Raw genomic sequence first — 70,298 nt, 5'->3', positions numbered from 1 at the left:
CAACCGCCAATGACGAGTCCGGAAGTGCTAAGATCTTCTTGCCAAACCGGTTCAACATTGCCCTAGCTTTTCTTTTCCTCCCATTTGACAGCGCCTGCATGGAAGAAAATTCCACTCGAATATTCTCTTCCCCGCTCCCATTCATGACTGGACCCAAAGCCAAAGCTTTCGACCCCACCACCGGCTGAATGTAAATCAAAGGATCATGAACCTTCAACTGTGGCTGGATCGGTTCCATCAATAGCTGTCGTCCCATCATCTGGGAACTCAAAACACCAATGGGCTCTCCAGCTCCAGCTTCCCTCTCAGTCCGTGAAGTCTCAACACCCTGACCCTTCGAACCCGAGCCGACCTCCAAACAAACCAGAGCAGCACCTCCCTGTCTCGATTCCATCTCCATCACAGGAACACCCACTGCCTTACTCACAGTCAAAGAAAGACCCTTCAAAGCCGCCTCCGAACCCCTAGTCAAAAGCTCCTCCTGTTCTTTGATCAATGTTTTATCACATCCCATTGCATCATGGATAAACAAACCACAATCACGACAGTAGCCCTTGACCTTCTCATATATAAAGGTTAATTCCGGTCTCACCACCGGCGAAAACTCAATAATTTTCCAGGTCCGAATCCGGCGGCGAACATCAAACACGACCTTGATCCTCTGCTCCTCTTCCTTCCTTTTCAGGGCTGGCATATCCATCTTAACCACCTGCCCTAGCGTCGCACCCACCATGGTTAGTGCAACCTTGTTCCGCAGGGCAAGAGGCAGACCCCGCACCACCACCCATGTCTCCATCAAATTCAAAGCCACCATCTCAGGTGGGCAAAGCCCATCATATTCTCCCACAACAAGCATCGTGTTGCGATAGAACCAAGGACCCCCATGCAGAATACGATTGCGCATCGACTCATTCTCAAATTGAAACACGAAACGCTCACCTGCCTCTTGAATGGTAAGTCCGGATCTGAGATGCCAGATATTGGAGATGGTACCCTTGAAACCTGGCAAGCCCGCTTTCGGTGCCAACAAACGCCCCACCATGTACCAATGGTTATCCTGAAATAGCTAGTCTGTTGGAGTTGAATTTTGCTTTAAAAATAGTTATATATAGCTAAAATTTGAATTTAACTAGTCTGTTGGAGATGCCCTTAAATGACTAATGTTGCATGAAATGGATAATAAAAGGGTTAAATATTGTTTACTCCCTGAACTTTCAGGGAAAAATCAGTTCAGTCCCTCTGCTTTTAATTTCACACGTTTACTCCCTCATCTCTCAATTTCTGTCCAATAGGTCCATGCCATCCAATCTCTGTTAACTGTTACCATTAAGTGGCTGACGTGGCAGGAAATTAGTCGCCAACTTAGCTCTTGACATGCGAAGTCACTGGAAAAATGTCCATAATAACCCTTCCTTCATTTTTCCCCTTCTCCATCAATCAAATCCCTCTAAAATTGATTCTATTTTCCCACTAAACCCCAAAATACCACAAATTGAACTTTGAAAAAAAATCTAACAATTGCAATTATGAACTCAACACTTTCAACAGTAAATATGAATCGCACAAAACTGAACAATTTGAAGCATCATTTCCACAATTCCAACACTTGAATACCATCCAATTCCATTCATAATAATTCATAGCAACATAATCCCTACATAGTTTTTGCAGCATTAGCAAGCCATTAACCAAGCTCTAACTTACCAAAAATAAAAAATTAGAACATTACATCCTCATTAATTGTTCAAGTATGCATCTAATATAGCTCTAATCATCTAATCAAAAGATTAGAGCTAGCAACCAAATGACACATCAAAAGGTTGCACAAAAAAGGATGTCTAAATTGATTTGATGGGCAGGCTAATACTTTGTCCAATTGCACAACTATTTTCCATGTTCTTTACCTGAGTTTTGTCTAAGCCTCTGAGATGACCTTGTTGGTGCTGCAGCGTTGTTGCTTGATCTCCCAAAAGCTTGTGAAGCCCTTGAATTAGTGGTGGCAGATGTAGCTTGTGCAGGTCGTGAGCTTGTTGGAGCACTTGTTGCTTGTGCAGGCTGTGAGCTTGTTGGAGCACTTGTAGCTTGCTTAGGCCTACCCCTTGTTGAAGCAGGCATGTTTGCTACCAACCTTGATACCTTCAATGCAACCATCTTTTTCTGGACACCTTCAATGCAGCCATCTTTTTCTGGACACACATAAACAAGATAAGCAAGTCAATTAAGTAGGGTAGACAAATACAAAACCAATAAACAATTGTTGAGAGTGCAATATTACCCTTTGATATTCAGCTCTTTCTCTAGCTTTGTGTAATAAACAAAGTGTAATAAACAATTGTCCCAAGCCAAGGTGCCACATAGTCATCCGGGTTTTCCATCTTCCTATATATTGCAGCAACGACATGCTTACACTGGATTCCAGTCAAATCCCACCTCCTACAACTGCATGTCCTCTCAAGGAGGTCCACAACATTCTTGGATCCCTCAATATTCTCCACTTCTGCTCTGTCACCACCATTGAATGTTGCAATGCAGTCTGTTGCAGCCTTGATCTTGTTCTTCTCTAAAATATTCCTTGGCTTGGGACATATATTTCCATGATAGGCCTCCATTTTATCCCTTCTAATCTGATTCCTCTTCAGTAACTTCCACCTCATCTCTTCAAACATAGTCAAAGGTGGCTTGCCTCTTGACTCCAAAATGAAGCTGTTAAAGCTTTCACACATGTTGTTTATGAGGATATCACAATCGTTACCAGTTGTGAAGTATGCTCTAGACCAATGTTGAGGAGGCCTCTTGGGTTCTGCCAAAATACAACATCAAAACCATGTTAAAACATACACATATAATTGTCATTTAAATATAGGTTAAGACAAAACTGCCTCAATACCTATCAACTAATTATAGGCGTCCTGATCTAGGGACTTCATCTCTTCCATTTCTTTATGAAAGTAAGGCAAAGTCATTGCCTTTGCACACTTCCACATCTGATCTTTCATTACTTTACCAGGAAACAGCTTGGTAAAGTTGGTCCACAAATGCCTTGCACAAAATTGAATTCGGGCAGCTAGGACAACCAACTCAAAAGCAGGTTTCAAACCTTTTTGTTTATCTGAAATAAATGTCCAGCCTGCTCCTTCATGGTCAATATCCAAATCCTTCACCAACAGCTCAAGAAACCAGATCCAAGAATCCTTACTTTCCATCTCTACCATTGCATATCCCACAACCCATGAAGTGTTATTAGCATCCAAAGCTACAGCAGTCAGAAGTTGACCTCCAAAACAACTCTTTATGTGTGCTCCATCCAACCCAATCACTAATCTACACTCAGCCTTGAAACCATTCTTGAATGCCCCCAAGAAAATGTACGTCCTCCTAAAAACAAGTTTCTTTTCTGGATTGTTGTAATCACATTAGATATCAATAATTGTCCCTGGATCAACCCTCTGAAGCTCTCTCCCATAATCCCTTAACCTTGCATACTGCTCTCTCATTGATCCTTCCACTTCCAACATAGCAGCCCTTTTAGCTCGGTAAGCCATTGACCTTGAAACCTTTGCTCTAATGGTGGCTGACATGGTCTTTGCTAGGGAATCTGCAACATCAACCAGAAACAGCAATTACAAAATAAACCAGAAAAGTAAACCTCCTACAACAGTTAGAGACTGATCAGAAATACCTGGACTTATCTCTTGATTAAGTGTTATTTGGTCCTTGAACTTTGAAGTTAAGTATCTTATCCTAACCATGTTGTTATTGAACTTTCTTGTGCATTATGTTCAGCCACATATTCCTTGATCATCAGTGTACTTTTGTGTTGCATCTTCAAAGCAAATAAGAAAAAGGGGCAGTTTTCCTCCTTGCATACCACCCTCAATCTTGTTTTGTCATTTTTTATGAACACATACTCCCATCCACCTTGAATGGTCATTTCCCTTAAGACATCCCTTAACACTTTTATAGTTGCAAACTGCATTTTTAACTTGAAGACAGGATGTTTCATATTTGTGGCCGGATTGAATTCAATTCCCACATCTTCCAATTCCCCATCAGAATTAATGTCATGCTGCAACCTCTCATCATTTGAATATTCTTCCCTAAACATGTCCTCATTATTAGAAAATTTCAAGAATTTCTCTTGCACACCTGGCCCTACCCCACTACTGTTTCCTGCCTTTAAACCCTTTTTTCTTCTACCCTCTTCCATCTCTTTTACCATCTCACCTTCCGCCAACCAGTCATCCTCATAAGTTCCATAATGGTCATATTCATCATCATCGAATTCAAGATCATAGTCCCCATCCTCACTTGTTGCTTCGTCATCACTGCCTCTTTCACTTTCAGTTGCTTCTTCATCATCTCCTAAATCCAAACCACCACCATAGGACTGCAAATAATCCATCACATCCATATCATGCATCAACCCATCCATTCCACTTGTTTGATCCACACTGCTCTGCCCTTGGCCCACACTACTCGGACCTTGCCTCATACTGGACTGCCCCCATCCACTTTACCTTTGCTCACCACTTCTTTGCTCATTTCCACTTGGATGATACTCCAAAAGCTTCTGTTTCCCTTTTTCTTTTGGATCTAGACCACCAACACAGCTTGCTTGAGTTGGTACATTGTTCTCAAGCTCTCTAATCAATATTCATTTGCTTCTAGTTGGCCTCGGCTCATCATATAGCTCTTTTATCACAACACCTGGCTTCTTCCTAGGCTCATCAGGTAGTTCTTCTATAACAACACCACTGGTCCTACCTTCACTAAAGAGGAAATATTCATATATGAAGATGTCATCATCTTCATCCCCGCATACACCATGCAGCTCCATGTGGTCTAAATACAATATCACTAACCTAAAGGTTGGTACAGCTGTACACATTATCACCACATCCAAATCTATTTCCAGCTTCATCATTGTGTCCTCTTCATCACCAACTTTGTACCAATAATCTATTCTTTGGTCTGTATAAGCAGGATTCTGCTGCTTGACCATGTTATCTATCTCCACAAGTGACATCTCTATCTACGTTATCATAAAAATCCACTTTCCCTCCAACGTAACTTTCATTCCTTATGCATCCTCCATGGTACACCTTGACTGTGAAATGGTCTGAGTGAGCTGCAATAAGATTGTGAAAACCATTAGTCATAAACCCTAAACCAAGTAACCGTAAACCAGAAAAATAATCCATTTCAGTCAACAAAAAGATGCCTCAATAAACAGGTACAAGACAAACAAAAAGTTAAAAGTAAATTGTGCTTAAGGTCTTAAAGTCATTCTTCACACACGGGAGGGAGACACAGACAAAACAAGCCATTGTTTACACATGAGAGACCAGAAAGTCATTCTTCAAAGCACATGGGAGACACAGACAAAAGCAGTCATAGTTTACCGCATCTTTTGGACCACTTTATGTAACATATTAAAACCAAAACCAGTTAACTCACCCACAACTTGGCAATATTAAAGGCCATGCCTAACTTTCTCAACAACCACTCACATTTCAGTCTTCACTTAAATATCATACACACACTAGAACTGAAGCAAGCAACAGCAAACAATATCAAATTTCCCAATTCCCTTTCCACCTTATAACTCCTAACCCATGAAACCAACCCTTTCTAAACCAGTTCACAAACAACCCACAACCAATTCCAAAAAAAAACTCCCAATTTTTTTCATTCAAACCCTAGAAATCGAAACATCCATTGCAAAAACACTACCCTTTCTAAATCAATTCACAAACAACCCACAAACTAATGCATAAACAAACCCCCAATTTTTCCCCGAAACACTAGAAATGGAAACCAAAATAAATACCCATTTTCCAGTTACAATTGAAGAAGAGCAGTCACCCGAAATACATGAAATACTCACTATAATGAGGAATATCCGCGTTGTCTCCTTCTGCAGTTCTAGGTTCCCACAGATCTGGGTCGTGCCCAACCATGTCGCCACCTCGATACTTCCCCCCTCTGACTGCTTCGAAATGTCTGGGGAACGACTGGGGTTACGGTTTTGTCCCCGATTATAGAAGATTGCGCAGAGGATTATGTCGGGTTCAATATTGGGTGAGGGTTAAGTCGCGTTCAGAGAGGAGGCAAGAACGTGTGAAATTAAAAGCAGAGGGACTGAACTGATTTTTTCCTGAAAGATCAGGAAGTAAACAGTATTTAACCCATAATAAAATAAGTAAATTGTTCTGATTTATGAGTTTTTTTTTTTTTTGAATAAAGGGTTGGTGCGGCTGCCCTCATGCCTTGATTTATGAGTTTCTTTATGTTTACTAACATAAAAGGGAATCAAAATTTAAGTGTGCACTTTCATTAAGTTTCATATCGTATTCATTAATTTGATCAAGATCATCAAATCAACGGTTAGCTTTGATACTCTACGCAAATCATATGCTTGCATACCATTATAGTTGCCAAGTTTTGAGAACTAACAACAAGAGGCGGATAATGGCCTTAACTACAGCATGTAACTTCAGCATAAGCATTTTGAACAACACTATCAAAGTATAAATCGTTGCTATAATTAATTAAAGAGCAATCATAATAGTTTAACCAATGATGGACAAGGGCGTAACTAAGTGAAGGGATGGCTGGGCTATATCCCAACCCAAGTTTGGGCCGAAAATCTCCCAAGTATACTTAGGGCATGTTAGTTTCAGAGGACTGTCATACCCCAGCTTAATTTCTATAACAAATTTGGACTTCTCTACCTAGCTTATGCTATACTAGGCATTGACTCATGTTTAGTGTTGGTAGGACTAAGGAGCAGAATAAACTGAAGTCAGCACCATCAACACTACAGCTAAATCATTACCTGGAGAATACTAAAAAGCCAGATCAATTGGCAGCAGTTCTGTAGTACCTCAGAAATTCGTTACTATTTTCTGAGGATTTTTCGAAATTTATTCAGTGATTGTTGGGATGATTTCATGGTTCGTGGATGGAGCGGAAGTGTTTTGGACTAATTTTTATTTGGAAAATATGGTTTTAGGAGGGCACGAAGGTTGACTTTTTATACGTTGGGTTTCTCTGAAACTTTCTTCACGAAAGTCGTGGAGCGCGTTGATACGAGTTCGTGGACACATGGAACGCGGAAATCGGAGTTCGTATAAGAAAGTTATGGTCAGCGAAAGTTTCTGCCATTTTTGGAAATTACTATAAATAGAAGTTACTATTTTGGAAATTCATAATCTGATATTTTTGGCAAGTTTCCAAAACCGAAAACCCAGAAACGCTATCTTCTCTCTCTTGAAACACGATAGACCCGACCCAGACTCGGTTTTCTAACCCGGTTGGAACTCGTAGCTTCGATGACGGCAGACCACCGGATGAGCCCAGATCGTTTTGCCTCCACCATGGGCTCCTCCATGTGGCATCTTCTAGTGGCGATTCACACTCACAGCAGCGCTGCAAGGCGGCGAAGTTAGAGGCAGTTGGACACGATTGGAAATAGCAGCTCCGGCGACGGCGGAAGGTGAAACCAACCTTTTTGAGTTCGCAGTAGCCTCCTCTGACATTCCCTGGTGGTGGTTTTGCTCGATTCTCGTTGTGGATTTGCAACTCACGGTGAACAGTAAATATTGGACTTTGGACAACAATCTAGGCTGAGTTGGCTTGAACCCTAGATATTAAAGTTGCTGTACTTGGTATTCTTGACATTTTGGACGGATGGATTAATGTGGTTTTAAGTTTTGGCTGGCGGTGGTTATGCTAGTTGTGCAACCGTCTGTGGTGGAGTTGTAACGGTTTTTTGGCCATGTAAGGAGCAGTTTCTTGTGTTATTGATCATCTACTCGTTGATACGAGCATTTCGATATATAATACGTAATTTTTGGAGATCGTATGAGCATGTTAGGATTTTTGTGATTTGTGTACTAAGTTGAGACAGTATGTGATTAGGTACTTGATGAAGTATTTTTGGACGAATATTTTGTGGTTGTGCTACTCTATTCTGTATAGAAGACGCAGCAGGATTCAGAGGTGAGTAATCTCACAATGTTCATTTACGAACGAAGTTACCTTATTGTTTTGGGAGTTATTTATTTAACTGCAAATTATAGTTAGTATTAGTGGCATTCCTGAGCGAATGACTACGTATATATATATTTACATGAAATATGTATATTCCTATGGGTTGATGAGTGATTTAAATATGGATTGATGGGTTTCATTCTATTGTTTTAAGGCTTGACTTTTCGGGAGACAATGGGTTAGGAATGGGGAATTTCTATTGTTTTGAAAAGTATTAAGATTTGGTGTGAGTTGCTTTAACAAGAGTTGAAATGTTTTGATCAGACGACCGGGGGTCTGAAGATATGAGAGTCACGGGTTGTGATTTTTCCTTTTGAGCTGATTTAACATTTTGGGTCTAGAGCGACTTGCTTAATGTTTTAAATCTGATGACTGGGGATCTGGAGATTCGGAGGTCACGGGCGTGACATTTCCTTTTGATTTGGTTTAACATTTTGGGTCCAGAGCGACTTGCTTAATGTTTTGATCTGGAGACCGGGGAGGTCTAATGATCGGAGCTCACGAAGTGACATCCCCTAGATCGGAGCTCAAGGAAGGTTTTTTTTTTCATGACAAGGTATCTTCTATGTGTTTCTATCCATCCTTAATGGCACGTTGTTATTTGTTCTAAAAAAAAAAAAAAAAAAGGCACGCTGTTATTTTGTTGCTATATTTTTTTATCAATGTTCTAAAAATCGCTAACACTAGTCTGGCGTTAACTAAAGGACTAGGGCCTATTTTTTTTTAAATTTAGTTTTTTTTTTATAACATATAATTTTTTATTTTTTTTAGGGAAATGTGGATTTCATTAACGCATACCAAGATGACCATTACATATCCTTCTGCTGCCTTCAACTAGACAGATCAAGAAGTTGTAGTAAGAGAACTACTTTGATACATAGAGACATACCATCTATATTCGAACTAACCGCTCACTTATTTGAAAGTGAGCCTATAAACTATGAAAAAATAGAGAGACATAGTAAATAGGCTCCTACCACAACCATCTAGATCTTTTCCTTGCCCTGCAAACTAGGGCTTGGGGGTTTACCCGAGTACAACACTGTCAAGACCTCCTCAGCAGAGACCTTCTTTGTCTTTGGATTTTTATTTTTAGATCCCAAAGGCCTTCCTTTCTTCTTCTTTGTTCCCGGCAGCTCAAGTACTGGCTTTGGCATCATGACCTCAGCCGACACCAACATACCTCTAGGGTTTTCCACAAGGCCTAGAGACTTAGCACTGAATTTAGAAGAAAATTCAGGCATGTTCACTTTCTTTGCAAAAGCAATCGGACTAGTTTTACCTTCAAGTAAGTCAGACATCAAAAATTGCAAATTTTTTTTTGGGGGGGGGGGAGAAAGGTTTACCTCGTTTAGCCTGGCCCTCAGTCTTAACTGGCACAATAGCAAGGGAATCCTCATCACTGGATACCTTTGATTCAGAATTCCTGATGATCACCGGTCGCCTAGGCCTACTAGACTCAGCACCACCAAACAGGGAATGCCCCACCGGTGGCAGAATGGGAGTAGTGATGCCCTGAAACCTGAAAGTCCCTTCCTTGAACTGAGGACCATGGAATCCCAGAAACTGATTAGTGAGCTCGAGCTTTCGGGCCACAGGTTGTTCAACAGTCTTGACACTAGATGGTATAGTATCCGGATTGCATGGGCCATTCTCATGGAAAATACGAGCACAGATATCACACTTGCCTACTAGATTTTCAAACAGAAAGTGTACCTCTTGCTCAACCCCTCTAGCAAACTTTAGGGTTTTTGTCGGAAAGAAAGGCTTCAAGATTGAATGGGAGACACGAACCCTAATCTCCCCCGTAGCATCAAACAACTTTCCATCGATGTCCAGGTACTTCTCGGCAACAGAGGCTACATTGGCAATAGTTTTCCGTTGTTCATATGCCGGTGGCATATTAGTTATTCGAACCCAGAAGAATAGGTCTTGAATTTGTATCGATTGCAGCGGAGCAATACCATCATATGGCTGCATCACGACCAGAGCCCCGTTAAAACTCCAAGGGCCTCCTATCATCACCTTCCGGCAGTCACTGCAGAGGTCAAAAGAGAACAAGAACAAATTTGGAGTTTGCTGGACGGTAAAACCCTGGTTCAGTATCCAAACACGCCTGAAATGGCGTCTCAGGTCCATGGTTGTTGTCAGTTTCAGGGTGAGCGGCCATGCAAGGAGATAGGACTGAGATGTTCGCTGCGCACCTCCATCCGACATGGCAGAGATGTCAACCACATCATTGCTCGCAATGGCGAGCGAAGTGGCGAAGCTTCTGGTGACAGAGTCAATATTAGACATGCTAGGCAGTGAAGCCGGTTGAAATCGGTTTGATTTGGCTGCAAAGATGCCGACACAGAGGCCGGAATTAGGAGCTAGGGTTTCTAGGGGTTGGGCGGCCATGGGAGCTTTTAGGGTTTCTTCTTGAACAAAAGCACAATCAAGTTAACTAAAATGTTACAAGTTTTCGTAATGGGGTTTGTTTTTATAACATATTATTATATAACGAAGAGTATAAAAATAATTAAAAAAATCAAGATACTGAAAAAATTAATATTGTAAACAAATATTTCACAACTTTCGAAATGTAATGATCAAGGAGTAGTGATAGGCTTGTAATGATCAAGTCCAACACGCAAAAGACAAAACAACATAGTGAATCAACTATCACTTAATCACCACACATCACAATTCCAAACCATGTCATCCACTATAAGAAAAAGTTAATCAGTAATTGTTGTCTAAGTGAAAAGGCTGCCATTGTCTAGTAGTCTGTGGTCTGATTGATAAATTTCAGACAACAGTTAAAAATTATTGTTTGTTCTAAACTCATGCAACGTATATTGGTAAGTATGTGTCATCTGAAGATTCCCAAATTAAAATAATTAGGTTAAACTATTCTAGGTTATAAACTGAGACAACAGTTCATTTTTAGTATGTTAAGAAAGTGATATTACATCGACACATTTAATAGGGTTAGGTCGTGTGTGATGAATCTCATACAGGCTAAATATAATTGACTGATGTATGAAATGAATCTCAGACCATAGGACTCTGTTGTCTGAAATGAATCTCAAACAAGTCACGCTTTGTTTCTCTTATGTTTTATGCAATTGAAACAACATAATTTTTAGAAATCTGTAGTCTTGAATGTTTATTATACAATAGTGCGTCATTTGTTTCAGTTGTTTGAGCTAGATGTATTGGAAATAACAGTGTGATGGCGGGATGTATTGTCTAATTTGAACTAAGACTACATATTTTATTTGATTAAATTATTTTAAATGAATTTTAGTCAACAGATAATTGTTATATCTGTTACATTTCAGACAACATGAATTATGTGCTACTATCACTGGCGGACCTAGCATAGAGGTATTGTGGGCTGTTGCCCACATTACATCATCATATATACACTGTTATATATAGAAGCTCTAGACAATTTTATGCATTTGAATGTGCACTATGCAGCTTTTGCCCCCACAAGTGTCATGATTTTGATGATTTCATACATGTTTAATCTAATATCATAAAAATTTCTCGTTATTTTCATATGTTTTATGCATAAATTATTTTTTTGGAAATGAGTGAGCAAGGATTTCAGTTTTTGTTAGCTATTACGGTTTAAATTCGCCCCGCATAACTAATTTTCTAGGTCCGCCACTGGCTACTATATAGTATATACATTTGTTATATGAGTGAATCTCATACAATAGGTTTCTGAACCCTTCTGTTGTGTGTAGCTTTGGGAAGCTACCGTTATGTGACCTATATATGTTTTTTGAATTGACTTTGCATAATTGGTTTCTGGGAATAGGCAAATATGAAAATTCATGTCCAAAACGTACATATGCAAACTCTTGTCACTACTAGCAAAATAACAACACACACGGATTTACTGTAGTTATCAGCCACAGATATCAGTGTAAAATATAAATACTAATAAAAATCGTGTGAAATGAGCATAATTGGGTCCACAATAATTTATACAATAACAATATCAACGGAAATCCGTGTGAATAAACAACAGTAACAGATATCTGTGTAAAAACTAAAACATTTTCACACATATATCTGTGTGAAAATCAATTCACACTTATTTATGTACGTACTATAAATTAGTTTATTTCAAAATCATTAATTTTTATGTTATGTGAATTATGGAGGGACGGATTTCCGTTACAATAAGAATTTGATACAGATTTCTGTGTGAAATGAGTAACACACAAATATCTGTGTGAAATGTTGACACAGATATCCGTGTGAAAAGAGCATAATTGGGCCCACAGTAATTTATACAATAACAATATCGACAGAAATCCGTGTGAATAAACAGCAGTAACAGATGTCTGTGTAAATGCTAAAATATTTTTACACGTATATCTGTGTGAAAATCAATTCACACTGATTTCTGTACGTATTGCAAATTAGTTTATTTCGAAATCATTAATTTTTTTTTCTTATGTGAATTATGGAGGGACAGATTTCCATTACAATAATATTTGATACAGATTTCTGTGTGAAATGTGTGAAAATGTTGACACAGATATCCATGTGAAAATAACAATTAGCTACAGAATTCAATGTGAAAAAGGAGACTACACACAGAATTCCGTATAAATAATCGACTAACAATTGACATGACAGTTAGTAGTTACAGAGTTAAATACACACGGAAATCAGTTGCAAATGTGTAAGTATTCACACGGATTTCAGTGGCAGTTCTGCTTATAATTAGCAGATTGATCAAAATTGGCCATTGTTCTTCTGTTCTTCTGATTAGAGCTTAAACCAGCTGCTGATGCTGTGCTCCTTATTGCTATTGATTCTCTTTTCAGGTTTGTATTTCAACTTCTCTTCATCTCATAATGTATATTGCAAGTAGGTTTGATGGTTTATTCATTTTTATGATATTAATAATAATAGCCATATTCTTTAAGATTTGTTATTAATTTAGATGATGAGGATACGAAGGTAATGAATCAAATGAGTTAGTTTCACCTACCATTATCTAGTTTGATGGTTATGTTTCATAATGATTTATATTTAGTGATGTGATTTAAATGTATTTTATTGAATTTGTACCGCTTGCTCGGAATTCTAGAGACTAAATTCAGGAAAGCATTAAATTTTATTTTATTTCCTTGAAGTTATTTATATTTGTCCACTCACTCTAACAACTTTTCTAAATGTTTTTCCCTAGACTTTTCGGTTTTTTGTTCCCAATCTGCAGATTAGTTGAGGTCGGACATGCATGGTGGTCGAGGCATAGTATCCACCACTTTCATAAACTTTGTTGGTTATATGTTTAGCCTACTTGTACTTTACTTCAATCTTTGATTTAGATTGCTCTGATGGTCGAAAATGATAAGTTGATATTAGGGATTGTGTTTAAAATTTCTTATATATATATACAAAACAGTTCGAGAGCGGACGTCTGCAACCCAGAAAAAGTGCTGACGTCGTTCCTCCGGCCTCGATCAAGCGTCGACGGAGCGGCGCGACTTGCCGGATGGAGGCCAGGGGTCTGCGAAGCCAATCTGCCGTCCGGTGGAGTCGCTGGCTACTGGTTTACAGTGCTGCCCAGAACCTGCAGTTGCAGGTGAGGTCGGTGCTCAGAAACCTGCAACCCTAACCTCCTCCGACCTCGATCGCTGCCCAAAAGTGTCTGGGATGCCTCTAGCCTCCTTCTGGCAAGCCCCACGCCGCCGTCACGACCTGAAAGCGGCTGTTGCGCCGACATCAGCACTTTAGCGATAGTGCGGACGTCTTTCTGTGATCGGGCCTATATATATGTTTCTATTACTTGGTGGGAGTTGAATCTCTTAGGAGAGCATGTAGGCTCATTAGAGATGGAGATATGGCTAGTAAATTGTATAAGTCCTTATTTATTCACAAGTTTGGGTAGTCCACTTTTAGGGTATATTTTGCCAAATTTTTTTTGTAGGATTTTCCCTAAGGTGGGCACGCATACCCACTTTAGAGTAAAATTCGAGGCAGAATCTGTCATAAAAGCCAGTATTCCCACAATGCTATCCAAATATTTCTCAAATAGAGGCAAACAATTCGTTGCCGAAAGTAAATCTTGGCACTGCTTCAAAGCAATCAAGAAGTCAGACCAAGTCCAATACCTCATCTCTTCAAGCGATTGCTCAGTTTTTTCAAACAAATTACGTGCAATGAATAAAACTTAAGTGATTTCTCGGTAACTATGTAATATTACCTAAAAGCCCTTCATCCTCTTCAGCCATGCAAATTTTCCAAGACCCAATTTACTAAAGAGAGAAGCTTTAATGTAAAAGGAATACAGGAATTTCAAGAAAACTGAGAAGGCATCTTTACAAACATATGGAGTGCACAAATCAAAACTTAGAATTGGGAGAGCCAATGGCATCATGGACGAGCATCTCCTTAGAGCGCCTGAAGGTCTTGGCGAGATTGGAGATGGAGCGGCGGCGACTAAAAAAGCAGCGAGGAATAGACATGAGTTAGTAATGGGGATGAATTCAACCCGCAGCTACAAATTGTGATGATCATCTCGCTCAGTTCATGTCGTAGAGCATACTCATCTCGCTCAGTTCAAAAAAAAAAGTGAAGTTCATCTCGCACGGGCGGTCTTTTTCTGCAGTTGAATTAATAGAAAACAAAAAGACGAATAAGGGTTATCCGGGCACTAATTGTGGATTACTTGATCAAATCATTTACAAATTACACGATCTACACTATTAGTAGTATCACATGTCAAGCAAGTGACTCATCTGTATTTCATATTATAATTTTTGTTCAAGGTGGTGTTTTTCTCATATGGAGCAAAAAAGATCAACAAACTATTTTTCATGGTAATTTGCACAAATAAACTTGTGCTTACATGGCTATTTCCACAAATAGGGCAATCGGATACGAGTATATCAAAAAAATAATTTCAAATCGTCACATAAAATAAGCGATGACTAGAGAGTACTGACAACTAGTCATCTCATACCATCTGGGGGGTACTGCCGACCAGATGAAGTATTGGAGGCAACTGCCAACTAACCATCACATGACATCTAGAGGGTACTGCCGACTGGATTTATATCTTCTGGAGGATACTGTTGATCAGAATATCGTCTGGAAGGTATTGCCGACTAGGCTATTAACTAGAGGGTATTGCCGACCATGTAATGCATGCATGCAACAACACAAGTAACCTTATATTTACATAGTACTCATAAGATCCAATCAATCATCTTTTCAAATAAATTCTCAATAAATCATATGTACTCAATTATCATATGATAAAAATCAGTATAGATAAATCGATGCTTTTAAACAAAACTACATGCATAATTGATTTAAAAGCAAATGTCCACTCCCTGAATTACGACTATGACGGTCATCCAACGAATTCCTCCTTAAGCTCGATATACATGTCGTCTTGACGAAAAATGATGATAATGAATAACTGGTTCCGAGAATTGAAACTAAATTCATGATAACAAGATCGAAACCCTATAACGATAAATTCGTCGAAAGATCAAAATCATATCGAAATAAGCTCAAATTTAACATGTTACATTGACTCGATAACTATAACAACTTATTGAAAAATAGGATCGATCCAACGGTCAGATCATCACGAATAATACCTCAAAATCTCGAACCTTCTGAAATTTTGATCATTTTTAAAACATCCACCAATCGCAACAAGATTCATATTAACATGTTTCTAAAGTCCGGCTCTATCTAACGAGTGAAAATAGAGGGCCAAAGAAGGTGGCACGAGCCCCCACGCGTCTCCTCCTCAACCTTGATTTAATTGGAGCAAGAGATCAACACAATCAGATTCATCATTAAATGGGGATAGATTTCTATACCTGCAGCAAGGTCGGATTCCACCCAGAATGGTAGGAAAATGGCCCGAAACTTCAACAAGTCGTTTCTCTCTTCTCCAAGTGAATCGGTGCAAGAGACTTGTAGGAATCGAAGCGCGGAGGAGAGCACTTTCAAGCCCAGGCGATGGTATTGTTTGAAATAGCCGGAATCCGACTCAAAAATACAGGTCTATTGCACCTATTTCTGCTTCGAACTGCTTCTGTCGACGGTGATCGAAGGAAACCAAGGCTGGAAGGAAGGCCGGTGTGAGGAGGCACTCCAGATGGGACCGGTGTGGTAGTCTGTGGTGGCCGGACGACGAAGATATCGTAGTTCTTGGTCTTGGGTCGGGTCGGTAATTGGCTCTGTGTCGAGAGCAAATGGGAACCAGGGTTTTTGACTAAAAATGAAAAGTTCCCGAAATGGAAAGTGAAACTGCTATTTATAGTAGGTTTCCCAAAATCGGTTCTTAAGATCATAACTTCTTCATACAAGCTCTGATTTTTGAGTGCCGCGTGCCCAAGAAATCAGTTTAATGTTTTCTACAACTTTCGTGAGAGAAGTTTGCTCAAAAATTGAGTTGATGAAAAAGTCAATATTTGAAGCCCCTCCTAAAAGTTCGAAACGAAAGTAAAAAGTAAAGATTCTAATTGTTTACTGTCTAAATTACCGGTAAACAGGTAATTATAGGTATGGGGCGTAACATTTGGCCAGTGAAGCAAGTCCATGTACTTCACTTCATCCCATATAGCTCTGGCATTCGATTTTTGTGCAACACTAAAAGCACTAAGAGTTTGAAAACCAGCTTCTCTCGTGCAACATGGTGGTTCGATGATCTTGTAGTTTTAGGTCCCAAGTTGATTGAATTGCTGGTGAAATCCATGGTTTCTCGAAAATTTGATCATGTACTATTAATAGATTCCTCTTTTATTATCAGAAATCGCAGTTCTACACTGTTAAGTATGATCCAAGCGCACTATTGGAGAAACCGTTATTGAAATGTGCTAGGTTTTGCTTTCCAACATATGGTGAGACTGGTAAAATCTGGTTAACCTTTACAAAATGTCACCACGTGCCATGCACGTGGCTACGTAATCAATCTACATGCAGATCTGCACATTAGACAAATTCCCTCCACTATAAAAGGAACCTAGGACTATTTTTCATGGTAATTTCTAGGGTTGGGTTCGGTACAGTACCGGGCCTTCAAGTCTAAAACCACCTACTGTACCAGAGCTTATCGGTACACAAAATGAAGTACCAGTACCGGTACCGGTACCAAGACTTCGGTTACCAACTTCTCGGTATCGGTTGGTTGGGCCTCCAACCGAGTTTAAGATTGGGCCACGATCTGGCCAGAGCCCAAGAATTAAGCCTGCTAGGCAAGGCAAGCCCAGATCTTGCAGAGTCAACCCCAACCCGACACCACCACCACCACTGCCATCCCTCCACCACCACCCAAATCGCGTCGACTCCACTGCCATCCCTCTACCACCGCCCAGATCGCGCCGACTCCCCCAAACTGATGGTCGAGATCCGTTTCAATCTCCTCCGACCCCAAACCAGCAACCAAGTTCCAAATCCCAACCCCTCTAGGTCTGCAAGATCCGAAACCCCACCTTTCAGCTCCCCTGAACTCTCCTTCCTCCTCCCATCTACCATTGTCGCCTACGGCCAGAGCCCGTTCGACGACAGCGGGAGTGACAGCAACAAAGTTTGAGGGCTGATGAGCTTGGATTCGAGAGAGAGACTGAGGTGAAAGAAGAAAGAGAAGAAATGACCTTGAAAGAAGAAAAAGATAAGAATCAGAAGGGATGGGAAAGAAGAAGAAGAAGAAGAAGAAGAAGAAGAAGAAGAAGAGACGGGAAAAGAAAGAAAAAGAAGAAGAAGAAAGAGAAGAGAGAAGAGAGAAGAGTCGTCCAAAAAGAAGAGAGAAGAATAAAAAACTAAAAAGAAGAAGATAAGAAGAGGGACAGAAGAGACGGGGAAAAGAAAGAAAAAGAAGAAAGAAGAAAGAAGAAAGAGAAGAGAGAAGACTCAGAAGAGAGAAGAAGAGTCCAAAAGAAGAAGACTAAAGAATAAAAAATTTAAAAAAATATGAGTATGATACATGTTTTCGGTACGGTACGGTATACCATGTATATGTGAAAATTGAAACCATTACCGTACCGTGTATGTGGAGTCGGTACGGTTGTACCGTACCAAGACTTCGGTTACCAAGTTTTCGGCTACCAATTCACTTGGCTCGGCTCGGATGCGGTTGGTACGGTTTGGTTCGGGAGAATTTGCCAGCCCTACTAATTTCAAGGAAAAATAATATCGAGTCATAAAAAAAAAAAATAAAAAATAAAAAAAGGAAAAACAATAGACGCTAATCACGCTATCCGGTTTCGAACGATGTTCTTAGTTTAGGCCACGACAACAAAATAGTGACTTTTCCGTCTCTATATACGAAACTAAAGAGCCCAAAGTTCCACCTCATTTAGTTTATAGAAGTCAACCTCCGGGGGACTTGACTCCTCGACTTGATCCTGCCTCTGCATTCCGTTGTCCACAGTAGAAATGAAGTCACCGGAGCCATCATCTTCATCATTACCACTCGAGCCACCATCCTTACCGGACTGGGACACACATCGGATAACCTACGACGTGTTCTTGAGCTTCCGAGGTAACGATACACGCAGGACCTTCACGGACCACCTCTACGCGGCACTAGTTGGTGCCGGAGTCAGGACGTTTAGGGATGCCGAGGGACTAAGAAGAGGGGAGAACATATCAGAGGAATTGGTGCGGATAATCCAAGAGTGTAGGATCTCTCTCATCGTCTTCTCAGAGAACTATGCGGATTCAAGTTGGTGTCTTGAGGAGCTGGTGCAGATCATGGAGTGTAGACGAACACTGGGGCAGTTGGTTTTCCCAATTTTCTATCATGTTGATCCTTCGGATGTCAGGAAGCAGAAGGGTAGTTTTGGTAAGGCATTTGAGAAACATGAAGCTAGAAATCAAGTACCCAGCTGGTGGAGAAGAGCAATTATCCAAGCAGGAGTACTTATTGGACGAACGGTTACTGATGATGTACGAAAGAAATATGAAGCTAGACAGCAGGGTACAGAAAAGATAGCGAGGTGGAGAGCTGCTCTTAACGGAGCTGCAAATTTGGCCGGCTTCGATATTGCTGATAGGTAATACTTACATCTTTATATTGCTGCTCTCTACACCTTTTCCCTTTTGGTCGATCATCTTGTATCTTTTCAGTTTGGACCTTCTTTGTTTTCTTTGTTGAAGAAAGTGCCTGGGGCCAGAAAGGGGAGTAGAATTAAGGAATAGGTAAAATGCTTTCACTTATTACATTCATCTTAATTTTGTATCAAAGAAGATTATATTTTATCTTATAAGAAACACTAGAAGGTAGATTTGGAATGGAGAGGGTATACGAAAATCAGTTCCTAGTTGTCTACAACTCTACATTAGGGGATGTACAGAGCTTCCATCACCCTTGTTTTGATTCCTGTCCAACTGTCTTCTCACTATGATTAGATATTAATCCGTTTTCATCTTGTAATTGCATGATGAGTGTTATTTCTTCTTCTGAATCTAACTGACAGGCCTGAAGCAGAGTTTATCAAAAGCATTGTTGACGAGATCTGCAGACAGCTGACCACCCCATGCTTGAATTTAGCTGCCTACCCAGTTGGAATAGATTCTCGTGTTCAAGATATTAGTAAATGTTTAGATGTTGGATTAGATAATGATGTTCGCATGGTTGGAATTTGGGGTATGGGTGGAATCGGCAAAACAACAGTTGCCAAAGCCATCTATAACAAATTTTATCATGACTTTGACGGTAGATGTTTCCTAGAAGATGTTAGGGAAACTGCAAAGGACTCAAATGGTAAGATTATCTTGCAAGAAAGACTTATTTATGATGTCTTAAAACCAACCAAGATACCGGTAGGTGGTGTTTCCAGAGGGATCAATGTGATACAAGAACGACTTGGAAGCAAAAAGGTACTTGTCATTGTTGACAATGTAGATCATGAGGATCAATTGAATGCATTGGCGATAAGGCATGATTCCTTTGGTCCGGGAAGTAGAATTATTATAACAACAAGAGATCGACATTTGCTAGAACTAGTGGAAGTGGATACCATACATCTGACTCAAGGAATGAATGAAGAAGAAGCTCTTGAGCTCCTCAGTTGGCATGCCTTTCAAAATTCTTCTCCTAATGAAGACTATATCAAACTCTCAAGAAGAGTGGTTACTTACTGTGGAGGTTTACCACTGGCTCTAGAAATTTTAGGGTCTTTCCTCTTTGGAAGGAGCATAGGAGATTGGAATAGCACACTGAAGAAATTGGAAAAAATTCCTGATGGCAGAATTCAGTCAAGGCTCAGAATAAGCTTTGATGCAATTGATGAGAGCCAGAGGAACATATTCCTTCATATATGTTGTTACTTCATCGGAATGGACAAGAACTATGTCATAAATATACTGAAGGGCTGTGGTTTTTCTCCAGAAATAGAAATCAGTGTCCTGCTCCAACGTTGCCTTGTAACTGTTAGTGAGAAAAACAAGCTCATGATGCATGATTTGCTTCGAGACATGGGCAGAGAAGTTGTTCGTGAAGAATCCCCAAACCACCCTGAAAGACGTAGTAGATTGTGGCGTCAAGAAGATGTATTAGATGTTTTGACAGATGAATCTGTAAGTACTTCCAGCCCAATCAAGACAAGCATAGGCATCCTAACTCTAATACTAATGGTGAAGAAGCAGTGCTCAATTACACAAAACCATCCCATCTCTAATGCTAATAGTACTGCTTCATTAATTTCATATTCTAGTGTCCGCAATCCAGTCATTTCATTGTGGCAGTAAGAAAGTTAAAATGCATTCATGACTCTTCAGCACGCCTGTGGATAAATCATATTCTCACATGGGAATAATCCTTTTTTATTAATTTAGTGCCTTCTGTTAACAGGGAACTGAAGAGACTGAAGGACTCGCTCTAAATATGCAAAGATCTGACAACTTGAATTTCAGTACAGAAGCATTTAGAAACATGAGGAGACTGAAATTGCTCCAACTCAACCATGTACAACTCACTGGAGACTGCAACCAGTTTCCCAAAAAGTTAAGATGGCTCTGCTTGCGAGGATTCTCTCTGCAGGTCATACGAAATGAATTTCTTAATGAACCAGACCTCGTTTCTATTGACCTGCGGTACAGCAATCTCGTACAAGTTTGGGAGGATTCCAGGGTATAGTAAGAAACTTTCAAACATCTTCCCTCTGGATTAATACATTACGTCACGCTCTCCTTTCCTTCTTTTTGGATTTTTGATCTTTTCTTTTTCTTCTTTTGGTGATGTCTAACAGCGGCTTGGGAAATTGGAGATACTTAATCTCAGTCATTCACATTACCTAAGACAATCACCAGACTTTTCACAACTCCCATATCTAAAGTACTTGATCCTTAAAGACTGTGTAAGTTTGCCAGAAATTGACAAGTCCATTGGGTTTCTATATGGACTTGCTTTGCTAAATCTTAAAGGCTGCACAATGCTCAAGGACCTTCCGGAGGACTTTTATAAGTTGATTCATGTTAAGACTCTTGTTCTTTCTGGTTGTTCGAGATTTGAGAATTTGAGCAAGCATATAGGAAAAATGATTTGTTTGAAAACTCTTGTTATAAGTGGCACAGCCATAAGTGAAGTACCATCCTCTGTAGATAAGATGAGGAACCTGGACTTTTTATCTCGACAAGGCCTGAAGGGACTAAAACGACGTTCCCGGGATGGGACATTAGTACCGCAAGGATGCATGAGACATCAGGACCTAGCCAATCCAATCGAGTATGAATTCTGATCAGAGAATTAGCAGAGAAAATAAGCTGAAAGTGAAGTATTGAAGGAAGCTGATAGGGTGATGCGCCTCAGATTGTTAACGTTAGATCTTTTCTCTGACTCTTGGTGTTATGTTGCTGTCATGGGAGGAGCCGATACCCTTCTTTTTCCTCATATCAGACTCATGATTTTCATTTTCCTGTGCAGTATTAACCTATAATTTCTCTGAGCATGTATTAATAAGGACCGGAGTCACCGGACATTCTATCTACACTCATTAGTTGTTCTAACGCCATTCCTTATTGGAAAAGTGGGAAAGATGGTCTTGTAAGGATAAAAAGTTTGACCTGTACGTGATGTCAATATAATCATGTATAGAGTTTGTAAATTTGTTGAGTGCATGCATATATGAATCGAGTTGTCATATTATAAAGTAGTTAGAGCATACACAAAATTGAATCATTTGGAGTTTCCGTCTTATGGAACTGAGAAGTTGGCATGCAACTTCTAGTCCTTGTAAGCTGTAACACTAAGGCACTAGAAATTAGCTGTGCTAAATGTGGTAATTTATACAGTTATTTTCTGAATTTGAATTGACTGCCTAGTGCTACAAGCTAAGTAAATAACCCTTGAAAATGCAACACAGGAGCGGCTATGCAGTGGTTGGATTTAGCCCTTCTATCTCCTTCAGTTATCTGCATCTTGCACTTGTTTATATTCACATATTAATGATATTATGAGCACAAGAACAAAAAGTGGGATTGGAGTCTAGAAGGGGTGGCAAAAATCGGAGCACCTCATTAAAGCGATAACACCTCTAATCCAGCATACAAGAAATCAAGAAAACAGATGCGAGAATAAATAAAGAGATAACGCCTCTAATCCAACATACATGTGCACCCATAAACCAGAACACCTCAGTCAATTTTGTTTAATAAAACTATCATGGAGAGATCATGTAGCAAGGTTTCTACCATTGTGTTATCAGACTGCAGTGATATTTTGCCTCTTTAAAAACTGGGAGTACCAATGAGCAGAGAGTTTAGGATGTCTTTTCAGATCAGGGTCGTCCAAATCAACGTAGTATAGGCCGTAGCTCGATTTATAGCCATCCAACAGCTCAAGCGAATCCAGGAACGACCATATAAAATACCTTCGGGTGTTTGATCCATTCCTTTGAAAGAAAATACATCAATACTTGCAATATGGAAAATATGGTAAAACTATACATCGGCCCAAGGTCAATTTGTAGTTTACAAAGTAGATGTACCTTAAAGCATTGAGCAGACTCCCAATGTGTCCACGCAAATATTTTACCCTCAGCCAGTCCTTTAATGATGATGTGCGATGTGTCCGTTGACCTAAAACAGATATGATGCCAGACTTTCCCATTGAGATGATGAAAAATAGTAAATTGAAGTGTTATGCAGCTAATGCAACTACTACAGTGGCCAAGGATGAAGAATTATTTGAAAGGAAAACTGAAGCAAAACATGTTCTATGACATACTGTACTGATGTCTTCATGGTTTGAGCACTATCTGCACCAACCCTTCAGAAACGAGAGGACTCAAATTGTTGTAAATTGAGTAATGATTTTAGCATTTTGATCTTTCTAAGTATGGGGTGGCAGAGCGATCTGTAGGATACTTTATTAAAGAATGCCACATTACATTGACCCTGGCATCTGTATCGTTGCCTTGTTCAAGAGTCCAAACAGAGCATTTGTCAAGTGTCTTGCGGTTGCTTTCTAAAGAAAAGAAAAAAAAAACCCTTCCAACTCAATTTCTACCATCTCTATATTTTGCATCATTTCGGTTTTATCTGTGAGCAAAAAGTTGAACTAAAACCTGCAACTGCTCATTAAAAGAATTGAAATTGAGGAAATGCCATCTAGAAGCATTCTGTATCCGGTGTAAATATAACTCCAAACGAATGCTTCTCCTGCCAATGGCCCTATCCATCTGCCAACTTATTTCTCTCTATCAAACTGTAGAATGCTAGAAATCAATGATTGATGTAGCATGCAACTTATTCTATTGGATATATACATCCAACCAGTAAAATTTTTTCCTACAGAACTTATTTGATAACAAACACACTATCACTAATTCAAGTGACCAAACCAGCAGCCGTTAACGCTTTATGCTTCTAGGGAATCAAGCTCTGTATTTTTTACAATAACCCCACGAAGCCTAGATACCTTTTTCCTTATCTGTGAAATTCGGCCTATTCGGGTTGGGTTTAATCGACTGAAATACATATCCCTCATGAGCTCCGGTGGTTTCGGGATCAAGAGAAATAATTGAAATGAAAACAAGTGGTTTGGTTTATTTATTTTTTACGGTAGGGAAACTAATCCATCAGAATTAGAGAATTTGGAGATATATATATTTCATATATTTGTTTAATTGAAATGGCTTCAATTTTTGGATGTGACATTATTTCTTTGTTCTTGGTTACTAATCTGACATTACTTTTCTTCCTTCTTCTGTCATTAATATCTCAAAAGTGGAAGAAGAAGAAGAAGAAGACGAAGAGGAACAAAGCTATTTCTTCTTTTCAAATCAAAATTGAAGCTTTCAATTTGCTTTTCGAGCTCTGTGAGAAGCGAAAGCCCTGAGATTCCAAATCGATGGGGAACGACGTCATCTTGCAGCCATGTCCAACTCTGGTCGCAAAGTCAAGCTCGATTTCTTTGCGGAGCCCTGTGGAGGAGATTTGCCGATTTGGGTGGATCTGCGAACATGATGGAGTTGGAGAAGTACATTCGAAAGGCCAATCTACCATCTTCTATTCTTCTTCAGGTACGTGGGTTTCGTCAGTTTTCTTCGAAAAAGGAATTTGAGGACATGTATGCTCAGCTCAACATTAGTTTGTTTGGTGGAATTGCGGAAGCCACAAATATCTTACAAGTGGAAAATGGCTTTACCTGTAGAATGGCTTCTGGGAAACATCTCTATGTGAAAGTGTTATCGAAGAGGAGAAAAGAGATTAAGGTGAGACAAAAAAGAAATTATAAACGCCGTTACGTGTCGTTAACATAGCAAAACTAACTTTTGCATTTAATATTCAGAATTTGCTGATGTGGCAATTTATGAGCCGTTGGATAAATGAAACCAATGGTCAGGATTAAAACAAGGCCCAAAAGGAGCCAAGGAGAGGATCCGGATCTATAAAACACAAGTCTGTTTGTGCAAATTACCAAGAAAAATAGTTCGTTGTAAAAGTAAAATGACAATTGGAATTGGTCTACTCATTTCATTTCATAGTCCCTTTATATAGGGATATAATTACAACGGAAATATCGATTACATTAATTATACTAAATGCTGATTAATCCGTAATTGCGCTGATTGATGGTAATCACTGATTCCTTGATTCTCTCTCCATCAGTTGTTTTGACAAAGGCACACAATATGTTTTTCCTTTAACACTCCCCCTTGTGCCAAGTCAAAGATGAAATGGTGCATGAGTTGTTGCCTCACTAAAAACCTTGCCAAGTAACAATAAAAACCCTGCGGGACAAAAAATACACATTGGTCGAAGGAAAAGAGCACAACGCACCTTCTACATTTGAGGCTGACATGTGTGTGTTAGACTCCTCCCCCTGATACTTGCATTAATCAAGGGAGTTTGGAAAGACTTCGCATTCCTATGTTTTTCACATGTTTCTCAAATGTGGCCTTGGGCAATAATTTGGTGAACAAATCTGCCACATTCTCCTCAGATCTTACTTGATTCACTTGAATCTTGAGGAGAGCCTGTTGTTGCTGATTGTAGAACAACTTTGGCGATATGTGTTTTGTGTTATCACCCTTAATATAACCTAGCTTCATCTATTCGATACAAGTTGCATTGTGTTCATAAATAAAAGTAGGCTCTTCAGTGGTAGAACTCAAACCACTAGTCCCTTGAATATGTGCAATGATAGTTCTTAACCATACACACTCATGAACCGCCTCATGTAGAACAATGATCTCTGAGTGGTTCGAGGAGGTAGCCACAAGGGTTTGCTTGGTTGATCTCCAAGATATCACCGTGTTCCCATTGGTAAATACATAACCAGTTTGGGAACGATCTTTATGTGGGTCAGAGACGTATCCAGCATCAGCAAAACCGACCAAAACTTCATTTGGCATTTTAGTGTAGTGAGTGGCGGTTTCGCCATCAACATTTCCTTTAGGGATTGCAGTTCCATCTGTGGTCCCTCTTATCTCTCTGTAGGGAAAGAACAGTCCTAAGTCAATGGTTCCTTTTAGGTATCAAAAAATGTTCTTGATACCATTCCAGTGACGCTGCGTTGGCGCTGAGCTAAATCTAGCTAAAAAGTTCACTGAAAATACAATGTCTGGTCGAGTACATTGGGCTAAGTACAATAATGCGCTTATTGCACTTAGATAGGGAATTTCAGCTCCCAACACCTCTTCGTCATCTTCCTTTGGACGAAATGGATCTTTCTTTGCATCCAAGCTTCAACCGATCATGGGAGTGCTAGTAGGATGCGCTTTGTCCATGTTAAATTGCCTGACTTTTGGACATAAGCAGACTGGTGGAATAGTATTCCACAAACTCAGTGTTCTAGTTCCAGGCCTAGACATAATCGAGTTTTCCCAAGATCCTTCATCTCAAATTCGGATTTCAAATAGCTCGCGGTTTCTCTTATTTCATCAAGAGTACCTATTATGTTCATATCATCGACATATACTGCTACAATTGCAAATCCGGAACTTGTTTTCTTTATGAAAACGCAGGGGCATAATTCATCGTTCTTATATCTCTTCCCAATCAAGTAGTCACTTAGACAGGTATACCACATCCGCCCGGATTGTTTCAATTCGTAAAGTGAGCGTTTCAACCTAATTGCAAACGCACTCCGTGGTTTAGAGTCACTTGACCTGGGTAATGTAAGGTCATCAGGCACTTTCATATATATATATATATATATATATATATATATATATATATATATATATCTCTGAATCTAGATCCCCATAGAGATATGCAGTAACCACATCCATGAGCTGCATTTCCAGTCCTTCGGAAACTACTAAACTAACTAAGTAGCGGAACGTTATAACGTCCATTACAGGAGAGTATGTCTCCTCGTAGTCAATTCCAGGGCGTTGTGAGAAACCTTGCGCCACAAGGCGAGCCTTGTACCTCAGGACTTCATTCTTCTCATTACGCTTTTCGACAAAGACCCATTTATGTCCTACATGCTTTACACTTGGTGGGGTTAGCACTACTAGACCAAATACCTGTCTCTTTGTCAGAGAATCTAATTCTACCTGGATTGTTTCTTTCCATTAGGCTAATCTGCTCTTTGTTGACATTTTGCAACAGAGCGTGGTTCGATATCATCGTGCTCTATGATTCATTGAGCAACAGTATATATCATCAATGTGTATGGAAGATCTTTCTATCAACTCATACTCACTCTCATAATCCTTTGAGATTTCTTTGTTCTCTGGAATCATTTTAAACATTGGAGCGTCCTCCAGTATTGATTCATGGACATAACTATAATCAGAGACAATCTCATGAGATGGATTCTATACATTGATGATTGGTTTGTGCCTTACTCGCCCTCTTCTTCCTTGGGTGAGTATCAATCGAACCAAGTGGCCTCCCCCTCTTCCTTTGGGGAGCCACGGCCTCAACCACACCTCCACTAAGTGTGGTTGTAATGCCTCTATCTGCAGCACCGTGCCCCTTATTAGGGACTTCTAACCTTGCAGGCACATTTGCAGCTGGTATATGTGATCTCGTCGCTTTTGTGATATCAGTAAATGCATCAGGCATCGAATCTGCTACGTTCTGAAGATCGATTATTCTTTTCACTTCACTTTCACATTGTGAAGTGCGGGGATCAAAATGAGACAGAGTGGGGACAAACCACGACAATTCCTGTCGTTCCATTGGAAAATCCTTTTTCCTATCTCCCCCTAACGACGGGAAGACTATCTCATCAAAGGGACAATCCGCAAATCTAGCGGTAGAGAGATAGCCTGTCAAGGGTTCCAACTAGCAGATAATTGTTGGGGATTCGTATCCAACATAAATACTTAATCATCTCTGAGGACCCATTTTGATGCGCTGTGGGGGCGCAATAGGCACATATACTGCGCAACCAAATATGCGTAAGTGTGAAATGTCAGGCTCATATCCAGTTACCAACTGGTACGCAGAAAATGGTTGCTAGTAGTGGGTCTGAAACGAATAAGTAAAGTTGCGTGCAATATTGCATAACCCCATGCAGATATAGGCAGGTTGGTGCGCATAACCAATGCCCTAGCCACCATCTGTAGCCTTTTGATGGTGGCTTCTGTGAGACCATTTTGTGTATGCACATGGGATACAAGATGCTCTACATCGATCCCGATAGACATGCAATAATCATCAAATGCTTTTGATGTAAACTCTCCTGCGTTATCAAGCCTTATAAACTTGATAGGGTGATCAAGGTGGTGAGCCCTTAAATGTATGATCTGTGCTAGGAGTTTTGCAGCATTTCTTGTGGACAATAAAACGACATGTGACCAGATTGTCGAAGCATCCACCAGAACCATAAAGTACTTGAATGGTTCGCATTCTGGATGGATAGGTCCACAGACATCTCTTTGTATCCTTTGTAAGAATGGAATGTTTTGTTTTGTATCTTTAGCATAGGAAGGTCTCGATCCTGTTTTTGCTAAAGAGCAAGCTTTGCAAAACGAGTGATGTGCCTTTGAAATAGTCAATGAGGCATTTGAAAGAGTCAATGAGGCATAATGGGAGGGAGGTAGTACTTCTGGTACTTCAGAAGGCAATGGCAGCATTTGAGCAGTACTAGGACCAACACCTTGCAGTGTGGCGGAATTTTCTCCCATTTTATTTTTCACTCGAAAGAAGGGATGTCCATATGAGTTCTTTAAAATACGGATCATCATGTCATGACCGGGATGCCTTAGGCGGTCATGCCAAAGCCTGTATGAGTCAGTGTCCCACATTTCATTGTTGGTGACAGTATAGGATTCAATGATTTGAATCATAGTGAGGTACAGTCCACTAGATTGACTCATAAGTTTCTCTAAAATGCGTTTCCTTCCACATTCATTAGAGTTAATATCAAGGTATTCAATTCCATTCTCACAGTGTGTTTCTACTGGATAACCGTTGGCACAAACAGCTTTGAAACTTAACAAGGTTCGATTAGCTCTTGGTGCATATAGAGCATATGTGACTTGAAATGTTGTGCCATTAGGCATCAAAAATTTGGTAGTTCCTCGCCCTTTTATTACTTGTGATGATCCAATTATCATAGTCACAGAGGAATTATAGGCTATTAATTCAATGAATAATTGCCTATTTCTTAATATTGTGTGGGTAGTCCCACTATCAATTAAGCACTCAAGTTTTCCTCCATTCATTCCTACAAATAAATGGGAGGTATTTAGAAAATATAGCTCATATTCTTTAGAGTATTTCTATTTGCGTAGAATGGTATTCTTTTCATTCTAATAATTTTTCTCTAGATGTATTGCTTTACATCTTTATAGTGCTATGTCGAACCATGTAAATATGTGTAGTAAATAAATTTGAATAAATTCAGTGCTTCAGAATAAAATTCAAAATTTATTAATAAGCCAACGATAATCAAATCAAGGTCTTTGTTCAGAAATCTAATTTATCAAACCATTCTTTAAGACCAAATAATAGTCTAATTAAAAATAAGGCATTATGCCTTCACAACTGTCTGTGGAAAATAAAATGAATAAAGCAGATCAGTCAAGATTGAGAGCATCCATTGACTTAGCAATTTCCTCTTTGCCATTGAAGTCTGCAATTGTAAGGTTGAAGTCTAGGTCATGACCTCCTTCTTCCATATAGTGAGTCTCTTGTTCTTTAGATTCTCTATACCTCTTGTAATTGGCTGCTACTCTGTTGTTTGCTTGACAGTTCTTGTACCAATGCCCAATGAATCCACACCTATAGCATGGTTCATTGTCAACTCTTTCCTTTTGCATCTTTTTTTCACGATCCCTAAGTCCCTTTCCACGTGATGCATTGTTGCCACGTGGGTAGGGATCAGCACGTCTAAACCCCCTTGCATTGGAGTTATTTCCACCTTTTAGTTTTCCATAATTAGCCTCGGGAATTTTCTTTGTCCCAGTGGGGCTGACATTGTTTCAAGAGAACCTCATTATGTCTCTCAGCCACTTGCAGTAGGCTTATTAACTTATTGAAATTTGTGATTCTTTTGTTGTCATACTCCAACTTATACTGGTTCTCCAGTATAAATGCTGAAGTAGGAAAGGTGGTAAGAGTCTTGTAGATCATATCATCTTCTGTGATTTCCATGCCACAGAAATTGAGACGTGCCTTAAGGCGCAACATGTCCTTGTTGAAGTCATGAGAGTTTCCACATCGGAAACCCAACGATGGTACTCAAGTCCTTCTGAGTCCAAGATGTCAAATTCAGATCGAGTTGGATTAGCCATCTACATAAACAAGAGAGAAGATATAAATTACGCAGTCATAAAGACATCCACGTAAATTATTTTCCAAAAATGTGAATTAGCTTTCATGACCAAGATTCGTAATGGTCACATTTTTTTCTTTCGATGCTATGTGAAAATGCTTTATCACAGTAAGTGTCTATGGATAATGCGCATGAATTTTCATTATCATGGCAAAATGGAATTTATATGTTGCAATCTAAAATTAACCATAACACATGTAATAATAAATAAAACATAGCATATATAAAAATAAAGTACATGGCATGCTCAAAAATTCACAAATATACACCAAAATATATATTACACATAATAATAGCAGTAATATATCATGTGTAAAATAAAATAAAAACAATTCACAAAACATGCTTCGGAATTGCATAATTAATATATAACAAATATATATATATATATATATATATATATGGCATGTTCAAAATAAAGTATAAACCATAGCATAATTAAAACATGCTTAAACATAATCATGTAAAACATAAATAACAAGACATGCTTAAAATGATCAAAATTATCTAACTTATAAACATGCTCAAAAGTTGTAATTATAAAAAATTAAATATACCATAGTATGAAAATAAAATAAAAGTAAACATACTTGGCCTCGAGAAAACAAAACAATCCTAGCGCACGCGCGTGTTGATGCAGACGTGCGTAGCGATGTTTTTGGGTTTGAGAAAAACTTGGCCGCTTCCTCTTTTTTCTAGTAGTGAGCCTTGTTCTTTTTTCTTTTCTTTTCTTTTTCTTAGCTTGCTTTTTTTCTTCTTTTCTGGGCCGCAGGGCCTGTTTTTTTTTTTTTTTTTGGGCCTCAGGGGCCTGCTTTTTTTCTTTTTTGGGCCGGGTCTTTACTTTGGCCCGGGTCACGTTTTCTCTTTCTTTCTTTTTATTTGGGCCGGGTCACCTCCTTTTCATTTTTTTTCTTCTTTCTCTTTTTTTTCTTTTCCTTCTTCCTCGTCCTTGTTTGCAGGTGGGTGGTTGGTGTCCGGCGGATCGATCTGGAAAGGCAGCAGGGCGCGGGCGTCCGGTGGAGGTAGAGGCGCTGGGTGTGCAGAGGAGGTGCTGGCAGTTCGCGTTTCTGAGCTTGCAGGGGTCGCTTCACCGGGGCAGGTGAGCGTCTGTGTGGGCTGGAGACGCCGGGGACGGATTGCTGCAGTTGGAGGAGCGGGATCTGCGTAGGAAGAGCGGGCTGTGAGGGGGAAGGCCGGGAGGATGTGGCCGGCTGTGAGGGGGTTGCTGCTGCAAGGATCGCGGTGGCTGTAGGCTGGATGCTGCAGCAGCGGGGGCTGGAGGTTGCAGCGCGCGGCCTGGAGGGCTGGGATAGAGGGGAAGGCCGCCGGATCGAGATGGAGGCCGGTGATGTGGGCTGGCGGTCCCCGATCTAAACAGGAATTTTTTTTTTTTTTGGGAATTGGTGCGGCAGAAAAAAAAAATTCTAGGGTTTGGTTTTTTTTCTTTTGAAAACTAGGATTTTTTTCTCTGGCCTATTTGCTCTGAGCGTGCTGATAACGTGTAAAAGTAAAATGACAATTGGAATTGGTCTACTCATTTCATTTCATAGTCCCTTTATATAGGGATAGAATTACAACGGAAATATCGATTACATTAATGATACTAAATGTTGATTAATCCGTAATTGCGTTGATTGATGGTAATCACTGATTCCTTGATTCTCTCTCCGTCAGTTGCTTTGACGAAGGCACACAATATGTTTTTTCTTTAACATTCGTGGATCTTTTCTACTCCTATGAGAAAAACACAACCTTGAACGAAAATTCTAATATGCAGATCTGCATAGATACATATTAGTCACGTGCTTGACATACACGTGATTCTACTAATAGTGCAGGTCGTCTGATCTGAAAATGATTTGATCAAGTGGTCCACAATTAGTGACCGGATAACCCCTTATTCAATTTGTCTTTTTGTTTTCTATTAATTCATCAATGGCAGAGGAAGACTACCCGTGCGAGATGAACTTTACTTTTCTTTTTTAAACTGAGTGAGATCAGTAAGCTGTGCGACATGAACTAAACGAGATGATCATCGCAATTTGCAGATGTGTTGAATTCATCCCCATCCCCAACTCATGTCTATTCCTTGTTGCCTCAGTCGATGCGCTCCGTCTCCAATCTCGCCAAGAGCTTCACGTGCTCCAAGAAGATGTTCGTCCATGATGCCACTCCCACTTCTAAGTTTTGATTCGTGCACTCCATATGTTTGTGAAGATGCCTCTTTCAATTTTCTTGAAATTCTTGTATTTCTTTTACATTAAAGCTTCTCTGTTTATTGAATTGGTTTTGGAAAATTTGCAAGCTAAAGAGGATGAAGGGTTTGTAGGTAATATTCTATAGTTACTGAGAAATCACTTAATTTTTATTCATTGCACGCAATAATTTGTTTGAGAAGACTGAGAAATAACTTGAAGAGATGAGGTATTGGACTTGGTCTGAGCTTTGATTGCTTCCAAGATTTACTTTCGGTGACTAATTGTTTGCCTCTACTGAGAAATGCTTGGATTGCATTGTGGGAAGACTAGCTTTGACCAGTGAAGCAAGTCCATGTCCTTCAACTTCATCCCATGCCAAATGGCTCTGGCATTCAGTTTTTGTGCGACACTAGAAGCACTGAGAGCTTGAAAACCAGCTTCTCTCACGCAACATGGTGGTTTGAGGATCTTCTAGTTTTAATTTAGGTCCTAATTTGGTTAAAATGTTGGTAAAATCCATGGTTTCTCGAAACTTCGATCATGTACTATCAGTATATTCCTCTGTTATTACCAGAAACCGCAATTCTACACTGTCAAGTCCGATGCTAAGCACATTATTGCAGAAACAGTCATTGATATGCGCTAGATTTAATTTGCTTTCCCACCTATAGGGAGATTGGCAAAATTCAGTTAACCTTAACAAATTGTCACCATGTGCCATGAACGTGGCTCCGTAATCAATTTGCATAGTATATAATGTTTTAGAATAAAGGATTCGAGAGAGATTGATAAGAGAATTGTGTATCTTATTATTGATAATAGGAGCCCTATATATAGGGATTACAAAGTACATATTCTAATGATACAAGGAAAACTACTCCGAATAGGACTAGAAATTCTAGAACATTCTCTCCTATTACAATCATAGAACTTATCCTAGTTTGGTAAGGCACACTAAATGTTAACATGCTTTAACACTCCCCAACATTGTCAAGTCTTATAGACTTAATAGGATGATCTGGGTGGTGAGCCTTTAACTTAATAATGTGTGCTAAGAGTTTAGCAAATGCAGCGTTCCTTGTGGACAATAGCATGACATGTGACCAGCGTGTCGATGCATCAACCAACACCATAAAATATCTAAATGGTCTGCAAGGTGGTTGAATAGGTCTACAAATATCACCTTGGATTCTTTGTAAGAATGGAATATTTTCTCTAGTGTTCTTTGCATAGGATCGTCTCGATCTTAATTTTGCTAAAGAGCAGGCTTTGCAGAACGAAAGATGGGCTTTACAAACAACCAATGAGGATTTTGATTGAGCCATGAAGTCACAATTGACTTTAGAAGTAGAAATAGGAGTTAAGGAGGCACTAGTGGCGTCAAAGCCACTTTTGGGCCGCAGGGGGTAGGCGGCGCCGGCCTTAGATGACCAGACTTGCAGGGGACGGCGCCGTGAGGCGCATGTGCTTCTCCTTGGTCCAAAATTCGATTTTTACTTCTTTTTGTTCTAAAGAATAGATGTCCGTGTGAAGTCTTTAATATACGGATCATCATATCACAACCAGGGTGTCCCAAACGGTCATGCCAAAGCCTATATGTGTCAGAATCCCATAAGTCATCTCTCATGACATGGTTGGAATCAATGATTCGAACAGTGGTTACATACAACCCACTAGATCGACACATAAGTTTCTCTAAGACTTGTTTATGTCCGTAGTCATTTGAGGTGATGCAAAGGAACTATTGTCCATTCTCACAATGTGTTTCCACATGAAAACCATTGGCTCTTATATCCTTGAAACTCAATAGGGTTCTTCCAGCCCTAGGAGCATAAAGAGCTTCGGTGACATTAATATTTGTGCCATTTGGCAACATAAATTGGGTTGGTCCTCTACCATGAATCAATTTAGATGATCCAACCATTGTCGTCACAGAAGATCGAGTAGGCGTCATCCAGAGGAATAATTGCCTATTTTGAAGTATTTTATGTGTGGTTGCATTATTCACGAGGCATTCTAGCTCTCCGGGAAACATACTGAAAAATAATAAAGTTCGAAATTAAAATATGTTCAAGACATGCAAAAATAAATCGATACTTTATTAATAAAATAGCTAATGATTACATCAAAATTTCTTGACTAAGATCTAATCCAAAAATAAAAATCAAACGTAGACAAATTGTAGTCACTCAAACCGTTTGGTAACTCCAATTTGGTTGTGATCAGGTAAGGTAAGGCGATATTTTGGTGGAGCAGTGCTCATTTTTAAAACTGTTCTCTCAGTTCAAACCTTTCCTAGACATCACAATTAATCTTGGATGAGCCTAGTGAGAAAGAGTTAATACAAAATGTCATTTAATTGATTAAGGCATAATTGCCATTACATAATTCTTGGAAAAATAAAAGACTACACTAATTAAAATCTGCGGCATCCTTGTGCACTACTTTGTCAGATTTGAAGTCCGCTATTGTGAGGTTGATGTCATTGTCATCACCATCATCTCCTTCTTCGGCAAGATAGACTTCTTGCTCTCTCAGGTCCCTATATGCCTTGTATCATGCAGCTAATTGATTGCTTGGTTTGCGTTGTTTGAACCAATGCTCACTTGCTCCACATCGATGACACACATCATTATGGTTGCTTCCCTTCAATTGAGGTGCATTGTTTGCACTTGGTTGGCGTCCCCTAGAGGAATTGGCTCCATTACCACGGCCTTGGGCTGCTCCTCCACGTCCTGGAGCTCCACAGTCCCCTCTCCAACGTTGCCATGTGTTGCCACGTGTCCGTGCTTCATTCTGACGGTTTCCTTCCTTTGTAGGGTGGTTATATGGACCTACACGTCCGTTTTGTCCCTTAACTTTAGGGTTCCACTCCTTGAGCCCTCGTTGGGGTGCATTATTATAATTCGCCTCATGAACGCTCTTAGTTCTAATGGATCTTGAATTATAATTCTTCACGAGGTTGTTATCATGTTTCTCAGCTACAGACATGACATTAATTAGCTGATGAAACCTCGTGATCCGTCCAACATTTTACTCACCTCTGTATTGCTTGGATACCAAAATTGCTGAGACGAGAAAGGTGGAGAGAGTTTTCTCAACTAGCTCTTGCTCTGTGACGGGTTGTCCACAGAACCCCAACATGGTTTTGAGGTGTAAAGCTTCTGAATTATATTCAGAGACAGACTTGAAGTCGACGAATCTTAGATTGCTCCAATGAACCTTCAAGTCAGGGAGGAGGGAATCCTGGACATTACCAAAACGCTCTTCTAGCGCAACCCATAGTTCTCTAGCATCCTTGATTGCCATGTACTCCAATCGAAGTGATTTGTCCATGTGGCGTCTCATCAAGATGAGGGCGGTGACATTATTTGTAGTCGTACGCTCGAATATGAGCTTAGGGTTTGGTGCCTGAATTATGGGTATAATCCCTTTCGAAGTGAGATGGTTCTCAACATCCGTGATCCAACTGTGGTATTTCGAGCCAGTTGAATCAAGCATGGGAAAGTTGAGCTTCGGTTTCGACATCTTGAAAATAAGAAGGAGAAATAGATTAGTTTTGGAGTCAAGGCTTCCACGACAACTAATAAATAATAAGATTTCCGAGCTATGCTACCAAGAAATCTATTTTCAAGAATTTTTGGATTAGACCGAAATAATGATGTTTATATGGTCATAAATTGATGCTTACGGATGCTCTAATTAGTCCGAAGTCTTACGAACGCTCTTAGTTCGTTTAGTGTGAATCTCCACGATTCCGCTTTTTCAAAGAATCGAACCCACGTTATAAGAAAGGTGGGATGTAGAAGAAGGGAGGTTGCAAGTCCCCGAGAAAAAGAAAAGAATTTAAAAACAAGAAAGCAGGAACTTTAATTTTAAATACTTACTTGGTTGAAATCGGAGCTTGAAACCTTGTAAACTTGGAAGCTTGAACTTTGGAGGTGATATAGGTCGAGTTGGCGTTGACGAGAGGTCTAGGAGGCTCGGTGATGTGCAGCAGCTGCGCAGAAGATGGTTTGCGTTTGCTGCCAAAGATGGAGTGGTCGAGGGTCACTTCTTGGTGCGCGGTGGCGAGCAGTCCGAAGGCTATCAACGCAAGCTGCATTGCGGTGATGCTGCAGGGGCAGCAGTGCAGCGATGCAGGCAGGCAGCAACGAGAGCAGAGGCGCGTAGCACGGGCTAGGGGCAGCAAGGCTAATCGATGATGGATTTTTCTGTTTTTAGGTTTTTAGTTTTTAGGGCTCGTGCTGATAACGTGTTTTAGAATAAAGGATTCGAGAGAGTATGATGAGAGAAGTGTGTATCTTACTATTGATAATAAGAGCTCTATATATAGGGATTACAAAGTACATAGGAAAACTACTCTGAATAGAACTACGAATTCTAAAACCTTCTCTCCTATTACAATCATATAACTTTTCCTTAGTTTGATAAGGTACACTAAATGTTAACATTCTTCAACATATACCTATATATGCATATCTGCACACTAGACGAATCCCTCCACTTTGAAAGGATCACCAAGAACTATTTTTCATGGTAATTTTAAGGAAAACATACTATTATGTTATCCGGTTTTGGCATGTTTAGAATCATTTTAGTTTAGGCCACAACAACTAAATACGAAACTTAACAGAAAACGAAAGATGAAAAACGACTGCTCAATAACCTAGCCAGCAAATTTCCACCTCATTTAATTATAATTTATAAAAATCAACAACCGTGGGACTTAAGACTCCTCGACTTGATCCTGCCTCTGCATTCCGTTGTCCTCAGTAGAAATGAAGTCAACGGAGCCATCATCGTCATCATTCCAGCCGGGGCATTCATCGTCATCATCACCACTGGAGCCACCGTCCTCCCTGTACTGGGACACATATTGGATAACCTACGACGTGTTCTTGAGCTTCAGAGGTGAAGACACACGCAGGACCTTCACGGACCACCTCTACGCTGCACTAATTCGTGCGGGAGTCAGCACGTTTTGGGATGCCGAGGGACTAAGAAGAGGGAAAAAAATATCAAAGGAATTGGGGCGGATAATCCAGGAGTGTAGGATCTCTCTAATTGTCTTCTCAGAGAAGTACGCGGATTCAAGTTGGTGTCTTGAGGAGCTGGTGCACATCATGGAGTGTAGAAAAACACGGGGGCAGTTGGTCTTCCCAATATTCTATCATGTTGATCCTTCTCATGTCCGAAACCAGGCCGGTAGTTTTGGTAAGGCATTTGAGAAACATGAGTTGAGAACTCCAATTATAGAAGCAGCAATTATGGGACAAAGGGTTACTTTAGAATTATCTAGTGATGTACAAAAGAAATATGAAGCTATAGCTAGACGTCATCATGGAGAAAAGATAGCCAAGTGGAGAGCTGCTCTTAAAGGAGCTGCAAATTTGGCCGGCTTCGATATCGCTGATAGGTAATAGTTACATCTTTATACTGCTGCTCTCTGCCCCTTTTCCCTTTTGGTTGATCATCTAGTATCCTTTCAGTTTGGTCCTTCTCGATCTGTCTTCTTTAGGCTTTAGTTTTGTTGAAGAAACTGCCTGGGGCCAGAAAGATGGGTAGAAAGTAGAATTAAGGAATAGGAAAAATGCTTTTACTTATTACATTCATCTAAATTTTATATCAAAGAAGATTACATTTTATCTTATAAGAAACACTAGAAGGTAGATTTGGAATGGAGAGGGTATACGAAAATTGGTGCCTAGTTGTCTACATACAGAGCTTCACCCTTGTTTTGATTCCTGTCTTCTTAGGCAATTTACGGTCACTATGAATAAAATGATTAGATATTAATCCCTTTTAATATTGTAATTGCATGATGAGTGCTATTTCTACTTCTGAATCTAACTGACAGGCCTGAAGCAGAGTTTATCAGTAGCATTGTTGACGAGATATGCAGACAGCTGACCACCCCATACTTGAATTTAGCTGTCTACCCAGTTGGAATTGATTCTCGTGTTGAAGATATTAGTAAATGCTTAGGTGTTGGATTAGATAATGATGTTCGCATGGTTGGAATTTGGGGTATGGGTGGAATTGGGAAAACAACAGTTGCCAAAGCCATCTATAACAAATTTTATCATAATTTTGACAGTAAAAGTTTCCTAGCAGATGTTAGGGAAACTGCAAAGGACTCAAATGGTAAGATTGCTCTGCAAGAAAGACTTCTTTCTGATGTCTTAAAACCAACCAAGATAGTGGTAGGTGATGTTTCTAGAGGGATCAATGTGATAAGAGAACGACTTGGAAGGAAAAAGGTACTTTTCATTGTTGATGATGTAGATCATGAGGACCAATTGAATGCATTGGCTATAAGGCGTGATTCCTTTGGTCCGGGAAGTAGAATTATTATAACAACAAGAGATCGACATTTGCTAGAACTACTGAAAGTGGACACAATACATCTGACCCAAGAAATGAATGAAGAAGAAGCTATTGAACTCTTCAGTTGGCATGCCTTTCAAAATCATTCTCCTAATGAAGATTATATCGAACTCTCAAGAAGAGTGGTTACTTACTGTGGAGGTTTACCACTTGCTCTTGAAATTTTAGGGTCTTTCCTCTTTGGAAGGAGCATAGAAGATTGGATTAGCACACTGAAGAAATTGAAAAAAATTCCTGATGTCAGAATTCAGTCAAGGCTCAGAATAAGCTTTGATGCAATTGATGAGAGCCAGAGGAACATATTCCTCCATATATGTTGTTACTTCATCGGAATGGACAAGAACTATGTCATAAAAATACTGAAGGGATGTGGTTTTTCTCCAGAAATAGAAATCAGTGTCCTGCTCCAACGTTGCCTTGTAACTGTTAGTGAGAAAAACAAGCTCATGATGCATGATTTGCTTCGAGACATGGGCAGAGAAGTTGTTCGTGAAGAATCCCCAAACCGCCCTGAAAGACGTAGTAGATTGTGGCGTAAGGAAGATGTAATAGATGTGTTGACAGATGAATCTGTAAGTACTCCCAGCTCAATCAAGACAAGCATAGGCATCCCATCTCTAATAGTAATAGTGAAAAAGCAGTGCTCAAACCAGCCCATCTCTAATGATAATAGTACTGCTTCATTAATTTCATATTCTATTGTCCATAATATCCAGTCATTTCATTGTGGCGGTAAGAAAGTTAGAATGCATTCATGACTCTTCCGCGCGCCTGTGGATAAATCATTTTCTCACATGCGAATAATCTTTTTATTAGTTTAGTGTCTTTTGTTAACAGGGAACTGAAGAGACTGAAGGACTTGCTATAAATTTGCAAAGATCTGACAACATGACTTTCAGTACAGAATCATTTAGAAACATGAAGAGACTGAAATTGCTCCAACTCAACCATGTACAACTCACTGGAGACTGCGACAAGTTTCCCAAAAAGTTAAGGTGGCTCTGCTTGCGAGGATTCTCTCTACAGTTCATTCGAAATGAGCTTCTTAATGAGACATACCTGGTTTCTATCGACCTGCGGTACAGCAATCTTGTACGAGTTTGGGAGTATTCCTGGGTATATTAAGAAACTTTCAAACATCTTCTCTCTGATTTAATACATTACATCACGCTTTCCTTTTCTTCTTCTTTTTCCCCTTGGATTTTTGATTTTTCTTCTTTTGGTGTTGTCTAACAGCGGCTTGGGAAATTGGAGATACTTAATCTCAGTCATTCACATTACCTAAAACAATCACCAGACTTTTCACACCTCCCAAAGCTACAGTATTTGATCCTTAAAGACTGTGTGAGTTTGCCAGAGATTCACTGGTCGGTTGGACTTCTTCGGAGACTTGCCTTGCTAAATCTTAAAGGCTGCACAATGCTCAAGGACCTTCCGGAGGACTTTTATAAGTTGATTCATGTTGAGACTCTTGTTCTTTCTGGCTGTTCGAGATTTGAGAATTTGAGCAAGAATATAGGAAATATGATCTCTTTGAAAACTCTTATTATAAGTGGCACAGCCATAAGTGAAGTACCATCCTCTGTAGATAACATGAGGAGACTGGACTTTTCATCTCGACAAGGCCTGAGTGGCCTAAAACGATGTTTCCAGGATGAGACATCAGGACCAATCCGAGGATGAATTTTAAAAGGAGATTAAGCAGACAAAGACAGCTGAAAGTGAAGTGGTGGTGTATCTCAGATTGTTAGCTTAATATCTTTTCTCTGACTCTTGGTGTTATGTTGCTGTTGCTGTCAGAGGAGTAGCCAGTACCTTTATTTTTCCTCATATCAGACTCGTGATTTTTCTGACCAACCGGATATTCTATCTAACGCTCATCAGTTGTTTTAACGCCATTCTTGGAAAAGTGGCAAAGATGGTTTTGTAAGAATAAAAAAAATTGAACTGTACGTGATGTCAATATAATCATGTATAGAGTTTGTAAATTCGTTCAACATTCAGGAGCTTGAATTGTCAGGGAATGTTTATATTGGCTAAGGGGGGTGTATTGTATATGGAATTAGTGGAACTTTTAAAAAAATCTATGGAATTTAAAAGTCTGGGTGTATTCAATATAGACTTTTAACAGTCCATGAAAGTCTTGAGGTATTCAATTAGGATTTTTAAAGACTTCATGAATTCCACCAAAATCTAGGGGTATTCAATTAGGACTTTTAAAAATGAATAAAAGTACAGAGGTATTCAAAATATCATTCATACTTATGGAATTAGAAAATTATGGATAATCATGGACTTTGTAGTGTTAACTATACATACCAAACTCCAATAATTTTCCAGCCTCCAAACCAAAGATTTCAAAAAGTCTATCAAAGTTTCCTCTTCAAAAAAAAAAAAATAGTCTATCAAAGTTATTCTCTCTACGCACGAACAAGTTTGTCCTTCATCATCTCTCTTTCTTAATTTTTAATCTTTTATGATATCAACATTTTTTGATACCCAACATGTTCACTGTAGTTGTTGAATGTGATTTTTTTTTTTTTTTCAATTGTGATACTTCGAACCCTAATAGCTATAAAAATTATTTATGAAACCCTAAAACTCAAATATTGTGGTCTAACCCTAAGACCTTGAACCATACTAAATTTTATCTTATTAATTAATTATTCTCATTAATTTGAATTTATATTATGGTTCAAAAAAAGGTTGAACAATTGAATTTCAATTGATTGATTATAGATCAAGACATTGACCAATATTGCTACAATATATGTTAATCGGCGAAAACAAAATTGATGAGAATAATTAACTATAAACATCAAGTGATCTATATTGTATATTTATGTTATTGGGAGATTAGGAATGAGAACAAACTCGCTAGACAGATTAACAATCATTTATTTGAGTCAATTTCTATTAGAAGAGACTGGAGCATTGCTTCAAGTTATTATTTTGTTTTGTGTTTGGGCTGCATTTGTTTTATTTTTTTTGTTTTTTTTTATATTTTGTACATCCTAGGAAATCTGTAGAAGTCATTCATAATAAAGTATATAGATTTTCATGAATCAATAAAAGTCTGTTGCTAAAATCAATGGTTTTAAGAAATCCATAACAGTCTATCAACTTTTTAAAGAGTCTGTGGACTTTTCAAAAAGTCTGTCATTTAAAAAAAGTCTGCACAAATCCAAATACAATACACCCCCCTAAGTTACACTTCTCCCCGTAATTTGGGTATCTTTTTTCACCTTCAATTATTAGAATTTCAGTCCAATGTTTGCTAATCTCTTTTGGTTGTGGCCCAAACCATTAATCTAGTCAAAAGGCATACATAAATCTAACGTTTCTGCACAGATCTTCATGTTGGTAACAACTATAGATTCAGCATATTACGAAAACTAATGGGTACACACAATATCCCGATCCCATGGTGGCCAACACCGGCCAGTTCCCACACCCCCACAGCATCGCCATAGATGAAAAGGATATAAGATCACCCTCATTTAGAGAGCGCTCAGTTCTAGTTCCCAATGGCCGATGATTTTCTCCACGTATAGTCAATAAGTAACAACAATATTCTCCAAGGAGGAAATCCTAGTCTTCTTTTCTTTCGTATTTCGTCGACTGCTGCTCACCAGCAGTGAGCAACTAAAGCAAGGACCAAGTAAGATCCTTGAAGGTTACTCTTAACATATTCAGTCATTTGGTTACTAAGTGTGGATTGTTCATCTACTTAATAAGTGTTGAGTGCATGCATATATGAATGGAGTTGTGAAATTATAAAGTAGTTAGAGCATACACAAAATTGAATCATTTGGAGTTTCTGTCTTATAGAACTGAAAAGTTGCTATGCAAGTTCTAGTCCTTGTAACACAGGGCACTAAAATTTATCTGTGTGCTAAATGTGGTAATACAGATGTTTTCTGAATTTGAATTTGAGAGGATTGCCTAGTGCTATAAGCTAAGCAAATAACCCTAGAAAATGCAACACAGGAGCGGCTATCCAGTGGTTGGATTTGGCCCTCCTATCTCCTTCAGTTATCTGCATCTTTCACTTGTTTATAATCACATATTATGAGCACAAGAACAAAAATGGGATTGAGTCTAGAAGGGGTGGCAAAAATCAGAACACCTCATTAAAAAGATAACACCTCTAATGCAGCATACAAGAAATCAAGAAAACAGATGCGAGAAAAAATAAAGAGATAACGCCTCTAATCCAACATACATGTGCACCCATAAAACAGAACACCTCAGTCAATTTTGTTTAATAAAACTATCATGGAGAGATCATGTAGCAAGGTTTCTACCATTGTGTTATCAGACTGCAGTGATATTTTGCCTCTTTAAAAACTGGGAGTACCAATGAGCAGAGAGTTTGGGATGTCTTTTCAGATCAGGGTCGTCCAAATCAACGTAGTATAGGCCGTAGCTCGATTTATAGCCATCCAACAGCTCAAGCGAATCCAGGAACGACCATATAAAATACCCTCGAGTGTTTGATCCATTCCTTCGAAAGAAAATACATCAATACTTGCAATATGGAAAATATGGTAAAACTATACATCGGCCCAAGGTCAATTTGTAGTTTACAAAGTAGATGTACCTTAAAGCATTGAGCAGACTCCCAATGTGTCCACGCAAATATTTTACCCTCAGCCAGTCCTTTAATGATGATGTGCGATGTGTCCGTTGACCTAAAACAGATATGATGCCAGACTTTCCCATTGAGATGATGAAAAATAGTAAATTGAAGTGTTATGCAGCTAATGCAACTACTACAGTGGCCAAGGATGAAGAATTATTTGAAAGGAAAACTGAAGCAAAACATGTTCCATGACATACTATACTGATCTCTTCATGGTTTGAGCACTATCTGCACCAACCCTTCAGAAAAGAGAGGACTCAAAATTGTTGTAAATTGAGTAATGATTGTAGCATTTTGATCTTTCTAAGTATAGGGTGGCAGAGCGATCTGTAGAATACTTTATTAAAGAATGCCACATTACATTGACCCTGGCATCTGTATCGTTGCCTTGTTCAAGGGTCCAAACAGAGCATCTGTCCAGTGTCTTGCGGTTGCTTTCTAAAGAAAAAAAAACCCTTCCAATTCAATTTCCACCATCTCTATATTTTGCACCATTTTGGTTTTATCTGTGAGCAAAAAGTTGAACTAAAACCTGCAACTGCTCATTAAAAGAATTGAAATTGAGGAAATGCCATCTACAAGCATTCTGTATCCGGTGTAAATATAATTCCTAACGAATGCTTCTCTCTTGCCAATGGCCCTATCCATCTGCTAACTTATTTCTCTCTATCAAACTGTAGGATGCTAGAAATCGATGATTGATGTAGCATGCAACTTGGATATATACATCCAACAAGTAAAATTTTTTCTTACGGAACTTATTTCATAACGAACACACTATCACTGATTTGAGAGAGAGAGAGAGAGAGAGAGAGAGACCATTTTCATGGATGTACATAGGCGGATTGCCAAAACTTTGCTTGAAATATTCCAACAGTTCTTTCAGGCCCCAGCTAGCTGTCGAGTACTGCATGAAACAAACAAATTACTAGTCCACTGCAATAAATCCCAAGAGTGAACTAGCACTAGGTTTCATATTCAAACTTCTACCTCAAAGGCTGACGAATTACTTTGCATAGCTGCACATTTAGATAAACTTCATAAGCTAATTCATTTATATAAACAGAACTTACCTTCAAGTAACTCGCACTAATGCTGTTAGAAGATCATGAAAATTAATGAACCATTTGAGTCAAAATAAAGCCAGAACTATTTGATAAACCTTATTTTGTGCAGAAAATGTTCCCGATCAATTCATCAAGCTTAACTGTTTATAACTAAACATAAAAATAGTTTTCACTTTACATTTTGTGGATCTTCAAGTTTGGAGAACATGACTATTCACTTTTCAGTTCACAGGTTTAGACAAAGATAAGTTTTAGAATATCATTACCCAGAATGAACTATCCTCAATTCCAATAGTTTGGTAAAAAAGATACTGACCCAGTTAATTTGTTGGACATTATTTAGTGGAATGAATTTGTTGTTGGTTTGAGTCAGCAAAGCAAGTCTGTTCAAATACAAAACACATACATATCGGAATAGCTGCCACGTCTGCATTGAAGTCTCTGTTCTCCATCTTCAGGCTGCTGGAGTGGTCCTTGATGTAATCTGTGTAATAATAATTAAGTCCCAGGAAGTCAAATGAACCCTTAACACTTCTGGATTCAAGACTCGTGAAGACAGGAAGTCTTGAGCCCGCATTCTTTTTCATCGAATCAGGATAATCTCCAAACACCAAGGGATTGATAAACCTACAACACAAATTAGACCCAATCTCATATCAGATTAGTAGATGACTTGTGTGTGTGTGAGGTGTGGCAGAATGCAACTTTCTTACCAACCAATGTAGAAGTCAAGAGCTCTTTGAGTGGCAAGTTCATCTTCAGTGGTTTTCGTGTGAGGAACAAACCAAATGGCAAGGACATTGATCCCTATAAATCCTTGCTGTTTCTCCTGCATGCCCAAAAACATTCTCACTGATCAGCTATATATTCTTACCATAGAGCTTACTATTTTCAGATTAAACGACTAGAAGTAGCAGACCTCTTTACTATGAGCTGAGTTAAGGGCATAAGATAATTGGTGAAATTAATACATTAGTGACGTATAGAAGATGCCTTAGAAAGACTAAAACATGACCTAGTGCATAAAACATGCATGCACCTAGAATGAAAATCTAGAAACACAAGAAACTGTAGAAACTGTAGAGGATGCAGGAAGACTTTCATTGTTCATGAGCTGGACAATAGCAAGCCAAATAATACCTGGTAAATTTTCTTGTACAATCTAGCAGCCGATGCATGAGCTAGCAACATATGATGAGCAGCCATGTATGGCTCAGTTGAGGAGTTACCCCTTGAGCAATTTACACCAAATGGAGCTGAACAGCGTTGTGGTGGAAGAAATCCAATGTCATAACCTCCAAGTACAAAAACATTAGCCTCATTCATAGTAGTCCAATGTGAAACTCTATCACCAAATTTTTCAAAGCACACATCTGCATATGCAGTGAAGTCCTTTCTGCATCCGAATAATAGGTTCAGTCATGTTCATTTCCATATTTTTCTACTTGCTGCATTAAATAACCGGTAAAATGTTAGTTTCATACATAATCTTTCGACTAACCCATCCTCCATAATCATCTTCAAGTTGCTGTGGGAGATCACAGTGGTGTAAAGTAACATGTGGCTGGATTCCTGCTTGAAATAAAAATTTATAAACGGACGAAATGGTTATATTAGAGCATTATCGAGAGTTATGTTTTTCGCTTTAAGAGTCCAACTCCCAAATTGCAGGGGTAACAGTAGTATATGTAATAGTAATGATAAACAGTAATGGTACCAACCATGGGTGATTAGTTCATCAATAAGATTATTGTAATATTGAAGACCCTTTGGATTGACAGCTCCTCTTCCATCTGAAAGAAATAAATTGAATCAAGTAAATACGGGGAAGAAGAACCATTTTTCCACCTGCTGTTTATTTATGAGGAACAGCTGGCTAATCGTACTTGGTATAAGCCTTGACCATGAGATGGAAAATCTATATGCCTCCAAACCAGTATCCACCATGAGCTGCACATCTTCCTGCAAGAGTTTGAGTGAACCTGATCGATCATGCATAAACACTAAATCACATTGTTTTATTTATTTTTTATTTATTTTTTAAATGTGATTATTGCATGAAGCTAACTAATAATGAGATAGATGGCTTTCTGTACAACTGCTTGACTAGCTAGAAAGCATTGAAATAGTAAAAGGAAGGATTTCGACAGTAAACAAACCACCTACCTTGTATTTGTGATATGCATCACATGCAACATCTCCATTGGCTCCATCATAATTCCCTGAAATTAATACCTTTGTAGTAAGAAATCAAACTCCGGTTTTGTATTGTTCTTGTATTGCTTTTTATTTTTATGTTTTTTCATGTCCGAGCCCAAGTTCAGCAACTAATTAAATCGTAAAATATTTGTTTCCTTTACTATCTGTTGGTTAGATTAGAGTAAGACTTGACAGGGTAGTCCTCCTCCCAAACATATGCAGTTAAGCAGTTTATAGGCAAATTGAGGATATAATTAAAGTTGAGTCGTAAATTTTGTTGCTAATCACTTAGCTGCATTAGGGCATGACCTTTCTAATACTTCAGTTTGGTTTAATAGCCTCCTCTTTTCAGTGTCTTCAGCGTTTCATTTGGATAAGCTATTTTTGTAGTTTTGTTATGTAATTTTGTTTTTGTTATTAAAAAAACATAAATTAAAGCTGAGTAGCTGACCAGCATAGGCAAAGGTGTCAAATATGCTTGGGGTCCTCCCATCTTGGTCGGCGGCGCCTTCCACCTTAATAATACAACACTTATTAATAAAAATATGTGTGTGTGTGTGTGTAGAGATGGAAAAAGGAAATGAAGGAAATGGAGACCTGATAAGCAGAGGAGGAAGCACCAAAGACAAAGCCACCGGGGGGTGGGAAGTCATCTCTGCTATATTCTTCTTCTGCTGAGGACGTCTCTATTTCAAATTCTAATTCTGAACCAGAGACTGAGGAAGAAGAGGAGGACACAAAACACAGGAGGAGCAACACTACTGAAATTGATCGCAACATTATCTCTCACTCCCAACTCGGGAAACTCCCAAGCTGGCTTTCCCTCCTCTCAATTATGTTAATTAAGACTTAAGAGAGAAAGCCAAACAACCAAATACATGATTTGATTGGTGGGTCCCCACCAATCAGTACTAAAAGACTACAACAGTACAACCAAAGTTTGAGATTACTCGCAGTGGAGTGGCAGTGAGCTAAGCTCATGGTTCAGCTTGCAACACGTAGTTCATGATCAGTTTTTTTTTCTTTTCTTTACTTCTTTTTATTTTATTTTATTTTTTATCCGAAAAACAATCAAAAGTTTAAAACACTTAGAGCAAGTTCATCCGTTGGGTCACCAAGTCACCCATTATTTATTACTTTTTAGTGTTAATTTCACCATCTGGGTCACTAGCATAGTGTATTTCGTGCCCTGGGTCACCCTGTACAGTGTTCTGGGTCACCATGGTGACTTGCACAGTGTATTTCGTGTCCTGGATCACTGGCACAATGTATTTCGTGACCCAGAGAATGAAAATATACACTAAAAAGCAGTGAATAGTAGGTGACCCGGTGACTCAACTGGTGAACTTGCTCTTACAACCGGAAATCTCTATGGCAACCATGACAACCAAAGTGGCAAAGTTGAACTGATTTTCTCGTCAAAAAAAAGAAAAGAAAAAAAGTTGAACTGATTTAGACTAAAAGCTGAATGCAGAAAGCATTATTGCTTAAAATCATGAGGTTAACCAAGACCAATAAAATGAAAGGTGGAATTGCCGCGCATGAGGTATAATTAATTATAGTACGTTTTCTTGCATGAAATAAAAATCATAATATGATAAACTTTGAGTTACAAGTTTGTGAATTGATTCTAAGGTTTTGAGTCACTTTCAAGCTTGATCGAGCCACATATATTTATTAAACTAAGCATTGCAGCACGCACGATACTGCAGGTATATCATTGATATGGTTCAACTCAATAATATAACATTTACAAACATTAGATATATTACATAACTAGAGACGATATTGTTTATCGCGAGTTTCACCAAGACAACTGGGAAATCTATATAAAAATCTGTGGTGTTGGATCACACACACTCTAACTAGTATGTGGTATGCAATAATATTTCTCTGTATATATGAGTGTGAGAGCACAATTATTGGAACTTTTTGTTGCCGATCGATCACTTGTAGTTCGGGATGATAGTTAAAATCACAATCATGTTTTTATTTTCTGGCAATATACCCAATAGAAATCTCTAATAATAACAAAGTTCATTTCAATGGCAATGTGAGTTATGTCTTTTGCGGACTAATGTTTGTTCAATTGTTATTTGCTTGTCCAAAAAAAGAAGCCCATATTTTCTGACCCGTTCATTAATTTAAAATTTGTATCAGTAAAAAATAATAATTTAAACTTCTATGAAAATAAGAAAAACGATTATAATACATGGCTTCTCATGCGTTTATTAGCATAAAATGAATCATAATGCAAGCGTTATCAAAATTCAAAAGTTACAAATTGAATTACATGATGGGATAAATAATTTAGGAATGATCGAGTACGTTCATCTCAATTCTCAACCCATCAGACAATATGACAAAAAAAAAAAAAAAAACCAGTGTCATTTAAAGGAGGACTTTTTAGTCTTTTCGCCCAGCAAAAACCCAGCTCCTAAACCCTTCCTTCTGCTGCGTGCCTCCCCCCAATACTTGTGCTCTGAAACCCTCTCGCCTTTTTCTTCCTCACAACCCTTTTCGTGTTTTTTTCCAGCGCAGTTTTTCCAGGTATGGATTTCAAAACTCATTCAATGGGTATTTGATTACACTCTTGTACTGATTTTGTGGGGTGGGTCTTCAATTTCGTTGTGGATTTTCTATGCTAATCTCAAAATAAAGTTGTGATTTTTAATGCGTAGGGTAAGTTTCAATGATTGTTTTTTTTTTTTTTTACCTGGGATGATTCTGATGTTTATCTTTGATTTTCGGCCATGGAAAAGGTTTTTACTTTTTTTTTTAAGAGTTGCCAGTTCTGTTTATGTCAAAAACCAAATCTTCTAACTAGTCTTTCGCACATTGCAGAGAAAACTGAAGCTTCAAAGCCATGGAGGATGCTTCAAATTCAAATGGAACCCACGAAGATATAGTAAACAAGTAAGTCTAATTTGTGAAGGTTAAATTATTATGATAGTTGGGTTTTGACAGACATGTTCAGTGTTTTATGTTTCTTTTTTATTGCTTCTGTTTTTCAGAGAAGCGCCTCAGCTTGCCGCTGTGTTGAAGGAAATGAAGGAAGGATTAGATGTGGTTGATTTCAAAGTCAGGGCTTTAACTGCCAAGGTATATTTATCCCTGTTTTCAATATGGTTGTGTTTGTTAGTTATTATGTCACATCGTAGGTTAGGACAAATATTAGGCTTGAACGTAAGTAAAGCTGGTTTTCGTTCTTAGGAAAATACTTCCACAATAAAGCTGGTTTTCTTAAGTCGGTTGTCTTCAACTTTAGGGAAGCAAAGATATTTTGTTAAAACAAGTCTAGATCATAGGCATCCCAGCTCCCAGAGTAGTATATTAAGCATGCTTTACGCCAAAGAAAAGACATCATCCTTTTGTTTTCTGCTTTATCAGGTGAAAGAAAATCAGTATCCGACATCCCAAGGGTTTCACTATCTTGAAGCCAAGAATATGCTGCTTCTGCACTATTGCCTGTCACTTGTCTATTACTTACTTCGCAAGGCTAAAGGGCTCTCAATCAGTGGACATCCCGTTGTCCAGAGCCTTGTCGAGACAAGGTTGTTTTTGGAAAAGGTCTGTAGCTCTCGGGATTTGTCTTTGGCTCCCCCCCCCCCCCCCCCCCCCCGCGTAATTCTATTAACATGTTTAATCAGTCATTATTCAATTATCACCCTTTTGTTGGCAACAGATTCGACCTATTGACAAGAAGATGCAGTACCAAATTGAGAAGCTGACTAAGGTTACCGCGAGCACCACCGAGAATGTACAGCCAAGTGAGAAGCAATCACAATCAAATAAAACAGAAGATTTGTTGAGTTATCGCCCGAACCCTGAAATGATTCCTAGCAAAATAGACCTGACTTCTGAGGTGAATTGCATATCACTACAATATTTGACATCATCATTTGCCATTTAGTGAACCATTGTTAAACTTTGATTGTATTAATGTATTGTAGGATCGTGGCAAGTATATACCACCCAAAATTGCACCAACTTCAATGGAGAAAGATAAGTCCTCAAGATTTGAAAGAAATGCACTCAGAAAGGAGGAGAACACTCTACGACAGTCTAAGCATAGTCGTTATGTGAGGGACATGGTTGACGATTTTGAAGGGAGACCTGAAGAGGTTTGTTGTTGCCTGGATTTCTTGGGTGTTGGGGGTTTATCCAGCATGAATGCTGTATTTACTGTTCTAATTTTTTTTATATTTTTTTGGTGATGTCAAATTACAGATTGTGGAAAGTTTTGGAGCTGAAAGTGTAGAATTAGAAAGATTTAAGGCAAAGTTGGATGAGCGGGCACGGATAGAAGAGGATCTTTTTACTCGTGCTCCTATTACAAAGGCAGAGAAAAGGAAGGCAAAACACTTACTAAAGTCAAGAAATGGGTAGGCACAATTTAGTTATTAATTCTTTTTTAATCATGCCATATTTATTGGTCTGAGAAAAAGCCAATGGCTGACCGTTGTCAACTTGTTTCTATCAGGTTGCTTGATTTGACCGAAAATTTCTATGAGGAAATTAAAACTTTACCATTGGAAGAAGGGAATGATGAGATGTCAGGTTTCAGTAGTGCTAGAGGTGGAAGAAGCGGAAGAGGTGGAAGAGGTGGAATGAGGGGCCATAAGAAGCGCAAGGTATACGAAATGTCAAACATGATCTTATATAAACTATCAAGTCAAATATATATATATACTTAGTTCATCAACTAATTTCATCCTTGAAGTTCTTTCTTTCACTTCGACTGTTATCTCACACTAGTGTTTGGAGTTAGTGCTGATCTACTTATTTCCAGTAAGTGTTGGAGGTACTAAATAGGTGATTTCATAGTATAGTTAATTAAGATAAATTGAGTATGAAATACCATGTGTATATTAGGAACTGAAAAAGCAGGTCCTTGACATTTACAGTTTCTGACCCGTAGTTGATTACTTAGTGCACCATGTTAAATAGAGTAAAGACAACCAAAAGAAAACTTCTGTTGTTCTTACTCATCTGGGAATGACTGAATTTTGTTGTTGTCCTTTATGGTTGCATATGTGCATAATCCCTTAATAGGATTACTGCAGAGGACTTGTGATTCCTGCTTTTAAGGGTCTCTAGACTTTCAGCAGTTGTGAGGTTTAATGTCTTTAGATAGTCATCTGAGTGAATCTGGGAAAAAAATATATCATTCACCTGGTTCAGGATCATTATAGTTGTCTAAGTAAGAATTCGTGTTAGAATACATTGTAGACTGATTCATTTCCGAAGGAAGGGAAATTGGGGATTTGATTTGGATTGGAGCCTTTTGATTTCACATGACAGCCCCCTATTTTCTTAAATAGTTGTAGACATGTCACATGATTACACACCAACTAAAGTGAGGAGCCATAGTATAGTTGTAAGATATTTTCTTTGCATATGAAGGCAGTAATGGTAACAGGTTAAAAATTAGATCAAGTTCTTCAATTATGAAAGTTCAGCTTCAATCTATTCCATATCCTGTCTAGTTCATTGTCCTTGCTTTGCATAATTGTGAAGGCATTGACCATTTTGGCTCATTTTGCAGATGAGGCATTGAAGGACAAACTTATGCAGCTTCATAACTCCATTTGCCTTGGGTTTGACGCTCAAATGAGCTTCGTACACGAATGAACTTTGGTGATTAGAATTAGTTTTATTGTATGTACGCAATATGGTATCAAGTATCAACAATGTTTTTGACGAATCACTTTAATTTTTTTAAAATGTTATTTATTCTCCCTTCTTTCTTTTTGACCTCCTACTCTTTTTCCATGTTCAAGGAATGTACTGAACAAGCTAGCCTCCAACTTGTCTTTGCGTACATAGCTTGATTCATCTCTGTGGTAACTTGGATACCAAGACATACCACTTGTCTTGGTATTTTATAAAATAAACAACAATTAAGAGAAAAGATTTAGGTAAGATCTCTGAAGATCAAGAGCTTCGCCCTAGAAAGATCAGGACTGATTTGAGGATCAGGCATTTGTAGAGAGAACATATACAGCTTTTCCATGTCTCTGCAACTTTCATTGATGACCTGTACATGGTTTCTCTAGGCTGAAAGCTACCAGAAAAAGAAAAAATCTAACCCAATTGCAGTACAATTAATGGACAGAAAAAGCATGCTTCATTTCTTTATCAGTTGGGCTTGATGATTGAATTTAACAATTTGTTAACTTGAGATTCTCCAAATAGAAGAAACACCTATTTTGAGCACGTCTGTGTTAGCCAATTTGTATAAACCACATCACCTTACACAAATTTAACCAAACACAATGACAATGGTTTTTTCATTCTTTTTTTAACACATCAACTGCAAATACACAATTTACAAAAAGCTCATCTTTCTCACCACGGAGTTTTTTCACCGTTGATTATTCTCACCGCAATTCTAAACTCAGCCTAAGGAAAAAAAAAACTAGAAACGGGATTTGGATTTGGATTTGGATTTGGAGACGTAACAAATTAACGTGTAACGTCCCTAACAAAAATAATATCAATTAATTTTAGCAACATCCTTGGCAGGCTGGGGTATGCTGTACAGAATAAGACCCAAGACAAGAATTGCACTACCAAAGAGGAAAAAAGGGCTCAAAGTTGCACCCTCTTGGAGATATGGCAATGGAAGGGAAAGAACATAAATCGAGATTGGCACTGCAGAATAAACAAAGCAAAACATTAGCAACAGTTTGCTAAAAAAATACATTTTAGATCCTATGTATGTCGCATACAAATCCAAGCAAGAGAGATCAGAGAGAACCTGACAACATCACAACGAGAGAAGAAACGACTGCCGAAGAAATCTTTACTACATTCATCAAGGATATATTGAACAACAGATTGGCAGCTACATAAAGCAGGGGGAGCAATGGAGCTCCATTGCAACCTGAAGAAAAAGCGAACAATTAAATTGGCAAGAACTTCTGGAAAAACTTCATGAAGTTTTTAAGTTAAGAGCTACAAGCATCAGGAGAATTACCACAACAGGATGACTCACTTTAAAAAATTGAAATGAAGCTAGAGAAGAGAAATCAATTATTTCTATATGACAAGCTAGTTGAGCTTTTTGTCTCTTAAGATTTGTATGATTGTTCCTCATTATTTTCTAGCCATCATGTAACCAATAACATATGGCTCTTCCCTTCAAAACCTAATGATGACTTTTTTATAGTTCTCATGAGTTATTACATTCACCACTCAAATGTAACTTCACCAATCTTCTGGTTTTAGTGTTACATAATGTCTCTTGCTTGTAATACCAGAATCTTAAAAACTATTTTATTAACTACAAGAGGTAAGAGGATCCCAACAGGAACGGAAAAAAAAAATTAAATAGAATTGAAGATAAACAGAAAGAAAATGAAAACAGATACAACAGCTTGCCTGATGCACCAGCTCCAATATTCAGAAAGCAACCAGCACCGTCTTTTAGATATGTAGGAAGTTGGGCAAATGGTATGCCTCTCATATTGGATAAGAAAGGTAGAAATAGAAGTACAAAAAGAGCCTACAAGTCAAAGGAAATAAAGGTTACAATCAGGATTTATTTTTCTAATCTCAACACAAAAAATAAAAATAGCTTGAACAACCAGGACAAAAGTTAGGTTAACTGTAGCTAAACCTGCTTTGTGGTAATTGTCAAATATACTAGAAACAAAATATCAAAATACTAGATGCATAGATCTAATTTGTGGGACTGTTTGAATCTCAGATGTAACCTGTTTATCAGGTTGCTAGAAGTCGGGAAAACCAAAAGTATCTTCAACAGCTCCCATCTTTTACATTCATATTCTCTCCCTCTTCTCGTTCTCTCTCTTCTCTTTCTCATCAGATGTAATGGATACTAGTGCATTTAGTAAACCTATACTATTGGAAACTTGGGATACAACCATCTCTAGTACATAAAAGGACCATGACTCCAAATAAATAAATTTATGACAGGTTAATGTCCAAGTTAAGGATACTTTCCTGGATATATTATGACATGCACGTTTAAAATTTTTCCAAAAGCTTACTTATATCGATATCATTATTATTGGACTGTACCTTGCCCATATCTTAGTTTGTTCCATACTTACTCCACACTTCACTCACACACAGACAAACATAAAACTGACAGAAAAAACGAATTCCTTTAGGTGGGCACTTGAGACTTGGGCCCAGAAAAATAAAACACATCAATGCCATACGATGGCTTCATTGTTTGGCCTATTTTTGTAGTTCTCATGCTTTATTGATGGTCTAGCCAATTGGACCACAATACCGAGGTGCATCAAGACCTTATGAACAAGAAATCAGTACATATTTAACTAAACAAAGCAAAGGCATAGTCACCTGATATGCAGATCCAAAAGAGTTGACAACCAATATGTCAAGTGATTTTCCCTGCATGAAAACAGATTCATGACTTGAGGAAGCATGCAAAATTAGCTTGTCAACTAGAAAACAATTGAGAATGCCAGCTAATAACTCTGAAACACACAATAGACAAGGCCGTACCTTAAGGTGGACAGCAGCATCAACAAAGATAAATTCCTATTCAAAACCAAAAGATCAAGATCAATTATTTTGCTTATGAAGTGCGCCAGTAAACTTACAATATCCATTTGTTAAACCTTGATTATAAATGCACCAGCTTGAAAAGCACTTGAAGCAATCATTAGTAAAGGCCACACAGGCTCAACTCCAGATAGCATCTGGCCAGAATTAGACCCGCTGCAATTACATAAAACACAAATAAGCATCAGAAGCTCAAGTTTAACAATGTGGAGATTTACTTTCACTAGAAAATCACAGTTTACCAACAACATTCACCTTCTAATATGAATACAGAGAAAATATTCATGTTGTTTGCAGTAAAGAGAATTACAAAAATTAGTTTTAGAAAGATAAGTGTCAAGTGACAAGCTTTATCAGCAAATAAGAGAGAATCAAATAACAAGCAAAACATGAACACTGATCACACAGAATCATTAGACTAGACGAGAGACAAGGAATTCATGCACCAATAGATATAGTTAAGTTTCTATTTAATAATTATATCCACTCTAGTAAAATCTACCTCCAAAAGAAGATGGGATTCTTGTAGCAATTCTAACATAACATGATGCAGAAGGTGACTTCTGCTGACACTGCATTGAAGATAAAAGAACGCCCAAAGCAGAAGAAGAAGGTCAAGTTTGTTATCCTAGACTCCAAAATCCATCTTTAATTTATTTGAAATACGCACAAAAGTGCAGGATGACAAACTTGGAGTGTGAATAGAACTGCCCTAGATCTAAACAAACTCTTGGGAAAGTGTACAAAGGCAAGCAAAATAGAAACAAGAACTGCAGACAGACTTTCAAAGAGGGTGCTAATCTACCAGTGGGAAGAATATGACTTGCTCATTTTTCTGAACAAAATACCCAGGCTTTTCAATTATGCTCCGTATTGACAAATTGCATCTTTCACTGGAATGGAAATAAAGAACAGATGTGGAATCGTTCAAGCAACTGACAGATTTTTTTTTTTTTTTTGGGAACTGCTATCTTTAAATGTCTTTATTGTGGGTAGCCTCGTTCATTTTGTCTGATATTTTCTTTCAAGTTATCTACCGCATGATACATGAGCATGAAGACTGTTTACAATTTTTCGGTATTATATTAATATAATCAGAAACATGTCCATGCGACTCTGGTGGAGCCTTTCAAAAACTTGTGTCACAAATCAATTGATAAAGCAATCAGACTGCATTACATATAACTAAATAGCAGCAGGTCTTTGAATTGTAGAAGAATGGATTAAGGTACCTTGCCACAGCTAGCGCTACACCTACAGCTACAAGGATGCAGCCAACAATCTGATTGCATCTGTATCTTTTTCCCAATATAAGAGAAGAAAAACCCAGCTGCCACACCAACATTGTCTGCATAATATTGCAACATAAAGGAAAACTGAGGAGACAAAGTTTGCACATGTTACTGGCACAAAAAACTCAAAATATATAATAGTAAACTAACAATTATGCCTTCACCTTTGGATAGATGTTTTACATGCTATTTGAATTTCATTCACATGTTTTGTCAACCAAAACAATTCATATCTTATTTCTATTATATATTCAGGGATAGCAGGACAATGTTCTGCAACCTGCTAAATGTGAATTCTTCCGTCTACTCAACAGATTAAGGAAAGGACAAGCTCAAATAGGAGTTCTTTTCTCCAAATGTTTAGTGCTGATTATGCCTATTAGAAATTCAGCCCAAACTTGACTATTGATCCTATGATCCTTGACTAACCTCAGCCTGGCATGAGCTAAAATAAAGCTACGTCCAGCCATATATTACATGTCCAACATGATAAAGAAGCTTAGAATATTTTCCTTTTGTTTTCATAAACTGCAATGGAAATTAAATGGTTGACACAAATCTCCTTTCTCTTTACTAGACTTTTTCTTAATATTTTACCACAGTCAATATGACCCTTAAATGCAGCACGGATAATCCCAACAACCTAGGCCAATGACAGACTATCTGCACAACCTACCTGATCTCTTCTCATCCCCCCCTATGGGTTGCAAGCACCTTCTCCATAAATACTGCTCTCAACGATTGTAAACAACGTTTTCCCATTAAATAGGTTATTTTTCCAATGATAAATGGAATGCCTCAACATTGCTGATGAGCAAGCCTTCCATTCATGCACTCCAATATGGAATGAATACCAATATCTACTTTAATGACCTATGCACGATACTGATCATACATCCATGATAAGTTAATTGAGGTTCTTAAGAGCATCATCCCATTAGTAGCTTAAATTGAGGGATGACTTCCGGAGGTAAAATAACCTACTCAGGCATGCTTGGATTTTGTTGGTTAGTTTTTTTTGCTAAGATAATAGAATATACCTGACTCAATAAGGGTATGGCCGGTCCGGGAAGCATGGCTGTCGAGGATACATACAATTCACAAAAAGTAAACACCAAAACCATCAATAAAAAAAAGTACACTTATAACTCAGTCAGTTCATTGCTCATCACAAGCAGCGCATTGCTTTGCTTTATCTTAACAAACTCACTCACCTCGATCAAAAGAATCAAACAAATCTATCTATGAATACACCTAGACATGAATTTTAAATCGAAAGTAATGAGAAAGTGCCGGGTACATTACCTACGGCAGCCATCCCAGCAGCGACTCCGAGAGCATCCAAGGCACCAATGGCCACAAATGGAGCTTTGGGAAGGGCTAGCATTTCATCCGTCACCCTCCCAGAACGGTACCGTATGTACAATATTGAAAAGTATATAATCACATAACTGAGCCAAAGAAAAAAAAAAAAAAAACCCACTATTACAATCACAGTCTTTAAAGAAATGATTCAAAAAAGATTCAAACTTTAGTAGTAAAAGTTAAGAATTGAAATGGGTGATTTCAATGTCGAAAAGTATATATGATCACGTAACTGAGCACCAAACAAAAAAAATAAAAAACTACCCAGTATTATTAGATCACAGTAATAACAGAAAAGATTCAAACTTTTAGGAGTAGAAGTTGAAGAAATGAGGAATTGAAGTTACCCGAAGGTAGTGAATTGGGCGAAAAAGAAAGGGTGGTTCTTCATGGGAACGAGCGCGAGCTTGTAGAAGACCTTGTTGCCGACGGCGAGAGCAATGGTCAACAGGGAGCTCAAAACGACGCGTTTTGAAGTCGACGGATTAGAGGAGGAAGCCGGGTTGGCGACCGAAGCGTGCAGCCTGACATTGCGCCTGGCGGGTCGGCGATCCGAAGTGAGGCAAAACGGTGCGTTTAGAGTAGCGAGAGAGAGCCGATGATGATGACGCCACCTCTGATGAAGCAGAAGAAGCGGCCTCGAGTGTGAGAATAGAGGGTTGCGAGTTGCGCCATTTTTGGTGTGGGAAGGGAGGGAGAGGAAGTTGTGAAACGACGCCGTTGAGGAACCCATGATCAGAGAGTGAAGCGGCCAGCGTCGGCAGTCATGATCCTCCTCTCTTATTCTTCAAAATCTAATGATTGATTGAAATAAATTAATACATTTCAAGATGTGGGAGTCAAAGATGGCAAGTAGTCTATTTGGTTTTGATTTTGAGCTCAGAAGGAAGGTAGTGAAACAAAGCCACCGGACAAATAAAGAAGTTAAAAAAAAAAAAAAAAAAACGCATGGAAAAGGACGCAGCAGGAGAAATGAGGTTGGAAAAAAACGTGTCAGAAGGAAAGGTCCCGGAATATTTCGAAAGACCCGCCATTGAATCTGATCCTCTACTACTAGCTTTAAACGTCAACCCTTGCTTTGTGTTTTTGATTGTTTTTGCAGCTTTCTTCACGCACCATCTAGCTATAAATTCTCTCCACTCGCTTCTACTTTTCCTCTCCACTTTCTGTACTTTCTAGCACTCACTCACTCGTCACGGCAAGTAGTTCAATCGGGTTTCTTCGTGAATATTTAAGATGTGAAATTTCGCGTGCTGTGTTCATTTACGTGACTAGGAAAAGGGGTGTAATGTCACTGTTATCCAGCGAACCAATCTTTGATCATTAAAATCATATCGCAATCAATCTAAAAAGAGCGTGTCACAAAAAAAAAAAAAAAAAAACACAACCTGTCATCACTTTGGACCCAATTCTCTCCTTGCCACCTTTTGGCAAGGAAATGTCCTTGTTTATCCGTAACTTTAATTCTAAACCATTGACTTGATATATAAGGGCAATCATATTGACACATTAGAAAAAGAGTACCTTAAAAGCTCATTTATTATTACTTTTAGCTGCTTAATTAAGTCAAATGCCCACCCTCTCTCCCTCTCTCTCTCTCTCTCTCTCTCTCTGAACTCTCCTCTTCTTCGACCAAAGCAGCCCACCCGCTCTCTACTTCATCTTTGAGCTCCGTTACATGTTTGTTTCCCATAATCTGGGCATTTTCCTTTCCTGCGTTTGGGACAGCCAAGGAAGGGAAATTGGTTCCCAAAGGAAAGGAAAAAGTGGAGGAAATTAGTTCCTCCCCCCTTCAGGATTCACTTTCCCAATAAAAACGAAAATGATTCATTTCCTTTCCACCAACCAAATTGGGATAGTTATCTATTATGAATAGGATTGGGAATATATATTCGTCAACTAAATTCAATGCAGCAATGCGGAAACCAATTTGGTTGGAGGAAGAATGTTCTTCGACATCGATTCCAAGTCTACTTTTTTCTTTTTGTCTTTTTCATCATGAAGTATACTCTAACCACACATTTTTTTAATCAATTATATAAACTTTTTCATCAATTATTCTGTTAAATATTGAAGTGCTACTTTAGTGAAATTCCTTTTATGATGACAAGTTAATAGAGCATGAACAATCGAATTAGAATTTAAGAGTGAGCATTTTTTTATCATGTGTCGACAATATTTAGTGTTAATCATTTGAATCTCACAAAAAATTTAAAATTGTCTCTACAAGCCACCTGTGCTAAATTACCAACCCTAACTGGTGTAATGGATGACCTGCATTGTGGTGATTTAGTGATTTACTCTAAAAAAAACACCTTTTGTAAAAAAATTGCTTAAAAAATTGTCGAGTGGAAACAACTTTTGTTTACCATTGGAGGTAGATGGTTCAATCCTAGACTTTGTGAGATGAGTTTTCATGGTGATAAAATGAAATTTAACGAAGATAAAAACTGAAGCATAATCTGGATTTGGATTCATAACAAATAAAGATTATCATATCAACTAATTTCAGAAACATCCTTGGCAGGTTGGGGTATGCTGTACAAAATAAGACCCAAGACAAGAACCGCACTACCAAAGAGGAAGAAGGGGCTCAAAGTTGCACCCTCTCGGAGATATGGCAATGGAAGGGAAAGAACATAAATCGAGATTGGCACTGCAGAATGAACAAAAGGACTACATTAGCAACAGTTTGCTAAAAAAAAAAAAAAAATTAGATCCCATGTATGCCACATACTTTTACCAAGCAAGAGAGATCAGAGAGAACCTGACAACATCACAATAAGAGAAGCAACAACCGCAGAGGAGATCTTTACTACATTCAGCAAGCTTATGTTGAACAACAGATTGGCAGCTATGTAAAGCAGTGGAAGCAATGGAGCCCCATTACAACCTGAAGCAAGTGATGAATTAATTTGAAAACTTTATGAAGCTCTTCAGTCTTCATTCATACAACATGCATAACTAATCTCTACATGGTACAATAGGATAAACACGCCAGAAAATCGATACTAAGCTACATGAGAGAAATCAATAATTCCTATATATCATGAGATCACTCCAATTGAGCCTTTTGTGTCTTCAATGCTTAAGATTAGTATGATTGCCCCATGTTCATCCCAAATCATCATGCAACCATTCAGATATAGCTTTTGTCTTCAAAACCTACTGTTCGCTTGTATATGTTGTCATGAGTAATACCATTTGCCACATAAATGTGGTTTGGTGTCAAAAACTGTTCTTAATCTTCTGTTTTTAGTTCAAGATAATGTCTGCTGCATGCAATACCAGAATCATAAAATTATTTTATAAAAGTTAAAAGAGTTCTGAGATGCCAAAGGTTCGGAGGAAAATATACTAAAGATAAAGCAGATGGTGGAAAATGATAGAATGCCACAGTTTACTATTATTTTTGTACTGGCAGAAGAGTGCAGTTAATAAAAACTATAATGATATCAGTATTTTCAGATTATTGATTGTAGGTGAGAGAGTAGATACTTAAAGCAATCAACATAGAATGTATTTACAGCACACATATCATTATTACTGAAAGCATGTCCCAGAATCCCAGATAACTCCGGTATCAATGTATTTACAAAATTACAGAAAGTAATTGAAGATAGATAAGACAGCTTGCCTGATGCAGTAGCTCCCATATTGAGAAAGCAACCAGCACCATCTTTTAGATATGTAGGAAGTTGGGCGAATGGTATGCCTCTCATATTTGATAAGAAAGGTAGAAATAGAAGTACAAAAAGAGCCTGCAAGTCAAAGGAAATAAAGGTTACATCTACATCAGATTCATTTTTCTAATCTCCACACCAAGAGTAAGAATAAACTTGAACAACCAGGGACAAAGGTATTTCCTAAAAGACATTTTCTAGGTCAACTGTAGCTCAGCCATCTTATGGTAATTATCAAATCTACCCAGAAACAATGTATCACAATGAACTAGATGCATAAAACCAATTTGAGGCACTGTTCAATCTCAGTTGTAGCCTATTTTTCAAGTTGCTAGAAGTAGGGATCTTCACCTAAAGTCCCCCAAAAACAACTTATTTTTGTCATCCTTAAATACAACTCTTCCCATGACTGGCATTTTAAACTTCATCATGCCTTAAGGACATGCACCACCGCATGCTAGAGAGGAAGCACCACATTGATTGGTCCTCAGTGACAAATCAATACCCATCTTTTTCTCAATAATAGTGAATTTGTATTGGAATGAGAAGACTTATTGTTAACTGTGTCACCTGACATATGAAGGACATTCTTGTTACCAGTGAGCCCATAAATGTGATCGAGCATAAATAATTTAAGTAATAGTCACCTGAAATCCAGATCCAAAAGAGTTGACAACAAATATGTCAAGTGATTTTCCCTGCATGAAAATGGATTTGTGACTTGAGAAACTATGCAAAATTAGCTTGTCAACAAGAAAACAATTGAGAAAAATGTCAGCTGATTACATAAAAGAATTAAAAAGGTAAGGCCATACCTTTAAGTGGACCGCAGCATCAACAAAGACGAATTCCTGTTCACAAACGAATAATCAAGCTTAGTAATTTTGCTTATAAGGAGCACCGCTAAATTAAAAAAGAATGATCATTGCTTTAACCTTGATTATAGATGCACCAGCTTGAAAAGCACTTGAAGAAATCATTAGTAATGGCCACACAGACTCAACTCCAGATAGCATCTGGCCAGAATCTTTCCCACTGAAATTAAATAAAACACAACAACTATCAGGAGCCAACTTCACTACATGTAGAACGGAAAACTATAAGAGTACAAGACACAAAGTTTAACAATGTGGAGATTCTCTTTCTAGAATATCACAATTTACCAGTAGCATTCAGCTTCATTAAAATGAACTGAGAATTTTCACGTTGTTTCTAGTAAGAAGCATTACTACAATAAATCGAAAAAGGTGGTAGTTGAACATTTTAGCAGCTAATAAGGAATAACCAATCAACAAGAAAAACCTCAACAAAAATCACAAAAATCATTAGACTAGAGGAGGGTCAAGGAATCCATTCATTAATAGAAATAGTTCAGTTATTACTCAGTAAGTATATCCTTACTAATGTTAATATACCTTTTAAGAGAAGATGGGATACTTGCAGCACTTCTAACATTTAATGATGCAGAAGGTGACTTCCTCAAACACGCTCTAAAGATAAAAAAGAATGCCCAGAGAGGAAGATAGATCTAGGCACACAGCTATGTAAATTCCAAATTTGTCTTCCTAAACTCCAAAATCAATATTTAGTTATTTTCATCACTCACAAAAGAAGTACAGGATGACAAACTGGGAGTAGGAATAGAACTGCCCTAGATCTAAGCAAATTATTGGGGAAAGTGTAGAATAGGCATGCCGCATAGAGATATAAACTGCAGACAGACTTCAAAGAGGGGCACATCTAATAGTTGGCAGATAAAATATGAATAGTTGTGTTTCATCAACAAAAAGGAAAAAAGGAAAGAAAAAAAAACATGCTTTTCATTCTGTTTTCTGTATTGACAAATTGCCTCTTTCACTGGGAGCAAAATAAAGACCAAATGTGAGTTCAGACATCTGACAAGACCTTTTTCTCTTCAAAACCATTATCTTTAAATGCATAAAAATCAAATTATTATGGTTAACCCCATTCATTTTGTGATGTTCGTTTGTAATTATCTTTAACCTTATCCACCATATGATAAATGAGCATGCAGACCATTAATCATTTGCAAGTATTATATAACTTTAAAGGTAAACCAGGTCCAGTTGACTGCTGGTGGTGCCCTTCAAGACTTGTGTCACAAATCCTTCAAGGCTTCAACATAATTGATAAGAACCGGACCACATCACATATAACTAAAATAGTGGAAAGTCTTTGAATTGTAGAAGAATGGATTAAGATACCTAGCAACAGCTAGCGCTACACCTGCAGCTACGAGGATACAGCCAACAATCTGATTGATTCTGTATGATCTTCCCAAGATAAGAGAAGAAAAACCAAGCTGCCACACCAAAAACGTCTGCACAATATTGCGACATAAAGCAAAATTGAGGAGAAGTTTGCAATTATTACTTGGACATAAAAGACAAAAGTTTTACATGCTCTTTGAATTTCATACTATTTTCACATTTTTAGTCACAATCAAAATATCTTTTTTCTATTACACTACATTGTAATTAACGAAGGAGTTATCCAAATATTTCAGGGCTGGCTTAAGAATGTTCTGTAACCCTGCTACATTTTAATTCTTCCGTCTGCTCAACAGATTAAGGAAAAGGAAAAAAAGTAAATGGCATTTCTTTCCCCCAAATATTTTGTTCATTTAATTGTGCATGTCAGAAATTAGTTCAGTCCAAACTTGAATAGAACATATGATAGTTGATCAAAATAAGCTAAGTTGCAAGACAATCCAATTGGCAGCCACATCCAAATACATAACAAAGAAGTTTAGATTTTTTTTTTTTTTCAAAAACTTTAAGGGAAACTAAATGGTACGCCACTTTTCTTTTTTTTCTTACTATTTTACCAAAAATTAACCTGACCCTCACATGCAGCATTGATAATCCCCATACAACCCTAGGCTTTGCACAACCAACCTGGTCTCATTTTGCTCACCTTTTGGGTTTCAAACACCTTTGCCATAAACAGTTCCTTCATCAAATTTACTTTCTAGATTATCTATTCCATTCAACAGACTAGACATCTAATACAAATGGGATGCCTCGGTTTAGCTGATGGGCAAGCCTTCCATTCCTGAACTCCAACATGGCATCATTACAATTTCCTACTTAACGACATATGCATCATACTGATGATGCACTAGTACAGGTTCTTAAGAATAAGTAGCTTAAATTGGGAATGGTTTTCCATAGGTAATAACCTACTCAATATAAAGCATGCTCTTTTGTTTCATTTATTTGTAACTCTCTTGCTAGGATGATAGAATATACCTGACTCAATATGGGTATGGCCGGTCCGGGAAGCATGGCTGTTGAGAAAATACATACAATTCAAAAAATTAAAACACCAAAACCATCAATAACCAAACACACTTCCTACTTCATTACTTCATTTCTCATCACACACAACTCAGACAGGGTATTTCTACCTCATAATCTAACTCACAATTACTCCGGAACGAATACACATTAGGCTACCAACACATAATCATGTGCTTATAACTCAATCACAAATTACTAATAATGAAAATAAAAGGTACAGCACCTGCAGCAGCCATCCCAGAAGCGACTCCAAGGGCCTCTAAGGCTCCGATAGCCACGAACCGCGATTTCGGAAGCCTTAGCATTTCGTCAGTCACAATCCCAGAACGGTACCGTATGTACAATATTGAGAAATATATCACCACATAACTGAGCAAACAAAAAAAACCCACAATTTCAATCGCATTACAAAAGCCAATAATTCCAAAAAGATCAAAACTTTAGCACAAATTGAAATGAAAGAGCATAGAAGATTAGTGCGGATGAGATTACCCAAAGGTTATGAATTGGGCCAGAAAGAAGGGGTGGTTCTTCATGGGGACGAGTGCGAGCTTGTAGAGAACGCGGTTGGCGACGGCCAGGGCTATGGTAATCACGGAGCTGAAAACGACGCCGTTTGAGATCGCGGAGGAGGGGGGAGGGTTTGGGAGTGAAGCGTGGAGCTTGACATTGCGGGCGGTGGGTTTGCGATCGGAGGGGAGGCGAAACGGTGCGTTTGGAGTGTGGAGGCGGAGGAGAGAAGGGCGAGGCCTATGGAGGAGTGGCATTGAGGTCGGAGAGGAGGAGGAGAAGGAAGTCCCGCCATTTTTGAGGTGAGAGAGAGAAGGGGGGACGGAGAGGAACTTGTGAAACGACAACGTAGAGGAAGCACCCATCATCTGATTATTTTTTTTCGGTTTATGGACTCCACAACCCGATTTCAATGAGTAAAACTAGCTTTATTCCTGCTATGTAAATTCATGAAATTAAAAGAGTACGAGGCTTTTGCCAATGTCCAACTCATATGAATTTTGCTTCTACAGAAACTCCTTACTAATATAGATGATACTCTTGGATCTCATGGATTGAGGTTTTTTTATGCCATATTTGGTTGGGAGCATCTCTCTGGTAGTTTTGGGTGTGGGAAGCACTGCCCTTGGGTAGGCCCTGGTGTTATATGCCTTGATATAGTCTCAAGTATGCTTAACTATCTTAACCAAGTTATTAACTTTTTGCTTTTTATGTGCTTTACAAATTCTCATCAAATTTGTTTCCTTGCGTGAAAAGTTATACTCTATCTGCATTGTTTAGGCTTCTTCAAGCTGCCACATCTAGCTTTTCTTCATTTTTCCCAGAAAGAGAGAATTGCTAGCCGTGAAGTTGCCCATTTTTTAGTAATTGATTAAAACACATGATATATTTAATATTGGTTTATGACCGATAGATTTGGCTGCTTATTGGACATTCTGAACTCGATTCAATTTTTTTTTTTTTTTCATTTCGATGTGATAAAGATCATTTCAATTTTTTTTTCTCTGTTTTTTTTTTTTTTTTGAAATGGTGAAGCCAATTTCTAATCCGTCAATCTAACTACCTCATGTGGCAGCACAAATAGGGATGGGCTCGTGAAACCAAAAACCGAAAAAAAAAACCGCACCAAAACCTGAACCGAAGCTGAAAAACACTGAATCGAAACCGAAACTGAATTACTGTTCACATATATGTAAAACGGTGTCATTTTGTTTGGTTGGTTGGAGACCTAAATGACCTAACAGAGACTCTCTCGTCACTCGCTGCCCGACATTTTCACTTCTTTCGTTTCAAGCTAAACATTCTCTGGCTCTGCACTTTGGGGCTCATCGCTGCCGGAACCCCAACCCTCCATCCGCCGTCGCCACTCAATTTCAAAGACGCGAAACCTCACGTAGTCATCCGCTTTCCTTCTTTCAGTCTCTGAAAGGTAAGATCGCTCCCAGCTCCGTCTGCACTTTGATTTTCAACGATCTGAGCTGATGTTTAAAATCTTTCTATGTGTGTAGCTGCTGGAGCTCCGAGCGTCTGCCACCAATCAATTTCGAAGCAAAGCTCTTACTTCTCTCTCGATCTGAGCTCACCACCCCAGTAATCAAATCAACACATCTGGACGATATTGTCATCTCCCTCACACCTTCGCAGGAAATCTTCCCTTCTCGCCGGTAAGCAGGTATTTTGAGATCACAATTTTGAAACTAAAGATGCTTCTTCAGTCCCTAATTGATTTCTCATTCAGCAAAACCTCTCAAATTGAAAAAGTTGTTGATTATTTTGAGATTATTGATGGGGAGATGGATGAAAAGGTAGAAGCTAACACAAAGAGTGTGAAAGATCTCTTGTATGACCTTTACAAGGTGTATGAAGAAGAGGGAAGGGGAAGTGGTGTTAGTGAGGTTAGTGGAACTCAAGCATCAAGTGAGGGGGGTGTCTTCCTCAAGTAAAGGTTGTACGGAGTTAGAAAGGAGGTTGAAAGAGAAGGAGCAAAGGAGAAGATCAAAGAAAGCCGAGATCATCAACAATGATGTGGATAGGTATCTTGGAGATCTTATTGAAGGTGATGGTAAAGACTTTGACTTGTTGAATTTGTGGAGGGTGAATGGAGTATGTAAACGGCCTGCGTTGCAAAAGAGATTCTAGCTATTCCAGTGTTTCACCGTAGCTTTGGAATCTTCTTTTAGCACAAGTGAGAGGATTATAGATCCAAATCGTAGCTCCCTAAGTCATAAAATGGTGGAGGCCATGATATGTAGCCAAAATTGGCTTAGGAGTGAAAATGTGTTTTTACATCATGTGTCTACCATCGAGGAGATGGAGTTGTGTGAAGAAGCGGAAAGAGGTAATTGTTTCTATTTTCTTATTTAATATTTTTTGGGTTAATGAAGTTGCAATTTTTATGTTATATATCATTGTATGTATTTCTTTTCTAATGTTTTTCTTTTTATTATTCTCTTATGCCAATGTAGAATTGCTAAAGATGCCATATGGAGCTGCAGTGGGGAGTAGTCGGAGTGATATGTTACTTCCAAAGTCGAAGACTTCATCTTTCCGAGCTTGAGTTCATGCGGCCTCCTTCATATGTTGATATTTGTTCATTCTCTTTGTGATGTTTGTGGTGTTAGTGAACTTAGAAACATTTTTAATTTGTGAGGTTAGTGTTGATGAGTTGATAGACTTTATAAACTTTGGACTCTATATTTTTTGACCATTTCATCTGTTGATGGATTATATTGTTGATGGACTATAAATTTTGGACTAAATTATTTATTTTGAAGCTTTGAAGTTTGAATTATGAACTATGGATATGGACTATGGAGTATAGATTATTGTCTATTGAAGTATAAAGCATACATTAGTGAACTTGTAAACTCATTGTTATGGATTATTATTATAGGTTTGAAGAAAAAAAAAAAAATCCCCAGTTAAAATACCAAAGAGGTAGAGTAAAAATATGTTTTACCTAAAAAAAAAAAAAACGGAACTCGGCCGAATCTAACCGGTCGGTTCGGTTTTCGATTTCAACTTCTCAAAAATGAAAAACCGAACCAAACCGAACTAAAGTCCAAGTTCGGTTCGGTTTTCGGTTTGGGCTCAAAACCAAACCGAATCAAATCGAACCCACCCCTAAGCACAAGTAACGTAACTACCACACATGATTGACTCATAATATTTATGAATTGTTCGGGATTAATGAGAAAATTGTGGTTGGTTTATTTGCTAAGAGTTGACAGGTTCCTTTCTTTGTATTTGGAATCTTGACAACTATCATATTTGGGCGTTTAATTTTCAGTCATCATAGTTAATGAATTACAAGTACATGAGAGTTTGGTACCATCGAGAGATGTTAGATCAATCTCATCATAACTCTATCAGGCTATTGGTGAAATATGTTGATGCATGGGGCTAGAGTCCTCCGTCAAAGAGTAAAAGAGCTCCTAAGGGAGTATCAACAGATTGTACCACCAGAGAACGTTCTACATAAGAGACTAAAAAAAAGCTGCTGAGGGAGTATATCAATAAATAGCTATTGCACCACCAGAGGACGTTCTTCTTCTTCTTTCTCACAAGGTGTAAACAGTTTAATGAAACAATCATCATTGGTGAAATAAGGTTGGAAGATTTTGATGGGCAGATGCCCTCCATCAGAGAGTAAAAGAGCTCATGAGTGAGTATCAACACATAGCTATTGCACCACCAGAGGATGTTCTTCTTCTTCTTCTTTCTCACAAGGTGTACACAGTTTAATCATCATTGGTGAAATAAGGCTGGAAGATTTTGATGGGCAAACGCCCTCCATCAGAGAGTAAAAGAGCTCATGAGGGAGTATCAACAGATAGCTATTGCACTACCAGTGGATGTTCTTCTTCTTCTTCTTTCTCACAAGGTGTACACAATTTAATCATCATTGGTGAAATAAGGCTGGAAGATTTTGATGGGCAGACGCCCTCCATCAGAGAGTAAAAGAGCTCTTGAGGGAGTATCAACATATAGCTATTGCACCACCAGAGGACGTTCTTCTTCTTCTTCTTTCTCACAAGGTGTACACAGTTTAATGAAACAATCATCATTGGTGAAATAAGGCTGGAAGATTTTGATGGGGCAGAAGCCCTTAACCAGAGAGTAAAAGAGTTTCTAAGGGAGTATAAACAGATAGTTATTGCATCACTAGAGGACGTTTTTCTTCTTCTTTCTCACAAGGTGTACACAGTTTAATGAAACAATCATCATTGGTGAAATAAGGCTAGAAGATTTTGATAGGGCAGAAGCCATCCATCAGAGAGTAAAAGAGCTCCTGAGGGAGTATCAACAGATAACTATTGCACCACTAGACGACGTTCTCCATCAAAGAGTAAAAGAGTTTCTGATGGAGCATCAACAGATAGCTATTGCACCACCAGACGCAGTTCTTCATCATCTTCTTTTTCTTCTTTTTCACAAGGTGTACACAGTTTAATGAAACAATCATCATTGATGAAATAAGGTTGGAAGATTTCCTGAGAGAGTATTAACATATTGTTATTGCACCACCAGAGGCATATCATCATTGGTGAAATAATTAAGGCTGGAAGATTTTGATAGAAGTGTCACGCAACTAATTTCAATCACAAATAATTATAAAATTTCAATCAACATAAGAATTCTAGGCGTGATGGTTCGGACATCAATACAAAATACCACTAATATGTTTCCTTTAAACAAGGCAACCAACAATATCTGGAACCCTCAAATACAGACTCGTTCTTTAGAGTCACATATTACATAGCACAAAGTTTACAAATTAAGTTGCATTA

General features: G+C 38.4%; 6 protein-coding genes across 9 annotated transcripts; 3 read left to right on the top strand and 3 right to left on the bottom strand.

Annotated features, from left to right (window-relative positions):
* Window positions 1-18,407: 18,407 nt before the first annotated feature.
* On the top strand, window positions 18,408-22,165 carry LOC112175868 (disease resistance protein RUN1-like). Of its 2 annotated transcripts, none has more exons than XM_024313612.2 (4): window positions 18,408-19,088; window positions 19,512-20,613; window positions 20,888-21,166; window positions 21,285-22,165. In XM_024313612.2, exons 1-4 carry the CDS (start codon window positions 18,469-18,471, stop codon window positions 21,771-21,773), a joined length of 2,490 nt encoding a protein of 829 aa, XP_024169380.1. In that variant the 5' UTR covers window positions 18,408-18,468; the 3' UTR covers window positions 21,774-22,165. The 2 variants fall into 2 exon arrangements, with proteins under 2 accessions (XP_024169380.1, XP_024169381.1); XM_024313613.2 differs by having other exon boundaries at window positions 20,888-21,171; window positions 21,285-21,471.
* Window positions 22,166-37,221: 15,056 nt separating this feature from the next.
* Window positions 37,222-40,893, top strand: LOC112175936 (disease resistance protein RUN1). The gene is made up of 4 exons (XM_024313672.2): window positions 37,222-37,891; window positions 38,333-39,434; window positions 39,700-39,978; window positions 40,099-40,893. Exons 1-4 carry the CDS (start codon window positions 37,254-37,256, stop codon window positions 40,543-40,545), a joined length of 2,466 nt encoding a protein of 821 aa, XP_024169440.1. The 5' UTR covers window positions 37,222-37,253; the 3' UTR covers window positions 40,546-40,893.
* A 2,152-nt stretch (window positions 40,894-43,045) lies between these two features.
* LOC112176017 (beta-glucosidase 11) lies at window positions 43,046-47,596 on the bottom strand. Of its 2 annotated transcripts, XM_024313824.2 has the most exons (13): window positions 47,371-47,596; window positions 47,225-47,288; window positions 46,741-46,796; window positions 46,461-46,536; window positions 46,296-46,367; window positions 46,059-46,146; window positions 45,715-45,970; window positions 45,288-45,403; window positions 44,981-45,201; window positions 44,498-44,526; window positions 44,327-44,414; window positions 43,466-43,556; window positions 43,046-43,369 (listed from the first exon to the last, which is right to left on the bottom strand). In XM_024313824.2, the coding sequence occupies exons 1-13, from the start codon at window positions 47,551-47,553 to the stop codon at window positions 43,180-43,182; spliced, it is 1,530 nt and encodes a 509-aa protein (XP_024169592.1). In that variant the 5' UTR covers window positions 47,554-47,596; the 3' UTR covers window positions 43,046-43,179. The 2 variants fall into 2 exon arrangements, with proteins under 2 accessions (XP_024169592.1, XP_024169596.1); XM_024313828.2 differs by lacking the exon at window positions 47,371-47,596 and having other exon boundaries at window positions 46,461-46,556; window positions 47,225-47,287.
* Window positions 47,597-49,186: 1,590 nt separating this feature from the next.
* LOC112176020 (neuroguidin) lies at window positions 49,187-52,530 on the top strand. The gene is made up of 9 exons (XM_024313832.2): window positions 49,187-49,323; window positions 49,618-49,689; window positions 49,788-49,875; window positions 50,164-50,343; window positions 50,459-50,638; window positions 50,727-50,897; window positions 51,004-51,158; window positions 51,257-51,407; window positions 52,322-52,530. The coding sequence occupies exons 2-9, from the start codon at window positions 49,640-49,642 to the stop codon at window positions 52,331-52,333; spliced, it is 987 nt and encodes a 328-aa protein (XP_024169600.1). The 5' UTR covers window positions 49,187-49,323; window positions 49,618-49,639; the 3' UTR covers window positions 52,334-52,530.
* Window positions 52,531-52,998: 468 nt separating this feature from the next.
* On the bottom strand, window positions 52,999-58,894 carry LOC112176018 (protein CLT2, chloroplastic). The gene is made up of 10 exons (XM_024313830.2): window positions 58,340-58,894; window positions 57,933-58,078; window positions 57,668-57,705; window positions 56,568-56,683; window positions 55,392-55,491; window positions 55,276-55,311; window positions 55,111-55,161; window positions 54,160-54,283; window positions 53,537-53,662; window positions 52,999-53,430 (listed from the first exon to the last, which is right to left on the bottom strand). The coding sequence occupies exons 1-10, from the start codon at window positions 58,723-58,725 to the stop codon at window positions 53,273-53,275; spliced, it is 1,281 nt and encodes a 426-aa protein (XP_024169598.1). The 5' UTR covers window positions 58,726-58,894; the 3' UTR covers window positions 52,999-53,272.
* Window positions 58,895-60,420: 1,526 nt separating this feature from the next.
* Window positions 60,421-66,110, bottom strand: LOC112176019 (protein CLT2, chloroplastic). 2 transcript variants are annotated; one of them, XM_024313831.2, is made up of 10 exons: window positions 65,491-66,109; window positions 65,222-65,367; window positions 64,948-64,985; window positions 63,901-64,016; window positions 62,611-62,710; window positions 62,491-62,526; window positions 62,323-62,373; window positions 61,630-61,753; window positions 60,760-60,885; window positions 60,421-60,648 (listed from the first exon to the last, which is right to left on the bottom strand). In XM_024313831.2, exons 1-10 carry the CDS (start codon window positions 65,874-65,876, stop codon window positions 60,491-60,493), a joined length of 1,281 nt encoding a protein of 426 aa, XP_024169599.1. In that variant the 5' UTR covers window positions 65,877-66,109; the 3' UTR covers window positions 60,421-60,490. The 2 variants fall into 2 exon arrangements, with proteins under 2 accessions (XP_024169599.1, XP_040366672.1); XM_040510738.1 differs by having other exon boundaries at window positions 60,521-60,648; window positions 60,730-60,885; window positions 65,491-66,110.
* Between the last annotated feature and the right edge of the window lie 4,188 nt (window positions 66,111-70,298).

The sequence above is a fragment of the Rosa chinensis genome, chromosome 7, assembly GCF_002994745.2.
Source record: "Rosa chinensis cultivar Old Blush chromosome 7, RchiOBHm-V2, whole genome shotgun sequence".
NCBI lineage: Eukaryota > Viridiplantae > Streptophyta > Magnoliopsida > Rosales > Rosaceae > Rosa > Rosa chinensis.
The sequence above is the reverse complement of the archived record's forward strand: the minus strand, read 5'-3'. Positions and strand labels throughout refer to the sequence as shown.

Excerpts from the sequence above, each read along its gene's own strand:
- LOC112175868 (XM_024313612.2), top strand. The coding sequence starts at position 18,469 with ATGAAGTCACCGGAGCCATCATCTTCATCATTACCACTCGAGCCACCA. Across the intron at positions 19,089-19,511 it reads GGCTTCGATATTGCTGATAG|GCCTGAAGCAGAGTTTATCA; the intron begins GTAATACTTACA and ends TCTAACTGACAG. Across the intron at positions 20,614-20,887 it reads ATGTTTTGACAGATGAATCT|GGAACTGAAGAGACTGAAGG; the intron begins GTAAGTACTTCC and ends TTCTGTTAACAG.
- LOC112175936 (XM_024313672.2), top strand. The coding sequence starts at position 37,254 with ATGAAGTCAACGGAGCCATCATCGTCATCATTCCAGCCGGGGCATTCA. Across the intron at positions 37,892-38,332 it reads GGCTTCGATATCGCTGATAG|GCCTGAAGCAGAGTTTATCA; the intron begins GTAATAGTTACA and ends TCTAACTGACAG. Across the intron at positions 39,435-39,699 it reads ATGTGTTGACAGATGAATCT|GGAACTGAAGAGACTGAAGG; the intron begins GTAAGTACTCCC and ends TTTTGTTAACAG.
- LOC112176017 (XM_024313824.2), bottom strand. The coding sequence starts at position 47,553 with ATGTTGCGATCAATTTCAGTAGTGTTGCTCCTCCTGTGTTTTGTGTCC. Across the intron at positions 47,289-47,370 it reads CTTCCTCCTCTGCTTATCAG|GTGGAAGGCGCCGCCGACCA; the intron begins GTCTCCATTTCC and ends TGTATTATTAAG. Across the intron at positions 45,202-45,287 it reads CTTGACTTCTACATTGGTTG|GTTTATCAATCCCTTGGTGT; the intron begins GTAAGAAAGTTG and ends TTTGTGTTGTAG.
- LOC112176020 (XM_024313832.2), top strand. The coding sequence starts at position 49,640 with ATGGAGGATGCTTCAAATTCAAATGGAACCCACGAAGATATAGTAAAC. Across the intron at positions 50,344-50,458 it reads CAAGGTTGTTTTTGGAAAAG|ATTCGACCTATTGACAAGAA; the intron begins GTCTGTAGCTCT and ends TGTTGGCAACAG. Across the intron at positions 50,639-50,726 it reads AAATAGACCTGACTTCTGAG|GATCGTGGCAAGTATATACC; the intron begins GTGAATTGCATA and ends AATGTATTGTAG.
- LOC112176018 (XM_024313830.2), bottom strand. The coding sequence starts at position 58,725 with ATGGGTTCCTCAACGGCGTCGTTTCACAACTTCCTCTCCCTCCCTTCC. Across the intron at positions 58,079-58,339 it reads GCCCAATTCACTACCTTCGG|TTATGTGATTATATACTTTT; the intron begins GTAACTTCAATT and ends TCTTTGGCTCAG. Across the intron at positions 53,431-53,536 it reads TCTCGTTGTGATGTTGTCAG|TGCCAATCTCGATTTATGTT; the intron begins GTTCTCTCTGAT and ends TTTATTCTGCAG.
- LOC112176019 (XM_024313831.2), bottom strand. The coding sequence starts at position 65,876 with ATGATGGGTGCTTCCTCTACGTTGTCGTTTCACAAGTTCCTCTCCGTC. Across the intron at positions 64,986-65,221 it reads TTCTGGGATGGCTGCTGCAG|CCATGCTTCCCGGACCGGCC; the intron begins GTGCTGTACCTT and ends TTTTCTCAACAG. Across the intron at positions 62,527-62,610 it reads CTGGTGCATCTATAATCAAG|GAATTCGTCTTTGTTGATGC; the intron begins GTTAAAGCAATG and ends GTTTGTGAACAG.